This window comes from Ochotona curzoniae, unplaced genomic scaffold, assembly GCF_017591425.1.
Source record: "Ochotona curzoniae isolate NIBS_2020 unplaced genomic scaffold, NIBS_Ocur_1.0 scaffold_4683, whole genome shotgun sequence".
In the NCBI taxonomy this organism is placed as follows: Eukaryota; Metazoa; Chordata; class Mammalia; order Lagomorpha; family Ochotonidae; genus Ochotona; species Ochotona curzoniae.
Window position 1 is genome coordinate 13,276,988 of NW_024467121.1, and position 72,089 is coordinate 13,349,076.

General features: G+C 42.9%; 1 protein-coding gene across 1 annotated transcript; it reads right to left on the bottom strand.

Annotated features, from left to right (window-relative positions):
- Nucleotides 1-4,038: 4,038 nt before the first annotated feature.
- Nucleotides 4,039-37,452, bottom strand: IL15RA (interleukin 15 receptor subunit alpha). Its single transcript, XM_040968297.1, has 6 exons — nucleotides 37,359-37,452; nucleotides 17,628-17,822; nucleotides 15,922-16,020; nucleotides 13,654-13,686; nucleotides 7,051-7,126; nucleotides 4,039-5,100 (listed from the first exon to the last, which is right to left on the bottom strand). The coding sequence occupies exons 1-6, from the start codon at nucleotides 37,450-37,452 to the stop codon at nucleotides 4,989-4,991; spliced, it is 609 nt and encodes a 202-aa protein (XP_040824231.1). The 3' UTR covers nucleotides 4,039-4,988.
- Between the last annotated feature and the right edge of the window lie 34,637 nt (nucleotides 37,453-72,089).

The window sequence follows — 72,089 nt, forward strand, 5'->3', positions numbered from 1 at the left end:
CCCTTTGGGTAACATTTACTTCAAAGCAGTTTTTTAAGATTACATACTTGTCTTATTAAATGGACACTTTTGGCACTCTTCCTGGATAATTGAAGAAACAGCTCAAGAACCCCCCTACTTTCACAGTGAGGGCATCTATCAAAGGGGGCAGTTGGATGGAACAAGGGCGCTTAGGGTTGAGTTCCCAAGGTTATGTTCATTGTGTTCTATTGTTCAGTCCTTGTGAAACCTTTGCTCTTTAAAGCTGGTTTTCTTTTATCTTTGTTTAACATAGAATTACAGAGCAATCCTCCCAGAACTCTGCTGATATTGGGGCCTATACAAAAAATAGGATGCTTCCCACCAACTTCTGTCCTGTCTTTCATATTTACCTGCCTAACTGTTTTGCTTTGCTCTTTCTCTCCTAAACTTAGTGCTTGCTTTCCTCTTTGCAAGCTCACTACTCGTTTGTTTATTTTATTTTGCATTATTTTATTTGGAAGGCAGAAAAAAAGACAAATAGAGATCTCCCACCTACTGGTTCACTCCCCATATGCTGTGAACAGCTGGGTTGGGGCCAAGCAAAAACTGGGAACTCAGCCTGAATTTTCCTTGTGGGTGGCTCAAGTGCTTGGGTCCCAGCCACAGCACCTGCTCCCAATAAATCATAAGCAAGTGCTCCATTTCAGCTCATGCTTTTGTAAGGTAATACATGCTGTGCTGTGGTCTTCACTTTAGAGACAAGGCAATGTCAAGCTACTTAGCCAAGAAGCTTCTGCATGTCATGAAGAGAATATGTCAGCCAGTGGATTCTGAATAGATTTCATCGGGGTTGGAACTGCAAGATTGGCAGCAATTCAGAACTGTTGAACTATTGAAATTTCATGAGCAGGACCCTCAGAGCATGCCCCACATCGGGGACTTGGGATGGGTGGGAGGCTAGGTGGGGCTTCTCCCTTTGTCTCTTCCCTTACCCCAGATACAGGGGGGAAAAAAAACTATTTTAGTGTAGAAACAATGGTCTTACTCACTTTCCTGTAGTCCTTGACCCTTTATGCCCTAATCAACTATGTAAAGATTATCAGAATAAATATATATGTATATAAAGAGAAGCTTCTACACATGATAGAACCAGGAAATGTTGCAATCAGTGTTTGACATACCCTAATTCATGTTCTAGCCACTGTATAAAAGTTGAGTTTAATAGATGCTAAACTGATAGAACAGACAATAAATGTTAAGAACTCAGAAGCAGGTGGTTGTATATACTTCAATAGTTAATAAAAGTTCCTTGGAGAAAGTAATTGAGGTGGCTCTCAAAAGATAGGTTGGATGGAGAAGATGTTGAACGAATGGATTGAGCTCAGAAATAGGTTTGGCCTGGAGAGAGCAGTGAGGCAGGGAGGCATTGGGAGATGAGGTGCAGGTGTGTGGAGCCAGATTCTGGACAACCTTTGGAGTTGTAGTTCCCATTTGGGAAACTCACTAGCAGCCTGACATATGGGAAATCACAAGAACAGGCTTAGTATTGTAAGCTCAACCAAAGAAGAAATGGTGTCAGACAAAACAAGCCATTTCTGAGAACAACAGCATGATAGGGGAGTGTGCTTGGGATACATTTAAGTCTTCCAAATTTCCCCCATGACACCTTCTTTCCACTACAAGGACTGTCCTTATCCAGTCAGTGCTTTATCTTCCAGCAAGGAAATAATGTTGTTCAACAACTCAAAGACTCAGACCCTTAAGCTGGGTTTTTGGTCATCATGGTGTTGCATAGATAAGGTATGAAATTTAGCATGGCTACAAGAAGGATCTAGCTGTGGCTTGAATTTGGACTTGAGAGGTTTGAGCTCATTCTTTTTAAGTTTTTCAGTGTCACTAAAAATAGTTACCAACTGGTGGCCTTGGATTTTTAATGCCTTCTTAAGAGCCAGGCCTTCAGCAGGTATGCCACCTGGGGAACTAATTTCCTATCTGCTGAGGGCTACCAAAGTCCCATCTTAGAATTCAGAATTTTCACAGTCCCCTTTCGGAGGCAGATACCCAGTTGCTTCCATAGTGGTTTGGAACTTAACATGGGTAAATAATGGAAATTGTTTAGAGGAAGACAGAGACACACACTGGAAGAATATCAAGAGCTCGTAGAATCCAGAGAAGTTAGAGGATGAACTTTGAAAAGTGGCTAAGAACCAGAACAGTCTGGAGAAATAGTACGGTAACTAAGGCCTTTGCAGGTCACTGCTCTATAAATTCTGTTGTGCTTTATTCTTTCAGACTTCCAGGTGGGAGGGGCTGGCAGACTCAGCCAAATGAGATGCTCATGCCATGGTGAGAGCATGTGACAAAGGGGTTTCATCACTCTGGGTTATTGAGCAACAAGGCACTCTAACATGATAGACTCCCATAAATGTAGATGAAGAAGTTCTGCATCTTGGATAGCTACAAATAACATAATAAAAGCAGAATGTGTAGACTTCAGCACTTGAGAAAGAGAAGGGTAGATTTTCCCAGGAAGAGAATACCTTGTCTGTATACAAGGAATAATGTTCACACATTCAGCTCTGATATGTACTATCAGATGTTGGGGAGTTGATGATTTGAATGGGGCTAGTTCTACTCAAAGGAACACAGACTTGTGGGAAAATAGGTAAGTACACTCAGGGTTCTGAGCTACTTTTTAAAAAATTTCTAAGGTCAGAAGTGTGGCAGCCTCAGCCAATCATGAAAGGTCCTCAAGGAAAAAGTGGAGCGGCCATTAGAAGCGTGGAAAGAGCCTTAAATACACCTCCAGTTTCCTATTTCACTTATTAATGTCTAGATGAGAGTTTAAAAGGAAGAAAGTGAAAGTCTTATTTCTTGATCAAGAAAAAATGAAGCAATATCAGATGAAGAGTTTTCACCATGGCAAGTTATTGAGCAGAGAAAATGAGGCAAGACAGAAAATCTGAATTACTTAGATCCATAGCCAGTTAAAGACATCTGGACTCAAGGCCTAATTGCTGTAGCACTTTCAAATCCTTTGGAGTTCTGTGTACCTTTTCAATTTTAATAATAAGAATTAGAACAGTGAGTTCTTCTTAGTACCTGGAAGATACTGATTCCTCCCAGATTATTCTGTTCACTCATTATTGCAATATTCATTGCATTTACTGAGTGCCAAGTATTGAAAATCAAATTAAAACTTCCAAGATAGCTCCAAAAAATATGGGAGTCAGTCACAATGTTTGGCTTCCACATTTGACCCACTCATCTCCCTGGAATCTGGGCTGGACACACTTGGATCTGTGTAAGTGACAGAAGTGATACTAAGGGAGCATGACAGTCCTCTGTTGACCTGGGACCACTGTCCTGTAAAGGAAACCCAAATAACTGCATGGAGAGGCTTCCTTTCATAAAGAAACCATCTGAAACAATGAGATGCAGTGATCAGTGAGAATGGCAACATGTGAATCAGGTGATGTACACAGACGCTCCTCCTTCACCCCACCCTTAACACCACCAAGCTGTACAGGAGCAGAGAGCCATTCGTTCAGTCAAGCCTTGCTCCTCTCCCCATCACTCCCCAGTTCTGTTCGGGCTCTGGTATTAATTGAGCCATGTGAACTTTTTCTGGATTCAATGTTTACATGCATATAATGGAATGGAAGATGAAATTACCCTGAAGATTTCAAACATAAATGTCATAAATAACAACAACAACAAAAAAGGAAGATAGGGGCCCGGCGCGGTGGCGCAAGTGGTTAAAGGTCCTCGCCTAGCACGCCCGGGATCCCATATGGGCGCCGGTTCTAATCCCGGCAGCCCCGCTTCCCTTCCAGCTCCCTGCCTGTGGCCTGGGAAGGCAGTCGAGGACGGCCCAAAGCTTTGGGACCCTGCACCCGCGTGGGAGACCCGGAAGAGGCTCCTGGCTTCGGATCGGCATAGTATCGGCCCGTTGCGCTCACTTGGGGAGTGAATCATCGGACGGAAGATCTTCCTCTCTGTCTCTCCTCTCTCTGTATATCCGCCTTTCCAATGAAAAAATAATAAAAATAAATCTTTAAAAAAAAAAAAAAAAGGAAGATAGGAAGGAAAGTGACAATGTGTGTCCCACTTGTAGCTAAGCTAGAACTTACATCATGTTGCTTCTCATTAGATCATGTTGCTTCTCATAGGGAAATTTTGTTAGAAAGTCCCAATCTGTGATTGAACCAATTTAGGGCAAAGGTGTTTTGTTTTGTTTTGTTTTGTTTTGTTTTGTTTTGTTTTGTTTTTGGAAGAAAGTGTGCTACAATCATTTCAAATTTGCATTCTTGCTTTTTGTGTGTGTGTCTCACTGATTTCTTTTTTCCTATTGAAAATAGATATTTTATTTGTACAGACATAATTTCAAAATTCAAATTATACATAACATGTACATATAATAGAAGTATAAATATAAGTGCACGTATACATGAAACGTCACTGAGTTCAGGTTTTTTTTTTCTTCCAAACCCTCAAATCAAGAGGATTCGGTAGGCTCAATATGTCTTCTGCTTTTCTTGGCCCAGTTTCAATGTGTGCACAGCACCTGCAGACAGAATTTCAGGAGCTCAAATGTCCAGGTCTTCCATGTGGATATGTCCTAAGTCAGAAAGAACATTATGGAACAGGCAGCCTCAAAGAACTCCAAGTTAGGTTAAGGCATGGATAAACAGGCTGATAAAAGTGGCCTGAATAAATGTCATAATGAAATAAAAACACTGGCTTGAAGTTATCCTTTTTGAGGAGCTTCAACTGCCTGGGCTTTAGGACGCCGGTGCTTGTACCTGAGTTGAGGCAGGTGGGTGGATGGGTGGCATCAATCAGGAAACTACTGGCTCAGGCAGGGATGTACTCAGGTCAGATACAGTCAGATCACATCAGGGATGGGCAGTTATCCTGGTTGACTTTTTCCTGGCACCCCAAGTCTGTGTGTCTCCTCCTTGGCTAAACAGAGGGGGCTCCTTTCCTCCAGACTTAGTTGGGCTGGTCCCCTACCACCTTGAATTTCAGAGGTTGGGTGGGTAGTTTTCTGTGTCTTCGTGTCTGCCACTGGTGCCCCCAGTCATTGGTATAGCTTCTGTGGTTTCCATTTCAACAGCAGGTGGCTGAGAAGTTCTCCTGAAAAGCAGATGATGCACAAGTTTTGAGAAGAGGAGAGGATCGCCCTGCCATCAGCAGCTATTTCTGATTAGACATGGTCCAGTGCTGCCTGTGTACTAGCAGATGCAGACACTGCCTGCAGGGCTCCTACAACAGTCAGCCTTTACCGAGTTGCTCAGAGATCTAGAAAACCTCAAAGGCCGACATTTCCAGGTGTGTTTCAAGCTCCCCATCTACTAGGTTTATCAACATTTCAGAAGAGGCTCACACCCCTTTCTGCAGTTTCCCTTTCCCCCCACCTTGATACAAAGCAGTTCAAATGGCAGAGACAAGGAATTCCAGGAAAGCATAACCAGGAGGCTGAGCACCCGGATAAAAACAAGTTCATGTTCAGGAAGCTTTTGAAGCAGTTCTTAATGGTTACTGTTAGATGAATAGATTAATCATCTCCTGAATGAGGAGAGTGGGGAAGGCAAGACATTTAGATTGCACATTTGCAAGCCCGTAATGAGGCTGCCTCCTTTGAGTATCTGGGTCAGCAACCCCTTCTTCCCTCCCAAGGAAAAGAAACTCTTCAGTTCTTTTTAAAGGAAGTGGTTTCAGCAAGTCCCTTTGAGTGAGACCTAAACTATAAATCAGAATCTTGGGCCAATTTTCTAAAAGCCAAAAAAAAAAAAATCTGATAATCAGTTTGCAGGAAAAAGAAAAAGTATACAGACAAATTTGATTCACCAAATAATCACATTTATTATATTCACCAAATCTTTTAAGATATATATTTATATGAGTATGTTTAATATATATGCATACATATATATATTCAGTAAATACTGATATTTCTTCTCATGTGCATATTTATTGGCTGTATATACCAAATTTGTAAATTCTTTTTAAGAATTCATTTAATGTATGTATTAAAATGTCATTTCTGAATGCAGTTAGTTATAATCTCCTAGAACTGCACATGCACATTCAGAGTTTTATATGGAAATAATTCAGTAATGGTATTTTGAAAATGCTCTTGAAATTTATTGAATGAATTCTCAATATTTAGTATTTGAGGTTTTCTCTAAGTAAATCTTATTTACTTTCTTATTGGTGATCTGGGATTATCAGTTTTTGAAGGTTTTTGAACTTTTGAATATTGATTTTGGCAGAGCATCTAATATTTTGTAAAATTTTACTTTCAAGATCAAGAGCAACCACATCAGTTTGGAAAACCAAGATCCTGGTTATCACCTGAAAGTACCATTAAGACTGGCTTTTGCACAAAACTCGAGCCTTTAGTGAAAAAGAACATAAAAGGCCTAAAAGTTGGAAAGATAATTGAAAAGTTATTTATTATTTAATGCAGTCAGAAAATTTATATTATTCCCTTGTAAGCATATTTATTGACAGTATGTACCCAGTTTATATGCTTTTTAAGAATATGTTTTAATGTATTCTTAATAAAAAACGATTCTTATATATACCATCAAGTGGCACAAGTTTTTCACAAATGTTGAAATGCAAAATTTTGATTGTTAGACTTACAAAAATAAGATTTACATGAATGAACATAAGAAATGTATCTGCAGTTAGCAATATATTCAAAGCAAATATACTATATTTATGAACGTATCATCTGAAGAGTTGATGCACAGTGCCTACTGTGGGGAAGTGGCCATTTGGAGCATTCTTTCTTTTCTGAATTGCTTGTGGGTAGACTGGCCTCCAGCATCATTAGTCCACTTCCCCAATTCTGACTACTCTTCTGAGAATTGTGTGGTGGTAGAGGGCTCTGTAGGGCTGGCTCAATGCCAGCCCTAAGGCTTGCTTTAGCTAATATAGAGGAGGTTGAGGGTGAGAGGCTGAAGTCACAAAAGGGGCTCTACCTAAAGAGATCATCCTGAAATAATAATAATGTAGCTCTTTTCTCATAGGAAGGAAAAAAAAATCTAGTCCTGTGGTTTCTCCTTTGCTACTCACCTTAATCTGCAGCAATGCAGCAGCAGGAGCACTGCACATACTACACACACCAATGAGACAGACGTGGAGATGGCCACTGTAAAAGAACAGAAGCAAGCTGAAACTATGCCGGGCGTCCTAGGAGTTTATTTACTGATGAGAATTGGAAAATTTTGTACATTTTAGATGCTGGCAGAGAACCAAATGTTTTCCCAATTGGCTCACCATTATTCACATTTTTTTGAGGACCATGTTATTTGCTCTAATCCAAATTTGGGCAAAAAGATGCTCACTCACATTATCTATTCAAACTGTCCCGGAGCCCAGCACAATGGCTCAGTGGCTAAATCCTCGCCTTGAACACGCCAAGATACTGTATGGATGCCAATTTGTGTCATGGTTCCTCCATTTCCCATCCATCTACCTGCTTGTGACTTGGGAAAGCAGTAGAGGATGACCCAAAACCTTGGGACCCTGCACCCACATGAAAGACCCAGAAGAAGCTTCTGGCTCCTGGCTTCAGATTGATTTAGCTCCTGCTATTGCAGCCACTTGGGGAGTGAACCAGCAGATGGAAGATCTTTCTGTATCTCCTTCCCTCTATGAATCTGCCTTTCCAACAAAAATAAATAAATCTTTAAAAAAAAAACTGTTCCCATTCCTATTTTTCCTACACTCCTGCTGCTCATACTTCTTAAGTAAAGTGAATGTGAGCAGGCATAAATGGGAGTGTGTTAGGACAAAAAGGAGGAGACTGCAAGCAAAGCTGGGTAACAGAAGGTAAGAGGAAGAGGAGGAGGCCGGCCCTTCCAGAGGAGCCTCTACTGCTAAATCCAAAGTGAAGAAAAAGACTCCTCTGTCCTTCAACCTGACAGATTTTAAAAGAGTGTTAAGTGGCATAGCCCTTTCAATTCATTTGAATTTTTAAGGTTAGTTTTAAAACTAATTTAAAAATCAAAGAGACAGAGAGATCTCCCATCCACTACTTTACTCTCCAGATGCCCACAACAGCCAAGGTTAGGCAAAGCCAATGTGAGAAATCAAACACTCAGCCCAGATCTCCCAGGAACTCAAGTACTTGGCCACCATTTGCTGCCTTCCATGATGTGCATTTGTAGGGAGCTAGGAACAGAAATGGAGCCAGGGTTGAACCCAAGCACCCCAAAATGTGATGCAGGTGTGCATATATTTTTTAAATAATCATTTATCCATTTAAAAGTCAGAGTGACAGAGAGAGGGAGAGGGGAAAACGGAGCTCTTCCATTCACAGACTCATTCCTCAAATGGCCACAATAGCCAGGGCTGAACCAAACTAAAGCTAGGAGTCAAGAACTCCAGCCTCATCTTCCACTTGGATGGCAAGGACCCAAGTACTTGAGCTATCGTCTGCTTTTCCACGTGTGTTAACAGGAACTGAATCAGAAGCAGAGTAGCTAGAACTGGAAAAAGGACTCGGATATGGGATGCCAGCATCACAAACAACAGCTTAACCTACTACACTCCAACACTGGAGCTCCCCCACCTGCCCAGGGGCACTTGAATCACTGATACCCAACACTTGTCACTCATCTTGTAAACATTTGCTTTTCATGGAAGAGGGAGAGTGGTAAAGAGAAAGAACAAATTTTAAGAAAAATGTTGCAGAAAGGTGGAATATAAGGTAAGGTATGGCTTAGAATCAGAGGAAAACATGTTTTCTGAGTTGAAAGAAACAGCAAGAAGTATGGGGGAGCTTATAAAAAAAAGTATGGGTCACAAGATCACCTGAGGCAGATCAGAAGGAGGGTTGATGAGATAGCAAAGAGAACAGGAATGAGAGAGAGGAGTGTCTTTTTCTTGCAAAGGGCCTTAGCCCAAGAGCAAGGAAACAGAGGCATTGTTCAATACACTTAGAAATGTGGCCATTTGACTGTTTTGAACTCTCTTTGCAAACTTCCACCCCCAGCTGCCCAGTGTTAGATGCCAAGGCTGAACATCTGATGAGGCAGCAATCTCACCAAGGACCATGATTCTTTTTTTTTTTTTAAGATTTATTTATTATTGGAAAATCAGACTGATACAGAAGGAGAAGCAGAAAGATCTTCCATCCACTGGTTCACTCCCCTAGTAGCTGCAATGGCCAGTATTGAACTGATCCAAAGCCAGGAGCCTGGAGCTTCTCCTAGGCCTCCCACATGGGTGCAGGGTCCCAAGGCTTTGGACAGTACTGGAATTCTTTCCCAAGCTATAAGCAGGGAGCTGGAAGGGAAGTGGTCAGCCAGGACATGAACTGCTGCCCTTATGGGATGCCAGCACATGCAAGGTGAGAACTTAGCCTCTAGGTTACCATGCCAGACCAAGGACCATGACTGCTGTGTCTCATGGCCTCAGAGCTTTAAGGACCTAAACCAGCCGAATATAAGCATGTCGGGGAACATTACGGGGAACCCAATACTCCTAGGAGTGTACACTGATGTGGTTCTTCCCAAGAGCAATTTGCAACATATAACAAAAATCTCAAGAGAAGCCCATACCCTTTTGCCTTATTCTACTAGTAATCTATTCTACAGGAATATAGAAAGATACTGGCACTCAAGTATTGCTTAAAATAATGTTCAATACTCACCTAAATCTGATTTCAATAGAAAACGAATTAAACAAAATGTGGTATACACTAGAATATGATTCAATTGCTATAAATTGTGAAATGGAACTATATCATATGGGATGATGTCTATAACCTCTTTAGTGAAAACAGTTAGTTGATGGACAGGTGTTTAGTGTCATGATTAAGATGCTAGTTAGTATGCCCACTGGGAGGTCCAATACCAAGTTCTGACTTCTTGACTCCAGTTTCCTGCAAATGCAGATTCTGGGAAGCAGCAGTAACGACTTGAATGGTTGAGTTCCTAACAGCCATTTAGGTGGCCTGGATTCAGTTTCTGCCTCCCAGTATGATTGTACCTCACTCCCCTGCTAGTCCGTTGCGGTCATTTGGGTAGTTGGCTAGTGGATAGGATTCTCTTTCTCTCATAAATCTGTTTTGAAAAGATGTTTTTCAAGTTAAAAAAAATCTAGTAAGGACAAAAATGAACCCCAAATGATCTTTAAGAAGCCATGTGAGTGTTCATATGCACAGAATATTCTTGAGAAATATACAATATGCCACAGTGTTAAGTAATGGTTGGACTACATGTAATTTTACTTTTACATTGCTTCTCTCATATTTTAGTAATGACACTATTAATAGAAGAGTAAAGCTATAGAGACAAAACTTTTAAGTACACAAAATTTGCATAGAAAAGTTGCTACTGTAACAGAAAACATGGAAAGTAGTCAAAGATGTTTTGAGTTGTCAGATTTAAGATTAAAAATTTTTTTCAGAACTTTTATGCCCTATGGGAAACTATACCTTCACAGCAGTTAATAAGCTTGGCATGCATTTATGTTTCATGGAGTGATTTATTGGAAAAGCCAAGTTGATGTCACCTGTAGTCCTACTTTCACAATTCTTTTTCCTGTTTCCTGTTGAAGAAGAGTAAAACCTGCAGACTCAAACTTGAGAAAGAAGGACTCTTGGACCAAAGATAAAATAATTGGAATTCAGTGACAACCTCAGACCCTTGCCTTCTTCCTCACTCAGAGCCAAAGCAAATTTAATAACGAGATTCAAACCAAAATGACAAGACGAACAAATGAGCACCTGACAGGTTCTCTACCTTTTGTACTGGCAAAGCAGTTGGAGAAAATGCAAGAGAAGGAGGGCTGATGAGATAGTGAAAAGAACAGGAATGAGAGAGCGGAGAAAAAGCTGATGACTGTACAACAGACCCCCAAAGCCTCTCAATATCCTGCTTGACTTCAGTCCACACTGCAGACTGAGACTTGGACAGAGAAGAAATGTCAGAGTGCCAGGGGCCAGTTTTGGTAGGGGTAACATAAATGTCCTCTGAATACACAGGACATAGTCACTTCTCATCAATACTCTGACAAATGAGGCTGGTCATGGGGTAAAAGTACCTGCATTGCTGCGACACAGCAAATGTCCCCACTACAGATGAAGACAGTTTGGGTGGAACAATATCACACGAACTATTTACTCAATTGATCAAGGTCAAGCTTTCAAATTCCATGAATAAGACAGGAGAGAGTACCAGTTAATAGTTGAGCAGATTTACTGTGGCAAGTTTGCTTCAGATGTGAAGGATTAGAGAGCATAATACCTTCACTCCTAATGCACCTAGTAAAGGCACTATTACAAGTTACACACAAACCTTTTATAACTGAGAGCCTTGAACATTAGCCTCGTCATAGATCAGGGAGCAGACAATAGACTAAGCCAATGAAGTTATTGACAAAATGTGTTATAAAATGGGCCAAAAGATATGTAAGACAATGAAACTTTGACTGGAATTCATTAAATGTTTACTAAAGTGTTAGAGCCCTCAAATCCACTAATTCATCTGTTTAGTCATTGAATATTTATTGAACATTTTGTATTTACCATTTCTGTTCAGTTAAATAGAGCAATTTTAAAGGTATCATTATTAAGAAGCAAATTATGATATTAGTGTACTAAAGCAAAAGTTAACTTACTGAGTAACCATTATGGTAAAACAACATTGATGTTTTCCAGCTCAGCTGATGGCTAATTCGTGCAGAAACAGAACCGCTCAGGAGCCAGTGAGTATCTCTACCCATGTGAAGTGATAGCTGCCTACCAAGGATCTTGGTGTGGCTAAGACAAAGTTTTGGGAAATTTTATTTATTTCATAGGCAGAATGATGGAGAGAAGAAGAGATAGAGAGAGATCTTACATCTGCTGGTTCATTTCGCACCTCCCCACCCCCCAATGCCTACAACACCCATTTGCTAGACCAGAGGGAAGTAAGGAACCAGAAACTCCATCTGGTGTAGACTGAAGTCCCACCTAGGTGGCAGGGACCCAAGTACTCCAGCATCATCCACCGCCTTCACAGGCACATTAGCAGGAAACTGGATCAGAAACTGGGACATGAACTTGCACCCTATATGAGAAGTAGTATTTCAACCCATTGGTGTCTTCACACCAACCTCTAACTTTTTGTTTAAGCAGTCTGGAGAAAGAAAATCTCATATTAAATATTTTGGGTTTTTTTTTCTTCTTCTTTAAGACTGCTCTTTCACAGTTCCTTGCATGCAATTATCTTGGTCCATGGTAGTTGTGTGGTTAATATTCCTTTAATGTAGCAAACATTTAAGAATCTAGAGACGCATACTTTTGTTATTTTGGGTTTCAATTTTTCAAAATATGTGAGCAAGCTAGAATTGGACATAGAGCTGGGACTAGAACACAGGGCCTCTGACGTGAGATGTGGGCATTCTGACCAACATCTTTACTAGGTCAGGTGTCCAATCCTTAACCACCTTCTAAACCATTGCAACCAACTGATGACTAAAACGCCCAAAACCATTTGATTTTCTTCCAGTTGACACTTAGTATAGGGAAAACAAATTATTTCTGGGGCAGGAGGAGGGGAAGAGTGGATTTTTCTCTAGCATAAAAACTTATGAATAGAAAATAGAACTTGCTTTTGCTCATCTCAGAGTATATGGGATTTTCTAGTCCTTTTAAAGTCTGCACACTGAAGTATTAGATTCTTCCTCACTGCTTGTATTTCTGCCCTCCCTGCCTCTCCATTCTTCTGCTTTCTTCTGCTGAGCTTCCTCTCCTTCCTTCCTCTTTTCCTAATCTTCTTACAAAAACTTTCATTTTCCTTCTTACAATACTTTGGCTGTCTTTTTTCTCCTCGCCCTTAGTGACACATGTGACTTCTGTAAAGGAGGCTTTGCCTTCTGAGAAATGTGGAGATCTGGAGCTGGCACGGTGGCTCAACTGGTTACTCCTCTCCCTTATAAGTGTTGGCATCCCTTATGGGCACTAGTTCACATCCCAGCAGCTCCACTCACACCCAGCTCCCTGATTATGTGACCTGGGGAAGCAGTGAGAGATGGCCTAAGTGCTTGAAACCCTGTACCCAAGTGGGATCCTGCATCCAGAAAAAGCTCCTGGTTTTGGATTGGCTCAGTCCCAGCTGTTGTGACTATTTCAGGAGTGAATCAGTGGAAAGATGATCTTTGTATCTCCTTCTCTCTGTAAATCTGTCTTTTCAATAATAAATTAGTAAATCTTTTTAAAAATAAGAAGGGGAAGGAGGGAAAAGAAGAAGGAAGAGAAGAAAAGAGAAATGTGGGGGTCTCTCTGTAAAGCTTGTGGTGCCCCACCTTGTAGACCTCCTGGCAGAAACAGAGTAAATGTGGCATGAGCAGGCACTGGCAGTTTCCTGACACTCCCTGGACAGGAGTCCAGCACTGCTCTGTACCTCTGGACCTTGGGACCCTTTCTATGATACAGCAACTCACTGGTTTAAACACTAGCAGCCTGATAGAAGTAACCATTATGGATGTAAAGTGTCATGTCCATTGAATGTCTACTACTAGCATATCATAGAACTTGTTATGTTTGCTATTTTTGATGGAGGAACTTCTGCAAGGAACCATTGGTAGTTGTCATGCCGGGGTGGCAGGCCTGGGGCAGGACTATTCTGCACACTGGCTCTGAAGCCATTGCAATCATAAGCATGCTGGGCAAAGAAAAGTACTTACCAGTGGCCTCTTTGGAACTGTGTGGATAAGCACCTGCAGAAGAGAGGGAACAGCTGACTCAAGGATGCAGTTGTTAATGCACTAGTTTCTCATGAAGCCCAAGAAATTCTGCATTACTTGCTTCCCACCTTAGAACCTTGAGAGATCCATGGTAGCGCCATTGAACTCATTTTAGTGAAGAACAGAAAACTCATTGAGGTGCTAGCACTTACTTGCAATCTGAGCATGCCTTAAAGCAGGTCCAGATTCCCACAGGCTTCTCCACCCCACAGACAATGGCTCCAGAAGGCAGCTTGCATCTACCACCTTCCCACTGGGGATGGTTCAAATGGTGTTCAGAGCTTTAGCATGGGCTGGCCATGTCACATTGCTGAGGGGATGGAATGTGGATTTTCTTTTCCAGTTTTTCTAGTTAGACTAAACCAGGCAGAATATATGCCACAGAGATCCAGGCAAGGAGACTGTGGCAGGTGCAGAAGGTAGCAAGGCTACCTTGTAGGTCGGGGCCAACTGAATTCAGTAGTATAAGATCTGTTTACCCAATCTCACAAGTAATGCATAAGGAAGCAGTTTCTCTGTGTGCAAAGCTAGGGCTAACCTGTTGTCTCGTGGGAGATGGAGGGCGTGGGTTCCAAGAACTTTGATGTTGTCTGAGATGGGGCTGGGGAGGGTCCATGACTGCCTATCCCTGTGGTTTCTGCAGAAGGTGATGTGGACAGCATCAGCCAGGAGCCTGGTACAATAGCTGTCCCTGTGGCCACTGTGGTGTCTGACTTGGGAGAGAACACGGCTGGCCCTGCAGGAGATTCCAAGGAGGTGAGAACACAAATATTTAGACTAGACTCTTCTCAGCTCCAGCAGATGTTGGACCTAGAGAATCTACCCTGGCCAGCCCTCCCCCAGCAAACTGTCAACCTCCTCTGCTGACACATCCATCCATCTGGAACAGCTATGGGACTTGTCAGAGCTCTAAATACAGTTACTTATTATGGTGCATACAAGGAAACATCCTAAACAGCTGGGTATCCAGGCTTATCTTACTAGAGAGGGTATTTATGCATTGAAAGATGTAGTGCAAAAACACAGAGGAGCTATGATTTCCAGGGAACTGGGATGCTAGCTTTCTAAACAGCAACTTTTAAAAGTTGGGGAAGCCCGAGATTTGGCTTGTCTGAACCCAGCGGTGTATATTTGAGGGAAGCATCTTGATTTAGCTTCAACCTCGGGAAGAGAGGTTGCCTTGCCCCCTCCTTGGTGGATGACTGCTCCTAACTTGAAAGTAAAGTGTGGCATGACTATTTCCTGTCCAGTCTCCATGGAAACTGGATTTGTGAAAAATGCAGAATGGAGAAAATATGGCCTTGGAGCAAAGCACCTGATGAGGCCAAGCTCCACAGTGCTCTTCATACACAACTGTGGCCCATGTTCCCACGTTCTTCCAACCCCTGATGTAGTGAGAAGTCTCCATAGGATTCATCCTTAGTTACTACCTCCCATTTACCTCACTTTCTCAGTCTGTGCACTCCAAGGTACCTGGCAGCTAGAACACCCCAACCTCCAGAGCATTCACATCCAAGCATGTGGCCACATCAGTTTCTGTCAAATGTTATTCCCTCACACCTGGAGTTCTGGATGCAGAGTTTTGTGCATGGACATCTGGATATCTGACCAAATGATTTGGACATGGATGCAAGGCTTGCAGAGTGACTTGATTATTTTTATCTCTCAGGGGAATTATAAAATATTCTGGTTCCTTGAGCCCAGGTTTCCCCTCCAAGAATGCAACCCACTGAACATGCAGGCCCATCCAAATTGCCTCTATAAGAAACAAAGAAAATAATGCAAACATGCTAATGATCTTGAGGCTTACTGTGCCATGTATAAAAGTCCTTTGTTGATTATCCAGGAGTACTGTGTCAGCACCTATAAAAGTGTACTAACATGGTACAAATGAAGTCACATCCCAGGCTGTCTCCAGTTATTGACAAGGCTAAGTGTCTACAACTAAACATGATCTGACATATTAACAGTGAGTTCTTAAGCCACTACTAATTATGTGCACATAAAAGTTAGACATTAAGCAACCTTAAGAAAGATAACTAAAGCACCATAAATTCTTACTTGTGTCCTGAAAAAATGCTCTGTTCTGTTACCTAGATTGGCAGCAGAAGCAGCAGTTGGCTCATGAGCCTTCATGACTTGGAGATGAAGCAGGGAGCTAGGCGTAGTAGGGAATGGGAATCTTTAAGAAGTTTCCAACATTCCTACCTTTTCCAGGAGGGGAAGGGCTCTCTGGCTGTGGGGTCACCCTTGCCGTCACTACTGTGGAGGGTGGCACTGGCCTTTGGTGAGCCAGGGAAGGGTCTCCTAGAGAGAGGATAATCACATGGCATTCATGATCCTGAGGGTGAAACTTGGTGTGGCTTCACAGCTGGATATAAATTTTAAAAGCACATAATTAAACTATGGAGATATCCAACTTCTTAGGTCAGATTCAAAGTGCAGGAAGCAACTAAGCAATGTTTTCCAATCCAAATGTAAAGACAGTTTAGCAAATTTTGAATTAACTTAGTTTTATAATGTTGGATGTTCATGGAACAATAAGTAATTACCCAACAGGTTCTATTTGTTATTCCTCAACAGATACTGCATGAAGGGAATTGTTAGTGGTGAAAAGAGGAAGGAATTTCTGAACTAGAAGAAACCACATGGGAAGACTGGTCTCCTCTTTCCTTCACCCAAGACACACAGAATTTTGAGGAAATGTAACTTTCCATATAATGAAAAGGCTCTTGCTTTTTATCCCTGAAAATTACAGGTTCCAGTGAGTCCCAGGACAGAACAAAATGAGAGACTCACTTGGTGTTGCCACAGTTACTGCCCACTCCCAGCCTCACCTGGCTTTTCTACCCAAGGCCACAGGATGCTATATTCCCCAGCTATATGATTCCTCAGTGTAAGTGGAAAGGCTTCCTCCCCTTCCCTATGATGTCTGATGGAAAGATGGAGAAGAGTTACCTATCACTGTAAAGCCCTTGAGAAAGGGACTCCTTTTCAAAGAATCCTCCAGTGGAGTGAGCTCCACCAGGAGGCCCCTTCCCATCCCCTGCCCCAAAGGAGTTCAGAATCCTTCTTGGTATAGGTGTGTATGAGTTTTTAAAAGCACCTAGCTTGCTGCTGGACATGTACTGCATCGAGCCAATGCATGTTTAGTCAGTGTTCTCTTGGGAGGTCATGGGTCAATGCTTATTTTTCTAGAGGAAGGAAAAGTGGAGCAATGAGGCTTAATGTTCATGGAAATAGCACCTTGTGGTTCTCTACACTGTTTGGTGTCTTTCAGAATGTCTGCCTGGTTGTAGATGGTTTTTGGAGCAGAGGGACCAATGCTTGTGACTTTTCTCTCATTCTTGCTCTTGAGTACTGGCTCGATACCATCCATGGGTGACTACACTAAGGGAAATGTTGTTCCATTGGTCTACCCTAGTCCTTGGGATTTAAGCAGCAAAGAAAAGCAGTAAAGTCTGCCTCCTTGGGGAAAATCCAAAAAGACTCGGGGGAGGGGGAAGGGGCAACTGTGCTTGTGAGCATACATCCTTTCTTTCATCCAAATCCTTGCTACCCTAAATCTCAAAGCAAGTATCGATGGTAGTATTAGTTCACGTTTACCCTCAATACGCAGTGTGAACACCAGGTTCATTTCTTAGAGTATTCGGAGACTTGCTGACAACATCACAGATAGAGGCTGGCAGAGATAATATGTAAAAACAAAATCATGGCATCCAAATGCTCATAGTTTTTACAACTAAATGGTTGCTTAACATTCCCCTTGGTGTAGCTTTCTTCCAACTTTTAACACGGATCTCTTGGCCCTGCGATCATGCATATGGCTCCCTCAGGGCATCTCTGTTGCTTATGTAGCCTTAACAGGTTGGGGGTGGGGAGAAGAAAGACCAGTTCAGGGACTGGCTACTTACTGATGCACTTGAGATTGGGAGTTGTCCAGTAGGCAATCTTCGTGGTCTTGTTAAACACACACTCAGTCAGGCTGGATGTACCAGCCTTACGTTTGAAACCAGAGTTACAAACATACCGCTCTCTGGAACTCAAGTTGTAACTCTTGACTCGGATGACTGCATGTTCAACAGATGTGGGGGTAGGACATGTGACGCCTGTAAAAGTGCAGATGAGAAAGGAGAAATGGAAATAGTTTAACATGAGCTGGAGCAATCTCCAGCGTACACATGGCTAGTGGTCAATAATTTCATAGCCAAGGTCCAGATTTACACTGGGGACCCCTTATGATAAACCCCAGAATCCAAGCATGTGGAAGTTGTTTTGGAAACATGCTTCATCATCTAGAAACCGCCTAGGAGTCTTGCCTTAAATACTAGTCATCCTGCATAGATAGACTAGACAGTCCTCCAATGAATCTCCCAGGCTCCCTCCCCTGCTCATTCCTCTCCAAATCCTTGGCATCACCAGAGGAGTGTAGCTCTCTCTACTTGAAACTAAGCCCTCTTGCTGAACAACAATGGATTCAGATCAGTCTCCATACAGGACTTTGAGCCATACACATGGGGCAGCCAGCACGATCTCCAGTGTATATTTAACATTACTCTTCCCTGACTTCCACTTGTCGGATAAATACTGAGCTCCTTAAAAAGTCTATAGGACTCTGCAAGACCCTGTCCTGTTTGCCTCTCCAGCTCTCTTCCTCCCAGTCACTCTGCCTACTGTTGCCCTAAGCTACTCACTATCCTTTCCCCCTGCACAACCCACAACCACTGTGTTCATTGCCAAGCTCACTTGCCTATCATGCTTTAAGTTTATGGCAAAATGCTTCTTTTATATCTTAACAGGAGAGGAAGCAACCAATGTACCAAACCAAGGTTGTTGAATAATTCTTGTTTAAGAAGAAGTTCTATCCAAAGCCATCACATTCCATTGTAGCTGATGTTAAAAAGCAAAAATTGGGCCCGGTGCGGCATGGCCTAGTGGCTAAAGTCCTCACCTTGAACGTATCGGAATCCCATATGGATGCCGGTTCTAATCCCAGCAGCCCCACTTCCCATCCAGCTCCCTGCTTGTGGCCTGGGAAAGCAGTTGAGGACAGCCCAAAGCCTTGGGACCCTGCACCCACGTGGGAAACCTGGAGGAAGTTCCTGGCTCCTGGCTTCGGATCAGCATAGCACCGGCCATTACACTCACTTGAGGAGTAAATTATCATATGGAAAACTTTCCTATCTGTTTCTTCTCTCTATATATCAGATTTTGTAATAAAAATAAATAAATCTTTTAAAAAAATAAGCAATGCCATAGCGGTTAAGGTCCTTGCCTTGAATGTGCTGGGATCCCCTATGGGTGCTGGTTCTAATCCCGGCAGCCCTGCTTCCCATCCAGCTCTCTGCTTGTGGCCTGGGAATGTAATCGGGGACGGCTCAACACTTTGGGACCCTACACCCGCATGGGAGACTCTGGGGAGCCTCCTGGCTTCGGCTTGGCTCAGGTCCAGATGTTGCAGCCAATTCGGGAGTGAACCATTTGACGGAAGATCTTCCTCTCTCTCTCTCCTCTCTGTATATTTGCCTTTCCAAAGAATGAATGAATGAATGAATGAATGAATAAATAAATAAATGAATAAATAAATCTTTTAAAAAATAAGCAAAGGTTTTCTGTAGGCACTAGAAATAACTGCTGTGAGTTTTACTATTTTTTTTTCCCAATTAAGTAATACATACTAGATTTCCCTTTGTGCAGATGAGATAAGCAGCAATTGGTATCTGAGGGCCAAGCCCAGATTGGGGCGTGGAAGGAGCTAACTTTGTGTGGGCTGTGTTGTAGGGAGGTTCATTTGCAGCAGTTTTTTGTTTGAGCAATGCCCCATTTCTTTCACAAGTTTTCTCAATTTACTTATTTTGTTTACCAGAAATGTAGAGAGAGCCATATACATTGAGGATTTTCATTGCTTGTTCATACCCCAAATGTCCACAATTGGCAGTGCTGAACTAAGCCAAAGTCAGAATCCTGGAAGTCAATCTGAGTTACCCACCTGGATGGCAGGAACCCAACTTGAGCCATCCCTGCTGCCTGCTAGGGTTCACGTTAGCAGGAGCAGATTTCAGGACCCAAACCCAGGCACTCGACTGTGGCAAACAGGCATCCCAAGCACTGTCCTAACTGCTCAACCAGACACCCTCTTTGCCCTCTCTCTTTCTTAGTCTACTATATACCTGTATATTTATTATTCTTTTTATATGTTACACACATGATGGGATGGAAATCAAAATGCTTAACAATGTCCCATTCAGACTGACCAGACAAAATAGATGTTGATGTTAATTTGGACCTAGCTGGGTGACAATCTAGCCACAGTTTAGAGGAGGGACCACACTGATGAGGAGTCGCTGTGATTCAGCCATCCATTTGTTATATTCTAAGTATTCTAAACACTTTATAATAAAAAAGAATCTGCTCTGGCAGGCCCATGCAGCTATATCTTCTGCAGCAAGGATTCATGGGGGTGCAGGCTTGCAGGGGACCTGGGGGATGGCACTGGCAGGATCATGCAGGTACCTGGGGGCTCACATCCAGGCAGGTGGAGCAAACCTGGGTATTTCCCCACATGATTCCTCCAGGGCAGAGTGGAGAGAGTGGAGGAGACAGCTCTAGATTAGCATGCTGGCCTGGTGTGCTAGTGGATCAGGCTTGAGGAACTTTTAAAGTAGTTGGATCTTGGGTGTGCAGAGGGGTAAGAGTGGACACAGGCCAAGCTGGTCCAGGTTGCAGCACCCACAGGCATACTCAAGAATACGATGTTGGGCAAGCTGGACCACAATATCCACCAGTTCATACAAAGGCCAGGACAGAGGGTTCAGACTATGTTGGATATGGGCCTTGCATGCAAAGCACATGTGAGAGCTGAGCCTGCTGGGGGAACTTGGGAAACTCCCCCTGGTGGGACATAACTCTCACTGGTGAGAATGAGATTCAGGCCTGCTTGTTGGTCAGGCTGGGCAAGACAGCAAGTGTGTGGGTTGGTTTTGGAGGGGGTGGACTGGGCCTGGTCAAAACTTAGACCACTGGCATGTGTAGGAACCAGGTTTAAGTGTTTTCATTCCAGGCTAGGATATTACACTACCAGTTTGCATGAGCCAGGGATGGAAGCAGACTTGGCAGGGATAGGCTGCAGGGACCACCAGCAAAAGTTGGGACTGGGGGAGGGCCAGGCAAGGTCAGATTGCAACATCCAATGGCAAAGATCAAGATGGGCAATGAGCTATGCCAAGCTTGGTCAGCACAACCACTGGCACACGCAAGATCTGTGTCTGGGAACAGGCCTGGTAGTGGAGCTAAGAGGATGCCCTGGCTGGGTTATGGTTCCCACTGGTGACCATGACAGCTGGAATTGGGGCAGCAATCTGGGCTGGGCATGACTGCAGTGTCCCTCAGCATAGGAGTGGACTGGGCCTGGGGTGTGAAAGACTGGCTAGACTCCAACACCTACTGGTGCTCATGAGAGCCATGGAGGTTATAGGATGGGCTGGGCTAGGTTTTGGCACCTGCTAAATCACACAAGAGCTATATCTGGGTGTGGACTAGGTGTGGCTGGGCTGTAGCAGCAAACAGTAAGAACCAGACTGGGTGTGAACCAGTTGGGCAAGGCCACAATTCCTGCCGGAACAGGAGGTAGGCTATATCAGTCTGAGCGAAGGACCCACCAGTGTGCACGAGATCTGCCACTGTGAAGAGACCTGACAGAGAAACTTGGGGAACTCCTTTGACATGATGCAGTTATTTTGTAGGTGACCATAAGAACCAAGACTGGGAGTAGCCCAGACCAGGTCAGGTCACAGCATACATATAGGTCAGGTCTGGGGGTGGGCCAGGCTGGGGCCAGTTCATAACTCTCACTGGCAGATGTGAGAACCAGGACGGGGTGCAGGACAGATCAGGTCAGACCACAAACCAATCAGTTCACATTAGGGCTGGGGCAGGGGGCTGACTGGGCTGCGTTAGGCTGCTATACCTACCAGCATGAGCTGGAACTGGGGGAACACCAGGCCACACCAGGCTACAGCATCCATTGGCAAATGCCAAGGTGAGGTGGGCCATGCCAAACTGGGATGCAGCACCAAGCAGCAAACATGAGACCCAGGGGCTGGAGGAGCCCAGTATGGGGTTTGTAGAGGGCTCTCTTGCTGGGCCACTGCTCCCATTGGCAATCATAAGAAGAGGGACCAGGACCTTGGTCCTGCCCATGAGTGAAAAAGGCATAGTAGCAGACACAGACCTCGATGCACATGGAAAACATGACAACTCATTTGGTACTGTCACAGAGGAAGAACAAAGAAAATTGAACAACTATCCCAGCAAATGATGACAGCAAAAATCTGGGAGAATGGAGATTTGAGGTCAATTTTGGCAATCAATGAACATTGGGAGGGTTGTCTCACCCTTGGATCGGTGAAATTGACAATATCTCAGAACTATCCAAACCACCTGATCAGACCACTCGGAACACGCACAATAGTGGAACCCTGGGTTGATATTTGGTGGTGGTTCCCCATCCCTGGGTATTGGGACATTTCGGAGGCTGGGTGTGGCTTCCCCACTTATCTCTCTCCCTCCCCCAGAGGCAAGAAGAAATAGAAAATTAGGAAACAATGATTCCACCCACTTTTCCCTGATCTTTGATCTTTGCCACCATGGACAACCCTGTAATCATCATCAAATAAATAAAATTTTGAAAACTTAAGTTTGAAAAACAGAAAGAAAAAGAAGAACTGGGACATGGGGCACACCAGACTGGGCAGGGCTACAATACCTGTTGGCCTGCATGTGAACTGGGTTAGGGGAGAGCTAGTTGGGCCAACCGACTATATCCACTGGTGCATGCATGAGCCAAAGTGCAGGCTGGTCAGACTTTGCCACAGCATCAGCTGGCAAGTACTGGGACTGGGGGCAAGTCTTGTCAATCTAAACTACAGAACCACCTGAAAAGTGCAAGATCTTGGAATGGGCCGAGTAAGGAAACTGTGAGCACCTCTCTGATGGTGAGCATGAGAACCAGGGCTGGGGGCATGAGTGTAGTCTGGATAATGGGGTCTGTTTGATTGAATTAGGTTTCAATGCCCATTGGTGTGTACAAGAGCTAAATGAGATGTGGGACATACTAAACCAGTCTGCTATGCATATTGGCAATCACAGGAATCAGGGCTGGGAGTGGAGGGGCAAACCTAGTGGCAGTTATCAGATATTTCACCAACTAGGCTACATTTTCTGATAGTGTACATGAGGGCCAAGTGTGTGGTGGACAGTGTTGGGATGGGCTGCAGCATCCATTAGTTTATGTAAGAGACAGGACTGGAAATAGAACTGACAATTGCAACTACCAGTGTGTGCATAGGCTGATGTAGGTGATGAACTGAGCCAGACTACATACTGGTAAGCACACACAAGAGTCAGGTGTGGGATTACTTCAGACAAGGTTTCTTTGGGGATACCCCCACCTGAACCACTGGACTCACAACTCCAAGCATGGGGAGAACCGCAGGATCTGTGGTCTGACAGTGGGGTGTATGTGTTAGAACTAGGCCTCCTCAGTGGCTAAGACGGATCAGTAGGCAGCATGCCCAGATGTACATGAAGGATATGGCAGCCTACTGTGTCCTGTGGAGGACATCTAGTACTATAGCAGAGGCAGGAGGGCAGAAAAAGTTGGTCAACTATCCCAGCCAAGTGTTGACAGCATATATCTGGGCAAATGGAGACTCGGATTTTCTATGTCACCCAGTGGATCTTGGAAGGATTTCTTCATCCTTGTATTGGTGAGATCGACAGCATTTCAGAACTATTGAAACCAACCCCTAGATCATGCTTCACATAGGGGACCCTGGGATGACATCGGGTGGCTGTTCCCCATCCATGGGTAATAGGGCGGTTGGGAGGCAGGGTGCAGCTTATCTCCTTATCACACCTCTTCCTCAGATACAGGAAAAACAAAAAGGAAATTTGGAAACCATGGTCTCACCCACTTTTCCCTAATTCTCGACCCTTCCCACCCTCATCAACTATGTAAATATCACCAAAAATAAATGTTTCTAATGTAAAAAAATAACATGGGATGGATTTCAGAGTGTCTTCCATACAGGAAGGTCAGAAGCCTTGGTGAGGCCCAGAGCAAGAGAGATATAAATCACACTGAGAGTGTGTGTTTCCTGTAATTTGTCTCCTGCCAAACAAGTGTGAGAAATACAGGCGATGCTTCAGTTAGGAATTTTTGCCTCTCTCTGAGAAAGTTAAGGCTACCTAGATGACAAAACAAAGTTGAAAGTAGGCAAGGCCATTGGGTAAACATCTCGACATCTTCCTGGGACACAACTCACATATCACTCTCAGATATCTAAGAATGTTGTAGAAAGCACATAGTATGAAAAATAACCACAGCTGGAGCAGCTGACACTTGCTTTGATTTATAAAACTGGGTTAAAAGCAACTCCTAGCTTCCCATGAGAAACTGAGACATTTCGACAGGATTTTGACTCTAAGATTTTCTCTATATGACCCTGACTGGTTAAGCCAGTGTCCTAAATTTCCACCTCAGCACCATACTTGGTTTCACTTGTAGAGCACCTGTGTCTGAACAGTGTATCTGCAAGTAAAGTGTTGAGTTAATAGCTGGATTAAATACAGATAACCTGCTGGTTGGGCGGACAGTGAGCATGCTCCCAGCTCTTACAGCCAAGTCTGGAGTATGCTAGGATCTGGTGATCCTCATCTTAAAAAGTCTGAGAACGTGACAACATGATGGTCCTAGGACACACAGATCCAGAATGTAGAAAGGGAGCAGGGCACATTTCCAGTGTGCAAAACCTGGAAAGGGGAAGCACCACAGGGAAAAGATCCAAGGCCAGCAATGGGCATCGCCATCTGTCTTGGAAAATGTCCTCCATCTTTCTCTGGGGTGTTTTGGGGGTTGCTGATTTTCTCTGTGTCCTTCTGAGAAATCAGTCTTGTTGGATTTACCCAGCCATCTGAACCTTCTCTTGATTGTGCAATAACCCAGAGTCAGCACTGACAGGCCAAAGAGCCTCCACAACAGCTTCATGCCTTTTTCCTTCTCATTTGTTTGCTGTGCTTGCCCTCTCTCTGGGCAGAAACCCTGGACTTCTGCGTAAATATAGCTCATCTTTCCCTCCCTCAAACAATCTGTGGATTTCCACGTTCTCCAGCTGCCAGCTTCAGTCTGGATGTCAAAGGACAACTTGCAGAGTCAATAGATTCTTATTTGCCTCACTACTGGGATCCCTCATGCTACGACCTCCTCAGGTAGCTTGTCAAAATCAGCACGAGCTACATCTGACTTCAGGACTTTGTGGGAACAATCTACTGAAAGGCTCCTGCCAGTCTTCCAACAGGGTCAGCTGGCCAACCTCCTGTCCAATTTCAGAATATGCCCACCTGTTTCCCTTCTGCTGTCTGCTCAGTGAATTGGCTTGTCTCACAACTGAATCCACCTGAACTGTGACAGTTCGGAGGACTGCTCATTGTAGGCTTTTATTTTGTTTCCCAAGCCTCTGGAGAGAAAATACATTGATTTTTGTTTTATCTTTAACATTTAGTTGTTTATTTCAGAATTACAGAGTGGAAGAGAGATCTTCCAATCATGGGTTCATTCTCCAAACAGCTAAGCCAAGCTAAAGCCAGAAGCCGGGAGACTCATCCAGGTCTCCCACTCAGGCAGCAGGGGCCTTCACACTTAAAACATTTTGCCACTAATTTTTCCAGGTTGTTAGCAGGGAGCCAGATTGAAAGTAGAAGAGCAGGGCCACGAATCAGCACCCATATGGGATGCTGGCATGGAAGGTGGTAATTTCACCTACTACGTCACAAAGCCAGCCTTTTGATTTCTGTTTTTAATCTATATACTGACTCTTCTTTTAAAATGTCATTCACATTTGACATATTTCCTACTGCAAAACATATATACAAATCAATGCAACATGCATTCCTGCTTCCAAACAAAATGATGGACTCCCAATGAAACTGTTGGAAATGTGTAGACAATGGGATGTTGGACTGTCTGACATTGTACCAGCAGTGTTGGGACACACTTACATAAGAAACTGATGGAATTATGACTCCTTATGAAGGACTATACTATTGTTGTAACATGGGGAAAATCTGTCAGGGGTGGGAGTTTTGGGGGGAATCCTAGCCTTTACAAAATTGTACCACAAAATTCAAAAATTCAAAATAAAATATAACAAAAAACATATATACAAATAACTGTATATATACAGCATATATATATACATATATATATATACACACACACACACATACGCTAGTCAGCATTCCATATTATAGTGTCAGTGTTTTAGTCTGGGGCGTCTACAACAAACAGAAACATTTTAACTTACTTTAAAATTTTTGTTTTTTAAAGAATTGCTACTTTTTTTAAATTGGAAGAAACTGAATATGTTTGGTGCATACCTCTCAAGTTCAATTTTGCTACTGGATTTCAATGTTGACTTAGATCCTGAATCTGCTCATCTTTCCTGGATCAGTTTTGCTTAGTCTTCACAGTTGTGTGTTGTTTTCAGATTTGAGATTTTTTTTTTCAGCAACTTGTTTCACTACTTCTAAGTCGTTTCAGATTGCTTTTCATTCTGTAGTGTTTGTGGCACATGTTGAAATAAACATGACTCATCACTTGAGGGGACTTCAAAAGCCCAAGCGACCGTGAACGTCACATCAGCAACACAAGGAATTCAATTCTGACATTAGTACATGGGTAACACCGCTAGCATGTGACTGCTCTGGTCACTGCTCGGGGCCTGCTGCAATGTGAGAGGAACAAAGTATTGGATATATAAGTTCACTTGAGATTCTTACACATTTTTCTAACTAGCAAGTAATAACAAGCTCAGTTCATCAGCCCTGCTGTGAAGTAGTATTGTGATTGCATGCACACTTAACTGCAGAAAAGATGCATATTACAAGCAGGATAGGTAAAACACACACACACACACACACACATGCACACACACAGTAAATGTGCTTGCTGCACACATTGTGGAGATATACTGTTTGCAAGTGGAATGAACCTGGCCAGAAGTTATCTATCAAACAATGACTGTCCTTAGCCTGTAGATTTCATTACCAAGTCCATCCATGTTGTCTGAAGGTAAAAGTCTAAAGTCATCATTATCTCTCTGTTTTTACTTGATAATCTACAGAAAGCAGTAAGTGCAGGTTTCCTACTATTGGAGGAAAATGTTTGAACCATAGACAGAAGGAAGGGATAAGAATGTATGCACTGTCCCTGGGGTAGAGTTGGGATTGGAGGTATCGATATGTAATCACTGTGTGTGTGTCCCTGTGAGTTTGTGGTGTGTGGGTGCTTGCACGTGTACATGTTTGTGTGTGTATGTGCCGTTCTGTGCTCTCTCAGCCCCTAGAAGCTATGACATATTGGCAGCAGTCACTTTCTGCTCAGATTGAGATTGCCGTCTGCAGGGTCCAGGATTCCTGGGTGAAAAAGGCAGAAGCACAAGATGAGCCTGGAACGTCTTGCTGTCCCAGAAGGCAAGGAAAGGCCCAAAGAATGACTGGGATGTGGCAAAGGGATATGTGAGGGACCTTCAAAAAGTCTGTGGAAATGTGAATTATGGAAACAAAAACTATGCGTATATTTTAAAAATGTATCTCTCAGACTAACATTATAACACAGCATGGTAAAGCCACAGTGCCAAATGGGCTCTGGTTCCTGTCCCAGCTGCTCCATGTCAATCCAGCTCCCTGCTACTGGCACAGGAAAGCCAGTAGAATGGTCCAAGTTCTTGGGCCCCTGCTATGCATGTTGGAGACCTGGAAGAAGCCCCTGGCTCCTGGCTTCAGATTAGCTCAGCTCCAGCCATTGTGGCCATTTAGATAGTGTGCCAGGGAATGGAAGATTTCTCTCTCCGTTTCTCCTTCTCTCTGTAAATCTACTTTTCAAGTACAATTAATCTTTCTTTTTAAGTGCTAGGCTTTGCTCTGTGATAAGATGTGCTTTCCCTCTGATAGAGCCTGAATGGATCTTGAACCTTGAGATCTCCCTGACAATATTGTGTCATCTGAACTCAGATCAGTGATATATGGATTATGGGTATACAGGGACTCAAGCACTTGGGTCACCCTCCCTGCTTTCCCGGGCCATTCACACAAGCAAGATCGGAAGTGGAGCAGCCAGGACTAGAACCAGCACCCATATGGGATGCTGGCACTACAGGCAGAGGATTAGCCTAATGAGCTTAATGAGTTGCTGGCCCAACTGCTCTGTTTCCAGATGTTTCTAGAGTTGATTTTTCTTTTTTTTAGTAATACATTCCTCCCCAGCCTAGCCAACCTCTCAGTCCCTAAGTAGTTTCCTAGTTATATTAGCATACATCAGAGCACTGCAGATACAGATTTTAGACTTAAACAGCATGGTATTAAACCTGTGGTACTGCCAAGTTGAACACACACAAACACACACACACACGGCTGGAGAGAATTTTTAAGGTGAAGGTGGAGGTAGATTTGGTTAAAAATACTAGAAATGTGGTGGGCATTTTATCATGCAGACAATAAAAGCAGTGGTTGGGTTTGCTGCTTGGCTCTGACTCCTGGCTTCAGCTTCCTGCTAATACAGACCCTGGGAGGCAGCGGTAACAACTCAAGTAATTAAGTTCCTGCCAACCCTGTAGGAGAGCCAGACTGAGACCCTGACTCCTTACTTCAGCACCCTCTGCTCCTGTAAACAGGGTCTTCAGTGAATCCGAATACAAGGCACATGGTGGTGGTTTGTCCCAGTTTGAGATGATGTTATAACTTGGATCACCTGGTTAAGGTAGTGAATGCCATGTGTCACCATTTGCCCATCATAGCTAATCCCTTGTTGGTGCTGTGTATAACCACCAGGATTCTTATTCTAAATATTTAAGAGCAGCAGAACCCCTCAAACAGTGTGGGAGCTGGTTGCACAGCCTTAAATTATTTAACTTTTTCTGTGCCTGGGAAATTAGATATGACCTGAGGGAGTTGAGAACACCCTGGAAGCTATGGAGCTGAGTTGGAGTCCATGTTGGTTCTTGACCTTCACAACTCCCCGGTCCACTTGGTGTGTCTTGCTGGAGAAACTGGTGACCTTCCTTTGGAGCTAAATATGCACCTGGCACAAGAGTGAGAAGTTGCAGCTTGGACCCCAGCATAGGCTACCAAGAAAACTGTACCTTCCTGTTCCTTGGATGTATGCACACGATATGAATCAGGCTCATAATCCTTTCGGGCTGGAAATGATCACTATCACTATTTACTTATAATTATTTACACATGTCCCTGATAAAGTACAAATATGCACAAGAATTAGCCATACACAGAAGGGAGAGGCAGGACTGAATCATCCCAGGCAAAGAGATGAACTTGAACCCAACATTCCAACACAGGAAGAATTTTGATGAAGACAGAACATGCTCTGGACTATAAAGTTAACACAGGGACCCAGTCCGGTAATTCCCAACTTGTTACTCCTGTTTTTTGTGCACAAAGCAGCATCCATCCTGATCTCTTATTATTACTGGCAAAAAGTGGGCTCAACAATGGTACTGTCAGAATAAAGTCACGAATAAAGCCAACCTCAGCCCTCCCTCATTATTGCTTATGAGACTAAATCATTGAGTGAGACCTTGGACAGATACAACAGCTTTACTTTTGCTGCACAAATACTCAGAATCAATCATGGTTTATGCCGTCTACCAGCAAAGCAATCAGTGACTTCTACTGTTAAATTAAAGAGTAAAGGAATGAGTGAATGGAACAGAGAAGGTTCGTTTAAGTACAGTGAGTACTGAGCATGGAGTCCAAACCTGAGTGATGGGGCAAGCCAGTCCTTGCCACTGGGTTCCAGTTTTCTCATGAATGAATCAAGCACATTAATTTCCAAGACTGCTTGGGGCATCATAGCTTCACCAACTGAGGGATGGACTTTGTAAACTGTGACACAACTGTAAGGAATTATCCTCTTCACCATTACCACTACTGATACCAAAATGGGACTCTAGAATCAAGTTGACTCAGGGTTTGTGCAAGTGATGGCCACACAGAACAAGAAGCAGGGAATTCCAGAGGTCACAAGGCATGGTTCACCTGCCAGCTGCCTGAGTATCAAAGATCGAGGACCATAAACCCAACCTACCCAGTGTGCACAGGCCAGACTGCTGGAAGACAGGAAACGGCCAGAGCTAATGACGTCAACTACAAAACAAACCTCCTCCCTTTCTTCCTGCTTTCCCTCTGCTGATCAGTACACTGCCAGCCTGAATGAAACCCTGCCACTGTGGCTCTTACATAGTTTTGTGATTCTACCAGGCTCAGTCAGTTCTAACTCTGGGCACTGTGCCTCTGTCCCTGTAAGCCTATGCCAGTCCTAGGCCAGACGCTCTCTGAGATTTCCATCCCCTCCCTCCCCATTAGTTCATCTGTCTCTTCCCTCACCTCTTGTATTTTGTTTTGCCAAAAAGTTTGAAGCCTAATCACACAATTCTCTTGAAGATTTTGAGGTATTTATTGGCTGTTCATCTCTCTGTGTATGCCTTGATGTAGTCTGAATAGACTTTCTCCGCCAAAAACTTCATAGCTTAGTCCCCAATATTATGGCATAGAGAGGTGGTGGGACATAGTGAATGGTGATCAGATCATGAAAGTAGCTTCAACCTTGGAAGGTATTTATGCTTATCTCAGAGAAGTGAGTTAGATCTTACAGAACTGGAACAGGTATATGGAAATAGATGCTTACAAATTGAGTTCAGCACTCTTTCTCTCCCTCTCTCTCAGATTCTCTCACCATGTGGTGCTGTCTGCCATGACTCCCTCACCAGGAACTGGTGCTAAGACCTTATTCTTTTTTTTTTAAAAGATTTATTTTTATTATTTTTTCATTGGAAAGGCGGATATACAGAGAGGAGAGACAGAGAGGAAGATCTTCCGTCCGATGATTCACTCCCCAAGTGAGCCGCAACGGGCCGATACTATGCCGATCCGAAGCCAGGAGCCTCTTCCAGGTCTCCCACGTGGGTGCAGGGTCCCAAAGCTTTGGGCCGTCCTCAACTGCTTTCCCGGGCCACAGGCAGGGAGCTGGAAGGGAAGCGGGGCTGCCGGGATTAGAACCGGCAGCCATATGGGATCCCGGGCGTGCAAGGCAAGGACTTAACCACTTGCGCCACCGCGCCGGGCCCAAGACCTTATTCTTGGACCTCCAACACTGTGAACCAAAAAAAAATCTTTTTCCTTTACAAATTACCCAGTCTCAGATGTTTTGTTTTAGCAACAGAAAAGAGGCTGAGAGATACCCCTCCTTAATTCTCAACTGGTGATCTCTGTCTCTTGACAAGCTCCTCCTCCATCACCAAAGAGCGGGAAACCCCCTTCTCTATATAGGAATCCCCATGGTAAGTCCTGGAGAAGAAAATATATGAAGAAATGTTTCTAGTCCTCAGTGTTGAAAGAGAAGAACATATAGGAATGTATTATCTCAACTGCTATTAATTTGAGGTGGGTAAGGTACAATAAGTCAGAAATCACTCAAGTGAGCAGAGATGTGGGCACAGGAATTTGAGCTGCTACATGGGATGTTATTGTGCTGGTTCAAGTCTGGTCTGCTGTGCTTCCTCTCCTGCAAATGTGCCTGGGAAGACAGTGGATGATGGCCCAATTACTTGGGTCCCTGTCACCCATGTGGAAGACCTGGATAGAGTTCTGGGCTCTTGGCTTCTGCCTAACCTAGTTCTAGCAGTTATGGGCATTTGCGGGGGAGTAAACCAGTGGACAGAAGCTCTGTCTTTGTCTCTCCCTCTGTCACTCTGATTATCAAATACATAATAAATACATCTTCTTTTCAAAAGAAAAAAAAAAAAGGAACTTGGGGCCAGCACCACGGCACAGCAAGCTAAGCCTCAGCCTGTGACACCAGCATTTCACATGGATGTCAGTTTGAGCTCCAGTAGCTCAACTTCCAATGCAGTTACCTGCTAATGGCCTGCGAAGGCAATGTAGGATGGCCTAAGTCCTTGAGCCTCTGTACCATCTGGGAGACACAGAAGAACCTTCTGGCTCCTGGTTCTGAGCTTTGGACTGGCCCAGCTGTTAAGGCCATTTGGGAAGTGAATCAAGAAATGGAAGATACCTTTCTGTGTGTCTCTATCCTTCTCTCTGCGTAACTTTGCCTTTCAAATCAAATCAAATAAATCTTTTTAGAAAAGAAGCATTAAAATAAAAACTAATCATGAAAACATGAAAGAATTAGAAGATAATCATGTCAAAGAAAGTATTTGCAACAATGTCAAAAAGTTAAGATTTTGGGCCTGGTGGCATGGTCTAGTGGTTAAAGTCCTCGCCTTGAACTCACCCGGGATCTCATATGAGCCCTGGTTCTAATCCTGGCAGCTCCACTTCCCATCCAGCTCCCTGCTTGTGGCCTGGGAAAGCAGTCGAGGACAGTCCAAAGCCTTGGGACCCTGTACCCACATGGGAGACCTGGAGGAAGAAGTTCCTGGCTCCTGGCTTCAGATTGGTGCAGCACCAGCCATTGGCATCACTTGGGGAGTGAATTATCGGATGGAAGATTTTCCTCTCTGTAAATCTAACTTTCCAATAAAAATAAATAAATCTTTAAAAAAATCTTTTTAAAAAGTTAAGATTTTATTTTTAATGTGTAGAGAATTTTTGTAAAATCAACTCTTGGGCCTAGTACAATGGCTCATTTTGCTAATACTCCCCTTGCTGGGATCCCATATGGGTGCCAGTGTGTGTCCTAGAATGCAGTGGAGGATGGCCCAAATTCTTAGAACTCTACACCTGTGTGGGAAGCCTGAAACAAGTTTCTGGCTCCAGGCTTCAAATCAGCCTAGTTCCAGTCATTGTGGCCGTTTGGGGAGAGTACCAAAGGATGGAAGATCTTCCTCTGTTTCTCCTTCTCTCTGTCAATCTGCCTTTCCAATAAAAAGAAATAAAACTTTTTAAAAAATCAACCCAAATACCTTGGATCAGCAGGCAGAGAGCATGACGGGAGATTCACAGAAAAAATAATACCGACACCCTAGGGGAAAAAATCTCCCAGACTCATTAGTGTGTCTCTGTTAGAATTCCTTGGCCTCTGTTCTTACTTCTGGAATCTAAGAATCCTACACATGCTCCTTCCATTTAGATGAGGTGTGTGCATAACCCTTTAATGGGGGTAGGGATCTCAAACCTCAGATTGTGATTCAGTTCAACACCTGTTACACAACCTTCTTCTCTGTCAGAGAGCTAGTCCTCTGGTCATTTGCTGTTTCAAGTACTTGTTCAACAGCTGTTACCACCGCTTACCATCCTGGCAAGGGACTCTTCTGCTACAACAATGGTGTGAGACACTGAGTCAGTCCAATTGCCTGCTGTGTTGTGTTTGGGTTTATATTTTGCTGCTGCTATGGTTACCTGTAGCCCACAACTGACTCCACATTTCTCCCTCCAATGTTATCCAGCACTTGCAGTGTCACAGGGTTTTTCTCAGTGTTTCAGTTCCACCCAGCTTTTGTCCACTATATGTACCCAAGCCACTGGGACAGTATCTCTCCACATTCTTGCCCACTTCTGCCTTTCCTTCTCTAACAGAAGATGGTATTTGTTTTCTGTGCTCACTTGTCTAGTACTGTGGTGTGGAACAGGGGACTGGCTTTCATTGTGCTAGTCTTGCCTCAATCTTGGACAAATGTGTCCAGGTCTCAGTTTGGTACTTTTAGTTACTCCCCCGCCCCTTCCATGACAACAACCTCTCCATCACATATTTAATGTGGGAAAGTGGGAAGTTTAGCGTACGAACTGTCTTACCCTCTTCTAGCAGTTAGTAGGCCTCCAAGGGCTAATTCATAGGAGCCTGAGCACCACTAGGCAGTGTGGGTTTATGCCTGGTCTCACTATTACAATTATCTAACTTATCTGTTAGTCTTGACACCAGTGCCCTGCTTTCTTGCTTATTGTAGCATCATAAGAAGTCTTGAAGTCAGTTAGTATAAATTTTTCTACTTTGTTCATCACTTTCAAAATTAACTTTAATCTTCCCAGTCTGTATTTTCTCTCAGAAATGTATTGTAGTTTTAACATATTGGCACTGTACATCTTTTGTCCAATGTATCTCTATGTAGCATATTTTTTGGAATTTTAAAATTTATTATTATCATTTTATGATACAGTCCCATAAGCTACTGGGAATACCCTTATCCCCTCTCCAATTATCCCCCCACCTAGTTCCTCTATATCATTACTAAAGTATAGTTCTTTATACACAGTCATATGTCCATCAATGCGGGCATGGACAATGGCACAGAGTCAGCATCCTATTGTCAAGATACAGTTTCATTGTAAGTCCATCTTTGTCTGGAAGTGGAGATGCATACAACATTGTATCCTCACATCTGGATATGATAGTCTCCATTACACAGTTACTGTACATGCCCTTAAATGAAAAGCCATGATACAAAATCAACAATAGGAAGGAAAATAAAAATTTACAATGCCACAAAGTTAAATAACATGTTACTAGATACGACAGTCTCCATTACTCAGCTACTATACATCCCCTTAAATGAAAAGCCACAAAACAAAATGAACAACAGGAAGAAAAAAAATGAACAACATCATAAAGTTAAATAACATGCTACTGAATGACTAATGTGTCACTGAATAAATGAAAAACAAAATCTAGAACCTTCTTGAAGAAAATGATGCTTCTATAATGATCTATGAGTCATTGAATAATTTAATCACACGAAACTGTTTTGAAGAGATGAAACTAACAAAAACAAAAGCATCAAAATCCATGAGATACAGCTTCTGCTGATTTTTGTTGGTGAAATGTGACTCTTCCAGACAACAAATAAATGAGTTTTGTTTTTCAATCCAGTCTACTAATCTATGACATTTGATTGAGCTTAAGCCAATTACTTTCAGGCTTAATATATACAGCTGGTAATTTGGTCCTGTCGTTTTAGGAATGGGTTGTTCATTGATTTAGTCTTCTATTGTCATTTTACTGGGATGTTCTTCACATTTGGCTTTGGTTTTGGTGGGTGCTATTCCTCTTCTCTGTCAAGAGAATGGGGTGTCGGGCAGTCTAGAGCAGTATAAAGTTTAGCATTTTTAGGTCATAAACTATGGTGAGCACATTTCACTATATTTTCATTTTACATTGGTAAAATAGCAACAGGGAGGAGGCAATTAGAGAAGATCATTAGATAATAATGGACCCAAGCATATGGATTTCTCAAGACTCCCCCTTCTAGCAACAATACAACTGACCAATCCAGAATGCCAAGTGCCAGTTATATTCTGCACAAATGTTGGGGTTTCCTCAGAGTTTGTTATGGCTACTGGACCCGCAGGTACTAAACAGAGATGCATCACCATGGGTATTGCACGGGGGCTTTGATGCTCTGCAGAGCTGGGATTCATTCAGGCTCATCTTTGAGAACCTGAATGTGGTGGTTGTGTGACTACTGAACAATAATAACCCAAGCCCACAATTAATTTTTCACAGCTTCCATGTAGAGGCCCTGAAGTGCTTGGCTTCGGCTTACTCATGGGTGTCTGACTTTCGTTTGGGTTGTTAAGTCTGTTAGAAGTTGTCTTTACTTAAAATAAAAGAAGCAGCTGACAGAAACCTCGACTTCACTAACCAAGAAGGAATAATGCTTTTTTGACAAGATTAGTGCTACTAAAATGGGTCATACAGCTGCCGAGTCAATGCTAGAGAATGCCAGGGTAGAAGAAGAACTTCACAAATGCTTACAGAACAATGAGGTGGCTGGCTCAAAGCTGTTAGAGGCACAAACTTCTCTGATGCAAGAGTGGAAGGAAAAGCCATTCTCACACTCCAGACAGGAGGAGAGACCAGGGAGATGCTAAAAATTGCCAGGTCCCTGCCTCAGACCCATGAATTATGGTTGCAAGTATGAGCTGCAGTCCAGCTTAGGGGCAGTTATTTCAGAAATGGTCTTTTGGTGGGCAAAAAAAAAAAAGGAAAATATGTGACCTATTTTTTCTTGAATCTGTGTTACATGTTTATTTGAAGGACTTACGATATTAAAAATAATGATCTTAACTTGGTATGCCAGCCTACAGATTGTTTAATATAAATCTTTTTTTCTTTTCATTTTTACCAGTAATAGAAAGTGGGAAACACGTTTGATATTTTTGTAAGATAATTTTTGGGGGGAATCAAGTTCTCTCTTGGACAATCATGATCTTTTCTCCTTGCCTTTTTATATGTAAGTAACCTTTCACATTTGTTTACTGATTGTTAAGAAAGTGTTCTAGAATGTAGATGCCTTGTCCAGTTGTCTAAAACAAAGAAGCTGAAAGCTAAAAAAAAAAAAAAAAAATTCCCAGGCCTCTAGAAAAGGGCATGGGGATCAAATCACAAGGAGCTTTTGGAACACTGAAGGAAGCCAAGAGCCAAGCCCAGATACTTCCCCCTCAGTAATGGGTCTCAGTCAGAGACCAGTACTGCCCCCTTCCTCCAATCAGGCATTCTGAGCTATCAGGTTCTCTATTCACCACTCAGACTTCATTTGAGGGACAGTGAGGCCAGGGGATACTGGTGTTCCTTACTCATAGGCTGGTATTCCCAGAATTCATATCCTTAAGCATGAAGGTCAGGGCAGAGGAAAGAAGCAAGGCAAACATGTGCATGGGGAGTAGTTCCACCCTTCACAGGACTAGCAATGGTAGAGGAGTGTCTTGCTGGAAACGCTGTATGGATGTTTTTTGGAGAAATCTATAAACGATCCCTTATGCCAAGATGGAGTATCAAGTGCTTAAGAGAAAAGAAAGGTCTGGAGCTCAGAAGACCAATCACAGCTCAACCTATACATGCAACGTGTCATCCGAGAGTGATATACTATTTCAGAGAAGGTGTCCATTGTACTGGCAGATTCCACAGGGCACATTCAATGAGTCTGTTAGTGGCCAGGGTCCTCCTTAGGTTTCCCAATGTCAGCACTATCTTAACAAGCTCCAATGGTGATCCACTTAAGTTTCTCCCTACAACAGGACTCTTAAGTTGTGCACACTCCCCCATTCTGGTTCCTTTTCCAAGTGTTCACACTGCAAATAGCCAGAGAGCCCTGGGGAAACAGAGGAATTTTTCTTCTGAATAATCTTACAAATTTATGTTAAGACAGGGAGTGTTTTCTCACTTGTGGTAAGATGGTGCCAACTGATATCTGACCTGGAGACTCAGTCTGATTTGGGGATGTTAAATGTGAGATGGAGTTCTATTGGGATTCTGAGACATCCCCACAAAGCCCTTAGGCTTGTGAGCTCATTCTCAGCTCTATCCTACAACCATTGAATACACTCTTCCCTCCCCTCCCCCCATCCAATGCTGAGGTCAGGATTCATTCCCTAGAATACCAGAATCCATGAAAAGAGGAAGGACCCTCCGAAGCCTGCCTGGAAATTAGCCAGAAATGGCTTATCCCAATTGCAAAGAAATATTTAGAACAGGAGACAATCTTTGTACTCTATTCATCAATCCTCATAAAGGACACATATTGTAGTGTCTACTGTGATTCTGTGGAAACTGATACTCAGGGAAGTTAAGTTATATTCCAGGTTCGCCACTCTTGAGTGTAAAGGCCAATACTCACAGGGCTCTGAGGAAGATGTGGGGTGTGGACTGAGGTCTGAGGAATACTCTAGGACCAAGGGCAGGTGGAGCTCTTGCAGCTGTCTGGCAGGCATAGTGGACCTGGAAACTATTAGCTGTGGGGTAGCGGGGTTCATGGGGGTGGGAGGGTTGGCCCACAGAGTAGTTGAGATACTAACACACTCATTGAATCATAAGAAATGTGTATCTTCTGGGTTTATACGTTGTAACACATATCTAAATGCTTGAATTTTCTCTGGATAGGCAACATCTGTTCATTATGTTGGTGGCATTCTTTTCTAAAATTGGTGGTGCCTGTTTATTTATCTGAGAGACAGGGAGAAGGAGACACACAGATACAGCTTCCATCTACTGATTCACTCTCAAACGCTCACCATGCACGGGTTGGAGCCATGCTGAAGCTACAGCCTGGGAGATAATTTCTCCTATGTCGTATTGGAAGCTTCACTGGACTTTGTGTTTCTTCAGAGGTGCCCAGGGTTAGACAAGAGGGAAACAATAAACACATGCACTCTGAATTCACCTAAACACTGCAATTCTACACACAGTGTTCACAGGTGTCTGTGAATATTCTGACCATGAAAATGTAACATACTAATGCTCTAACTATACGCACATGCACACACAAACGAGTGCATGCACACACTCACACCCCATAATCTGTCATAACCTGCAGTGACTGACTTACTAAGCACAAAGAAATGCCAACAAAATACACAAACGCAGACCCCCCGATTGTCATGCACACTGTGACCACACAGAACTGCTAAACACAAAGCATACAAGCACAAAACAAAGGGCATGACTGTGCAGGTGTGGGCTCCGATCATGGGACGTTTAACACCTCCCCATCAGCACCCAGAAGTAGTAGCAAGAGGCATAAGTTGTCAAATGTGGGATGCTATTAGGCGCACTTACATCAAATAACCGGTAGCTAAAAGCTGACTACAACAGTGCCATTCACTGCAAGGAACAAGAGGAACCCAGAGGATGCAACATGGCGGGGGGGGGGGGGGGGGAGATCCACCATTGAAAATCACATGTAAAACAAAAGGGATTATCAATATCATCAAAATGTCCATATTACCAAAAGCAATTTATACATTCAATGAGATCGCAAACTAACAAAAGCATTCTGCATAGAGCTGGAAAAAAAATGATACAAGGGTTCATGTGGAAACACAAAAAACCATGAATAACCAGAACCATCCTGAAGAATAGGAATCTAGCTGGGGTAGGGGGAAGGGGGGTTCACAATTCCAGACCTCTGGACATAATATAGGGCAGTGGTTACTAAAACAGCCTGGTATTGGCACAGAGAGGAAGATCAATAGAGTAGAATAGAAGCATCAGAAGGGAACCCACATAGGTACAGCCAAATAATCTTTGACAAGAAAACAGACGACAATCTGGGAAAAAAGGAAGGTCTCTTCAATAAATGCTGTTGGAACAATTGGTTGATAGCCTGCAGAAACAAGTTAGACCCACAACTTTCACCATATACAAAGATCAAATCTAAATGGATAAAAGACTTAAATCTACATCCAGAAACCTTCAAACTTTAAATGTTAGAAATGCCCTGCAAGATTTAGGTGTAGGCCCTGGCTTCCTAAAAACAACACCAAAAGCAACAGCAATACAGACTAAAATAAACAAATGGGACTACATCAAACTAAGAAGATTTTGTACAGTGAAAGAAACAATCAACAAAGTCAAAAAGCAACCCACAGAATCGGAGAAGATCTTTGCACACTACACAGAAGACAAGGGGTAATCTCCAGAATATACAAAGATCTCCAAAAGAACCAAAACAACAAAACAAACCACTCAAAAAATGGGCACTGAAATGGGCAGACACTTTACAAAGGAACAAATCCAAATGGCAAACAAACATATGAAAAAATGCTCAAGTTATAAAGGAAATAAAGGAAAATAAAGGAAATAAAGGAAATCCAATTAAAACATCTCTGAGGTACCACCTAACGCTAGTAAGAATGGCTCACATGCAAAAAGTACCAACAACACTTGCTGGCGAGGATGTGGGGAAAAGGAAACCCGACTCCACTGCTGGTGGGACTGCAGGCTGGTACAGACTCTGTGGAGAACACTCAAACAACTGAAAATCTGCGTACCATATGACCCAGCAATAGCACTTCTAGGAATATATCCCCAAATACCCATTACACAAGAAACCAACATGCACTCCTGTATTCATAGCAGCACAATCAATAATTGCGAAATTGTGGAAGCAACCAAAATGCCCATCAATAGATGACTGGATAAGGAAAGTATGGTTCATCTACTGTATGGAATATTACTAACCTATTAAAAAATGCATTTCTTTGTGGTCAAATGGGCCCAATTGGAAACTATTATGTTAAGGGAAATGAGCCAATCACAAAAGGGCAGATATCACATGCTTGCCTCAATATAAGATAAAACAATGCCAAACCTAAAAATAGTACCTGTAAATTGTAATACTATCACACCCTCAATCTGTCTATACCACACGTAATAAGATATTGTGATGTAACCTACAAATCAATAATCAATGAGAGACAGACTGCATATGATAACTCTGATAAAAATAAGCCTTTTAACACCTATTTTTTATAATTGGCCCCAAGGACACTTTAATAGTCCTGTTGATAAACACTTTTCTACATTCTCAGATACGACTCCCATGTAGATAAAATAACTGACTGGTATCCTGGAACACCAATAACCCATGGCAAAGGTTGTGCTGTTATCTCTGCAAATTTTTCTAAGGGATTCCCCTGAAAAAACTATGGGTTTCCTTATGACTCCTCTGACCCTAGAGGTGTAACAACCACTTTGAATGCAACACTGCCCCTGGAGAAGATGGAATCCCCAAAAGAACTACATCAAAGAACTGAAAAACCTGATATGCTGTTAATATACATTTTATTCCATGAGAGGTCGGGAGGGCAGAGAAATTTTCCACCTTCTTAGAGTGTGAGAGGAAGACGTTAAGTATAATCTATCAAGATTGTAACCGGTGATGTATAGATAACAGATTTTAAACCACATTAGACATTAGCAAAAATATAGAGACATACAGTAGGGCCCAAGAGTGATCCTGACAGCCTCTTAGGAGTTCATATACACAGAGCAGAAGGGGGGTCCCAGGGCTGAACAAAAGGATAAGAGGAGGTCTGTATCCTAGTCCCAGAGACACCTGGAAACTTCACAAGTGCTTTTGCCACAGAAGTAATGGATTCATCATCATCAAGGACTGTCAGTATGGGCACCAAGGATCATATCTCAACTGCCAAGGGGATCACAGGAAACTTGAATGCCCTCGTAGGCCAAGAACTCTGAAGTCAGTCAGTTCCTATCGAATTCCCTGCATGGGATTGAAGCAGCCCAGAACCCTCCACATAGAGTCTGATGACATTGGAACAACAGACAAGAGCCCTAGAAGGTTTCAGAGATAGAAGAACTGTAAATTTCCTTCTGGACTCAGGAGAGGAGCTTTCTCTGGTCCTTACTTAGTTCCAACTTTGGCTCCCCATCCTCTCTGGCAATGGTCATCAGGGTTGCTCAGGAGCCCCATAATTATCAGATAGACAGAGAGAGAATCATATAGAAAGATTTGAACAGACAGGAAAACGTCAGCTGGCCTATAATTGCTCAGCCTGTAACTTACTTTGTCAGGCTACCGATTTGGTCTTTCCTAGAACTCACTAGGTAGGATGCAGAGTTCAGTTATTCCTTGCTAAGATACTGGAGATTTCTCTGTGCACCTGCCTAAGACTGTTCTACTCCTCAAGTGTTAACATATGGCTTATTAGAATTATAAACCAGTTTTGATTAGCCTAAAATGCACAAAGTTCTATAAAATCTTGAATACTATAAACTGCTAAATATAAATATAATCATACAAAAGCAAAAGGAATTATTTGAGCAGCCTTAGAGGAGAATGCATGAAAATCATAATGGAATCCCCAAATAATGTTGCTAATATTTTGAATACTGATTTTTTTGAGGTATTGTGCATCCTGCAACCTATATAGGCTTATTTCTTTTAATGGCATTTTTGTAGATTCTGTAGAATTTTCTGTGCAAATGGATTTTGTGAGTATATTTTATGACTTCATTTTATCTTCTTTGTTAGTCTAATAATTACAACTTATTGTTGTAGCATTTTGGTAGCTGCCTGAGAGTTTATAATTCTCATCTCTGCCTCATTGCAATTTACCTTCAAATGATATGCTACTTCACACTGGCATTATAAGAACATTAACCAATATGCTTCCATTTCTCTCCACAGAATCATTTGCTATTGTCATGATATATTTTCCTTTGGAATATGTTACATCTACAACACATTCTTGTGATTTTTGCTTTAAATAATTATTATCTATAAGATGTTTCAACTATATCATCCATCATTGCAGGAGGGGTTTTAGTACCTTTTTTCTAATTTTGGTGAAAAATGATACCTGCCAGTGGTCTTTCCATTGTGAACTTTCTCAAACAATTGATATTCAAATAAACAAGAATATCAACACACTGTAGCCAACTCTAGTAAAAAATACTGACCAGTTACTGAAGTAGCTAGACTATCTCATAGCTATCTTACAGACAATACATTTCATTGTAGCAATAACCCTGGCTTTGTTAAGGCTTTGTTAAGGCTGAAGCCTTAATCACATGTTAATAATTTACATGTTCTCATAACATTGCTCCTCAGTTGGGCGCGGTGAGGTGGCCTAGCGGCTAAAGTCCTCGCCTTGATCCCGCCAGGATCCCATATGGGTGCCGGTTCTAATCCCAGCACTCCACTTCCCATCCAGCTCCCTGCCTGTGGCCTGGGAAGGCAGTCGAGGACAGCCCATAGCCTTGGGACCCTGCACCTGCGTGGGAGACCTGGAAGAAGTTCCTGGCTCCTGGCACCGGATTGGCTCAGCAAGGGCCGTTGCAGTCACTTGGGAAGTGAATTATCAGATGGAAGATTTTCCTCTCTGTCTCTCCTCCCCTCTGTAAATCTGACTTTGCAATTAAAAAAAAATTAAACATTGCTCATCAGTCATTCAGCGTAAGCCAGTCTCACTTTGTTCACAACATCCTAAGCCTCTTGAGGCAGTTGAACCAAGTTTTTCAGTATTGTCACAGTTATAAGACCCACATACAGCAAGTATTTTTCTCACATGAACAGCCTATTAATACATTGATTAGAATGAAGTAACAGAAATTGAAGTCAAGGTTGTCAAACATGCAAACAAATATATACAATAAACCCTAACAATAATTCTCTTTCTAAGGACCTGTCTATTTTTTTCTATCAAGTCAGTCTGTAAGAATTTAATATGAGCATGAATCCTGGCCTGGTCTCACAATCCAAAATTGACAAATTGCATTATTAGCATGCCTTGCCTATCCCTTAAGCAGTAGGAATCCTCTCCAACACTTTCTTTGATGTGTTCTCCCATTAAAATGCCTGCATCATGCTAAGTAGCAGGGATCCAAAGGAGTATAAGATGTAACCCGTGCCTCTAGGGAATTCGATGTGAAGCAGACATACTAACCAGCCAAGGCCACTGGGAACCCACTAATCTATTTTTTTCTTATTTTCCAGCTGAAATTCCAGCCAGCTCAGCATTCTTTAGGCATCCACTCGAAGTACAGACTGTACCTAGTTTATTGCCTGAAATGAATCAACTTGCTTCCCAACCTACCTCATGTGTGGAAAGTGAAATTTCATCAAAGTTCATCTAACAACAATGATTTCAAAGGACTGGAAGAGTTGAGAAAAGTTGCTAAACAAATAAGAGGAAAAATATTTCCTCTCCCCGACTAGAAAGAAATCTGTCTTTCCAGAAATTACCAAGCCTTCAAGCCACATAAACCATTTGTAGTGAGTAACTAAGAGCTTTATATGTTTACTCATTTAGTTCCAGGCTATTTGATAAAATCAACTTGGCAACAGTGATTTGTCCCGAAACAAGTTAGCTGAAATGACGATCTGATTGACAAAGAATATGCTTAGAAAACCCCCTTTTTTTTTGCTCATTGTAGCTCATTCTCATCCAGTTATTCCTGCTCTGTGATTCTCAGAACTTCAAATATAGGGAGACAACTTAAATATCTAATACTTAAGAGGTCATCAAAACCCACTCACAGTTCCAACCATAAATAATTATAACTATTACAAAATGTGCATATGGCATGCTCAAATGTTATCTATAGCAACTTACAAAACACTATCTTGTTCAATTTGCAGAATTTATAAACTTACGAAAAACAGTATCAAACTCGTAAAAATCAATCAGAAAATTCTCTAAAATTCCGATTCTTGGTTATTATTATTCATTTTAGTCTTGTCAATTTACTTTACTTCTTTAAAGTTTTATTTATTTTTATTGGAAACTCAGATATACAGAGAGGAGGAGATAGCATGGAGAAAGATCTTCCATCGGCTGTTTCACTCTCCAAGTGACCGCAAAGGCAAATGCTGAGCCAACCCGAAGTCAGGAGCCAAGAGCCACCTCTGGGTCTCCCACATATGTGCAGGGTCCCAAGTCCTTGGGCCATTCTACACTGCTTTCCCAGGGCAAAGCAGGAAGCTGGAAGTGAAGTGGAGCAGATGACATAATAACTAGCCCCATATAAGATCCCAAGCTTGCAAGGTGAGGACTTTAACTACTAGGCTACTGTGCCAGACTTAATTTACTTTTCTTTGAAAAAATAATTGAAATTTTTTCTGGAAAATAAGAAAGGTACAGCTACTTCATATATACACATACAGAGCTGATATATAATAGATTCCTATTTTATCAAGAATGTTTCTAGATCAAATCGGGGTGAGTGGTGAAGTGGCTGAGATACCGCTGGGATGTCCACATCACATATAACAGTGTCTGAGTTTGAGTCCTGGCTCTGTTCCCAATTCTAGCTTGCTACAAATGTATATTTTAGAAGAAACAGGCTGTACTTGGGCCCTCACAACCATGTAAAAAATCTGAATTGAGCTCATAAAAACCATTTCCAACGTGGCCCAATGATGATTTTCAAATAAATACACATTTTAGAACATTGAATCATGCAATGCATACTGTTTGAAAGCAAATCGATTTTATTTACTTCATCTTTCCAAGTTAAATGTTTATATTGGTATGAACAAATTCCTTTGTTGTATATTTAAGGGTTACCTTTTTTTGCTATCAGTACTAGCACAATAGCAGCAATAACTATATATAATCAATGTAAACAAAAAAAAATCAGGATTATCAAGAGGGTGAAATGTAAGGACATGTTTTAACAGAGGGAGAAACATTAGCCAGAGTGAAGCAGAGAGGACACATTCCAGGAAATAGGATGGGACAGACCAATGGCAGAGGGCCACCTGGAAACTGACAGCAGGGGAAGACAATGGTGTGCTGTTACAATGACCAGATGTCACAGTGACAGTAGGCAAACAGCGACTGAACTGCAATAGTGGCCATACTCCACTAGCAACCAATTGGGGAGGAGAGTTCACCAGGAGTTCAGTGGTTGAACCAAGGCAAAGAAATGCCTGTCCTGCTGGTTTGTTTGAGAGACAGAGCAGCAGATCCCATACAGGCAGTGCAGGAACAGGGTGGATTTCACGGCCCAGGCCCCTACCAGAGCTGCACTGGGTCACTTAATGCAAGGAGGAAAAAGCTATGGGATAGAACTACACACAGAATAAACTCCAAGTGGACTTATTTCTAACTCAGTGCATTGCACCGACATAATATTGCCCAGGTTCCACCCAAAATAGGTCCAAGTAGCACCCAGACATTATGGCTAGCAGATCCAGCACTCTACCAATGGCACATCAGGTATCATTTGGCACAGCCATTGACAAAGGCTTTGAAAAAGCAGGGACAATAGTAAGCTGTGCATGCACTGAGCTGGGAGCAAATGCACTTCTACCTCAGTGCATTGCATCATCCCACATCAAAAATAATACCAACTTTGGCAACTTTACGACTCAAAATAGGTCCATGTGGCCCTCAGACCTAATGGCCAGCAGGTTCTGGCAACATCAGCACCACCAACTACCTAACTATTTAGGACACTTGGTGTCTCCCTCATCCTGGGAACGGCTCAAACAGCAAGTGGGAGGAAGGTTGTACAGGCAACAGTGCAGCCTCAGCACAAGATCACAGGAGGTAGAGAGTGGTAAGGGTAAGGCAGGAGCTGGGGCTATGGAGACCATGGTGGAAGTCTAACCTAAGAACCCAGACCTGAAACTCACTGGAGGGAGTGGCACAAGTGACTGCAAACAAACAGCGGGGTACCAACCACAAGAAGTAAATTGAACTGCAGACTTGTGGGTGACACAGCTTGAAAACCTGCCCTAATGAGGAGAATCTGCTAACCAGAAGGAAAATGACCAAGCGCAAAAGAAGAGACAGAGGCACATGAATATTACTGAAGACTCCCCTGCAAAGGAGCACAAGCCTTTGCCAAACTCAGAGTTAACTGAGGAATACATCGAGAAAATGGGGGATACAGAATTCAGAAAACTCGTCGTAAAGCTTTTTACCAACAACGAGAAGCACATACAGGAGTTCAAGGAATTTCAGGAGTATATCACACAGGAAATAGCAACACTGAAAATCTAGATGAATTATTGGAAATGAAGGATGTAATAGAGCAAATTAAAAATCCCATGGAACGTCTCATCAATAGAATGAGTGAGGCAGGAGAAAGAGCCTCAGGATTGGAAGATATTTTTCGTGACCAAGGGGAAACAGTCAAAAAGCTGGAAGCAGAACTGGATCAGGCCCCAAAAAGTACTCAAGAATTAAGAGACATTATTGAAAGACCAAAAATAGGAGTTATGGGAATTCCAGTAGGAGCAGAAAGAGAAACTGGGATTGAAAATGTTTTAATGGGGCCTGGTGCGGTGGCACAGTGGTTAAGGTCCTTGCCTTGCACGCCCGGGATCCCATATGGGTGCTGGTTCTAATCCTGGCAGCACTGCTTCTCATCCAGCTCCCTGCCTGTGGCCTGGGAAAACAGTCTCGGACAGCCCAAATCTTTGGGACCCTGCGCCAGTGTGGGAGACCTGGAAGAAGTTCCTGGATCCTGGCACCGGATCAGCATAACATCGGCCATGTGCTCACTTAGGGAGTGAATCATCGGATGGAAGATCTTCCTCTCTGTCTCTCCTCCTCTCTGTATATCTGCTTTTCCAATAAAAATAAAATAAATCTTTTTTTAAAAAAGAGAATGTTTTAATGAAATAATAAAATGAAATGTTCCTGATCTGGAAAAAGAATTGGGAAACAACATCAGGAGGGGCACAGAACTCCCAACACAGTTGACCAAAAGCGAGCTTCACCACAACACATGACAATCAAGCTCTCTTCAGTTGAACATAAGGCAAAGATCCTTAAACGTGCATGTGGAAAAAATCAATTGACATTATGGGAATGACAATTAAATTCACAGCTGGTCTCTCACAGAAAACTCTACAGACCAAAAGAGAATGGAGCAACATATTCCAGATTCTAAAAGAAAAAAAAAATTTGGCCCAAAATAACGTACCCAGCAAAGCTTTCCTTTGTCTTTGAAAATGAAATAAAATTCTTCCATAGTAAAAAAAAAAAAGGTTAAAAGAATATGCCTCATCCAAACCTGCCTTACTTAAACACTTGGAGATGTTCTCTTGACAGAGAGGAGGAATAGTACCCAGCAAAACCAAAGGCAAATGTGAAGCGCATCCCAGTAAAATAATTAACAGAAGACTAAATCAATGAACAACCCATTTCTAAAATGAGAGGACCAAATTATCGCCTGTTCATATTAACCCTGAATATAAATGGCTTAAACTCATCAAATGTCATAGAGTAGTAGACTGGATTTTTTGTTTTTAAACCCAAATCCCATCTATTTGTTGCCTACAGAGATACATCTCACCAACAAATATCAGTGGGAACTATATCTCATAGATTTTGATATTTTTGTTTTTATTTTTATTTCTTCAGAACATTTGTTTGCATTAAATTTTTCAGTGACTAATAGATCATACAATAGCATTATTTTCTGGAAGAAGTTTCTTAATTTTCTTTTCATTTATTCAGCAACACATTAGTCATTCAGTAGCATGTTATTTAACTTCATGGCATTATAAATTTCTGTTTTTAGTTTTCTTCCTGTTGTTGATTTTGTTTTGTGGATTTTCATTTAAGGAGCTGTGTAGTAACTGTGTAATGGAGACTATAATATCCAGTAGCATGTTGTTTAACTTTGTGGCATTGTAAATTTCTATTTTTCTCCTTATTTTGCTTTGTGGCTTTTCACTTGATGGGATTTATAGTGACTGTGTAGCGGAGACTTACATGTCCAGATGTGAGGTTATGGTGCAGTGTGCATCTCTACTTCTGGATTGAGGATGGATTCCCAGTGAAACTGTTGGATGTGTCTTGACAATGGGATGCTGGACTCTGCCATTGTCCATGCCTGCAATGATGGACTTATGACTTTTTATAAGGAACGAGACTGTTGTGATGTTGTGGGAGAACCCAGTGTTGGAGGGTGAGGGAGATTAGAGGAGGGAGTGGGGGAAATCCCAGGACCTGTGGAAGTGTATCATAAAATGATAATAATAATAATATTAAAATGAAAAACATCAAAGCCCCTCAGAGTTCTGAAAAATGACCTCAGACAAATCATTATGTTTTTTAGTGATCTTTGGCCAAATCACTAATAGTCTGTTGGATATGATCATCTCTTTCTCTCTTTAATGATTCATTTCTTTGAAAAGTAGTTACAGAGAGAGAAAGAGAGAGAGAGGCAGAGACAGAAAGATCTTCCCTGCACTGACTCGGTCCCCAGATGGCCACAAAAGCCAGGACTGGGCCAAGCTGAATCCAAGTACCTGGAATTCCATTTTGGATCTCCTACATGAGTAGTCATGTCCCATGTATTTAAGCCTCTTTCACTACTTTCCCAGATTCGTTAATGGGGAGCTAGGGAGCTGGATTGGAAGTGGAACAGTCAGGACATAACCAGGTGCTTACACAGGACATGGTCTTAGCCCACCACACCACAACACAGACCCCCATGATGATTTTTAAGAAGTAAATGACTTTCTAATTAAGATGATGGAGTCCCTCCAAATCAGGTCTTTTTGACTAAAAACAGACTAACAACTTCCCATGTTTTGTAATGCCGTGAATGAGCATGATGATATTGAAGACATTATACCTCAACTGAAGATAAGGAATGTGCTGTTCTCCATCACTTCTGACCAAATCCATTATACTAAGCACCCAATATAATATCCAGAATCTACCTCCCTTACAAGTGCATACAAATACCAGAAGGCTGCTCTTGGCACCATGATTTCTTTGTCTGTTTTCACCCCAACACCACACTGCTGTGATTACTGTAATTTTACCACATGTCTTACAATCAGGGAACGTTATTTCACCAACTCGGATCTTTTTCAAATTTGAGTCTGTCAGTTCTTTTGTATTTACCTATGAGTTTTAAAATGAAACAGTTGCTTGCTGGAATTTTGATTTCAGAAAATCTGACATAATAATTATTTTCCCAAACTATGGACATGTTATGTATCTCCATTGATTTAGCTCTTTAATTTAACTAAATGAACTAATTTTCATTATAGAAGTTTTTCGTGTCTTTAATCATATTTATTCTTAAGTACTTAATATTTTTCAATGCTTTAACAGATTACCTTTATTTATATATTTAAGTTTCTAATTTTGCATTGCAAATATACAGAACTACATTTAAATTTTGTATAGTGATTTTTTTAAAGATTTATTTTTATTTTTTTTTATTGGAAAGGTGCATATACAGAGAGGAGAGACAGAGAGGAAGATCTTCCATTAAATGATTCACTCCCCAAGTGAGCACAACGGCCGATGCTGTGCCGATCCGAAGCCAGGAGCCTCTTCCCGGTCTCCCACGCGGGTGCAGGGTCCCAAAGCCTTGGGCCGTCCTCTGCTGCTTTCCTGGGCCACAGGCCGGGAGCTGAAAGGGAAGCAGGGCCGCCAGGATAGAACCGGCGGCCATATGGGATCCCAGGTGTGCAAGGTGAGGACCTTAACCACTGCGCCACCGTGCAGGGCCCTAGTGATGTTTTTAATACCACAACCAACTCATATGTGTATGAACAACTGATGCTAAAATGGCATAAGAAAAAGGTATAAATACAATATCTTAAAAAAAAACACACACACACAGGGGCCAGAATTGTGTGGGTAAAGCTGCTTTCTGCAATACTGGCATCCCATATGTGCACTGGTTCAAATTCCAGCTGCTCCACTTCTAACTCAGCTCACTGTTAACGTGCCTGAGAAAGCATTGAAGGATGGCTCAAGTCCTTGGGCCCCTATTATGAACAAAGGAAACCTGGAAGAAACTCCTGGCTCCTGGCTCCTGGCTCTTGACTCCTGGTTTTGGCCTGGTTTAGTCCTGGTAGTTGCAGCCATTGGGGAGTTACTGGTGGATAGAAGGGCACCCTCCCTCCTGCCTCTCTCTCAGTAACTCAGCCTTCAAATAAATCAAATGAAATAAATCTTTAAAAACACACACACATACATAAAACAGAAAAGCTTCTGAAATAATTGGCTGCTCAAATAAGTGGATGTTCAAAAATTAGGTATTCAAATAAAAATAAGCAAATAAAAATAACCTTCAGTAGGGTCCTCATTGTGGCACAGCACATTAAGCCACCTCCTGCAATGCCAGCAGCCCAAGCAGGCTCCAATTCAAGTACTGTCTGCTCCACTTTCGATTCTACTCTCTGCTCTTCTGCCTGGGAAAGAAGCAGAAGATGGCCCAGGTGGGAGATCTGGGTCAATCTCCAGGCTCCTAGACATTGTGGACATTTGGGAAACGAACAGACACAGGTGGAAGATCTCTCTTTCTCTCTCTCGCTCTTTTTCTGATGCTGCACCTTTTAAGTAAATAAACAAATCACTGCTTAAAAAAATAAACTTCAGGGCCGGCACTGTGTCATTAGCCACTGCCCTCAGTGCTAGAATCACATATGTGCACTAGTAGTTCAAATAAATAAAAATTTTTTTAAGATTTATTTATTTTTATTACAAGTCAGATACACAGAGAGGAAGAGAGACAGAGAAGAAGATCTTCCATCCGATGATTCACTCCCTAAGTGACCGCAACAGCCGGTACTGCGCCGATCCGAACCCAGGATCCAGGACCTTCTTCCAGGTCTCCCACACGGGTGCAGGGTCCCAAAGCTTTGGGCCGTCCTCCACTGCTTTCCCAGGCCACAAGCAGGGAGCTGGATGGGAAGTGGAGTGCTGGGATTAGAACCAGCGCCCATATGGGATCCCAGTGTGTTCAAGGCGAGGACTTTAGCTGCTAGGCCACGTTGCTGGGCCCATAAAAATCTTTTAAAAAGGAAAAAGAGGTGACCTTCAAGCAATGGAAGCAATTTCAAAATAATTAGATGTTCAAATAAAAAGACCAACATCACCTTTAATCCATACCTTATCTTTTTTGAAAAACTTAACTGAAAATGGATGATAGCTTTAAACATAAACCCTAAAATTCTGGAGGTGCATAGAAGAATGCCTTTATGACCTGGAGTTGGGCAATAATCTCAAATATGGCAAGTAAAGCATAATACACAGAAGACAAATTCATAAATTGGACTTCATAAAGTTTAAAAATCCTGCTCTCAGATACATTATTGAGTGAAATGAGAAACCGGTGATTCTGAGAAAATATTTGAAAATCACAAGTCTGCTGAAGTTTTTAAATAGAATGTGTGTAGAACTCTCAAAACACAATCCTGATTCAACTCAGTTTTCAAAAGGATACAAGATTTGAATAGATGATGCACCAAAGAAACTACATACATAGCCAATAAACAAATTAAAAGATGTTCAATATCAACAACTTCTAAAACGTGTAAATTACAATTGTAAGAAACCATTATATACCTATCAGAATGACTAAAATTAAAAAGACTTGGCAAATATTGATGAGCCTGCAGAGGAACTAGAACTCTCCTAGGCTGCTGGTTGGAGTGTGAAATATCACAACAACTTTGGAAAATGGTTTAACAATTTGTTAAAAGGTTAAGCACCTATCTGCCGTATGATCCAGCAACTTCTCTCCTAGCCATATTCTACTCAAGAGAGAGGAAAGCGTATGTCTAGGTAAAAACCTTGTCTATATGTGACTGCTCATGATAACCACAAACTGGGAACAACCCAAGTGTCCATTAGCAAGTGAACAAGTAAATGGTGGGAGAGCCAAGCAATAGAATACTACTCAGTCATAGAAAGGAATGAAGAGCGGATGCAAGTTAGAACTTGAATGAACTGGATGAATAATGATTACAAAAGATAGAAGCCACATAAGAATACATATGGTGTGATTCCAGCTGTATACAATTCTAGACAGTACAACCCACCTACATTGGCAAACAACAGTTGAGTCGTTGCTTGGGGACAGGGTGAAGCAGGGAGCAAGTATTACGCAAGGCGTGAGGAAAATTTTGGTCATGATGATCACATTTACTGTCTTGATTGCAACCTTGATTTCAGAGTGAAGAATTTTTACCTTGAAACATACCAAGTCATGCAGTTTATTGCCTGTCAATTATACCTCAACAAAGCTACTTGAAAATAGGATATATCCTACCAGCAGTCATGCGTTTATAAGGTCAACAGGAAAGGCTGAGTATAGTTTGTGAACTTGAGAGATCTCGCTGTGATAGGCAGACACCTCAATGTTGCTGGGCTGTGCCCAAAGCTGTATTTCACTTTCGCATTGTGTAAGAGTTTGCTCCCTGGGCTGGGCTGTTGTTTGCATGTCCTCAGGGATAATGCAGGACACTGACTAGCCAGCTGGGAGGAATCAACCAGATCTCCAAGGAAATTCAGTTTCGAATTTGGGGGGAAACCAGCATAAGCATCACAGTCCTAAAGAAACTCAGAATTTCCTAAGCCCTTGAGAGCTATAGCGTCAGATCAAAGTCACGCAGCAGCAGCAACTTGGGACTGCATTGGCCAGACTAGCTGACTGCAGTTGGATGTCACTTGAAACAAACACAAGCAAATTATGGAGTTACTAGCTCTCATAGATGGTCTTCAGTGGGACCCTGCCCCCACGTCAGTGCAGTCCGGTATTCAGGGGAAAGGGTTCAGACCTTCCATCACACCCTAAAGGATCTCCCTTACTGTAAAAGGATGAAGAAAGATGGGCAAGGATCCAGCTATATCTGAGGTTTATTTCTCCTCCCACATGTATCTCCTTTGGTGGGGGAGGAAGGTGGGACTTCTGAGTTCTTCACACAATTCCTGCTGAGATTAAATCTACCTGCCCCAAGGTCTTGAATTCTCCTAGCCACCACCAGTTGTATTTCATCTCTGGGAGGGCTTTCTGCAGGCTGCCCCCACTATCCCAGCACTGCCTCCCACTTTCCTGCCAGGCTTGCTCCAATAACTGGCAGTTATTTCCAAGTCTCCAGGTATGCAGCTTGGTCGACACAAAGGATGCAGTCCTACCTGTCCTCCCAGCTGCCCATCCACATCATTTATCTTAGTCTGTGTGATTACAGAGGCGTCGTTTCCCCTGGACCCTTCGGGGACCACGTGATGAGCAACGCGTCCCCTCCCCCGAACCCTCACTGCAGCCCTCCGGCTGGGCTCGCACCACTGGCCACTCCAGCACCTTTCCAGACGCAAACCCCTGGGCAATCCCTTCGCCAGGCCCGGCTTCTCAGAACCGCTTTCTTGCTTGACCTTGAAACCGGAGCCTGTAGATACAGCTCATTTCCGTGAATGACTTGGTAGCCGCCGGGAGCCAGGCTCAGTCCAGAAGGAGCTTAAGTGGCTCTTGGCGCGGCTCGCCTCACCTGTGCCTTCTGCTGGACGCCGCGCCCCCTCCCCGTAGGTGCAGGCGCGCGTCAACTTTTTCCCGGGACTGGCTCTGCTCGTCTGTCCCAGGGGAGGTGGGGTGCCCCTTGCAGTAGACCTCGGTGCCCCGACCCCTCCCGCGGTTCCGCCGGGGCGCGCGGTTCCTTACCCAGCGTCACCGCCAGCGGTAGCAGCAGCGCCAGGAGGGCGTGAGCCGGGAATGAACGGAGCGATCGCGGGACCATGGCAGCACGCTCGGCAGTGCCCCGCCGGCACGTCCCGGGCCAGAGGCGCGGGCGATGCCCAGGCGCAGGCGAGGTGGAGAGCGCAGCTCCGGGACCAGTCGCCCAGCCAGATGCATTCGCTTTCGCTTTTGCTTTGGCCCCCGGAGGGCCGCGGAGAGGTGCGAACCAGTGACAGACCCGTGACTCAGCATCCCCACCCCTGCTCTGGGAGAAGCCTCAGCAGCTGTCTGTGATCCTCGCGCCACCAAACTTTGCGTCCCGGGCACCGCTGGCGGTGTGCAGCTGGAACCCGCAGGCCTCTCACCTGTCTCAGTCCGGGATCCTCCTCTCCGGGAAGCGCTTCGTAGGTCGGTTCAGTCTGAATACCCGCCGCAGCCAGTGCTGGCAACGCCGTCAGAAAACAAACTCTTTAGGACGTCTGTACCTGATTTTGTCTTGTCCCGCTCGCTGGTCACTTCCACCTGGCTGGTCTCTCTGCCCAGCAGCCCTAACTGCAGTTCTCTCAGTTCCCCCTCTAGTGGCTTTGCACGCAGCTGTCTGCGCTCACGGTCAGTGAGTGAAAGCAAAGGTGTAGCCCCACCGCGCCTGGCACAGGCAGCAGACTGTGTCTCTGGGCCACCTGCCCAGGGACCAGAGCACAGTCCCAGCCACTTGCTGGTACCTGCTGTGGCGGGGACTGGTTGCCTGCTCCGGTCCGATCCCGCCACTTTGCTTTATTTCCAGCCGCTTCCTTCCTCCACAGGAAAAATGTCAAATATTTGAAGGGGTGGGAGGCGGAGAGAGTGGAGGAGAGGAACCGAGTTTTTTTTCACCGATGCTTTTTTTGTTTGTTTGTTTTTCTGGGACAAACTCTCCAAGCCTGCCAGCCCTCCTCTGTAGCCAGCTGGCTTTTTGCTTTCTTGAGCTCTCTTCTAAGTCACTTCTAAGCTTAAGGAGAACCAGATTGTGACGGAAAAGCTCCGGATGCAATCAGAAATTTACAGGGAGAAAGACAAGTGGAATCAGGCAACACACAAAGCCCAGGGCATCATCACTTGTTATGGGCCATTTCATGGCTCGCTAGGCGGTTTTCTTGAGGTGATTCTGGACTCAGTGTTCAGAAGAGAGGTTCCAGTTCTGGCTGCTGCACTTCCCACCAGCTCCCTGCTGAGTAGGGAGTGTTGGAGTTGGAGTAGGGAGGTGTTGGAGTTTTCAGGAAACTACATTCTGGACATAAACGACCTTTAAAAGCTTGAATTTCACATTTGAATTTGGTACAACAATCAGCTCTATTTTTAAAATAAATATTTTGATTTCTACGTATTTGGCAGCTATTCTGTCCACTGGTTCACTCTCCAAATGACCACAACGACCTCAGAGGAACCGATCTGAAGCCAGGAACCAGGACCTTCTTCCTCCAGGTCCCCCACATGGGTGCAGGGTCCCAAGGCTTTGGGCTGTCCTCGACTGCTTTCCCAGGTTACAAGCAGAGAACTGGATTGGAAATAGAGCATCCAGGATATGAATCAGGGCAAATATGAGACTCATATTAAGCATGTAAGGTGAGGATTTAGCCACTAAGCTATCCAGGTCTCCTCTTCCTTTCCTTTTTTTTTTTTTTTTAAGTTTTACAAAATGACATTCAGTGGCAGCAGCAGCATGTTCGGAAATTTCTTCACAAAATTAAACACTGGAGTTTCAATAAAGAAAGAAACTGGGTCTGGCGTGGCAGCCTAATGGCTAAAGTCCTCGCCTTGCTTGTGCCAGGATCCCATATGGGTGCCCGGTCTAACCCTGGTGGCCCCGCTTCCCATCCAGCTCCCTACTTGTGGCCTGGGAAAGTAGTCAAGGAAGACCCAAAGCCTTGGGACACTGCTCCCATGTGGGAGACTTGGAAAGAAGCTACTGGCTCCTGGCTTTGGGTCAGTTCAGCTCTGGCAGTTGCGGCCACTTGGGAAGTGAATCATTGGACAAAAGATTTTCCTCTCTGTCTTTCATCCTTTCTGTGTATTTGACTTTGCAATAAAAATAAATAAAAATTTTAAAGAGAGAGGGAAAAAAATATCCAAGAAATAAACACGGCACAAACTAGTCACCTGTCGTAACAATAGAATGACATTTTCTGTTTTTTTAAGATCTTATCACTTTATTGACTATCAAGAAGAGTTGCAAGATTATGGTTTACACATACAGTGGGAAGGCTATAGCAGTGTGGGGGAAGTGCTTCTCAGGAAAACAAAGGGACACGGTTGGTGGGCAGAGTCCAGGTAAGTCTGAGCAGCAGCACATGTGTCTGGCTCCATGTGCCTGTGACTGGGGTTACCCCTGCCAGCCCAGGCTTGCAGCTGGGGATCCTTGCTCCCCATCCACTGCTGCTAGACAGGGGGAGGGCCCTGGGCTTGTCCAAGGCCAAGGTCCCAGAATTTCCTCCTTCCACAACGACCATCTTGGAGAGCTCTGGGTATGCCCAGGACCACCACCACCATGTTGGTTGGCAGAGTTCTGCTAAGTCTGAGGGAGGAACCTAAGTGTTTTGTGCTTTTGTGATTTCTGCCTTACTTGCTTGGCTGGGGGCTGTGTGAACTCCAGGCCTGACAGTCTACGTGACTCCCGGCAGGACACCTGGCAGGTGGTAGGCAGAGCACTCCTCAGGAAGGAGGCCCCTGGTGTTAGATAAGATTCACCGCCCTAGAGTCCAACAGTTTGTATTTTTTGAAAGGTGCTTGCTTCAATCCCTCTAACAGAAACCTGCCAACCTGCTATTTTTAAAAGTTAACAGATAAAATTGACCAATGATAACTGTGTAATTGTGTAGAACTGGCCTGAAATGCATAAGAACTCTGTGCTGTTGAACTCTGTGCTGTTTTGTTTTGGGTTTTTTTTTTTTTTTTTTTTTTCCTTTTTTCCTCTGGACCTTCTTCTGCCTCTTCTACTGCAGTTTTCCTGCTTTGGCCACCTTAGAGGTGGCAGTGGCAGTGGCTGCCAGCGGGGTGGCTGCTACTGCTCCCCTGTCCTGCTGGGCTGGGAGTCTAGGTTAGTTTTGAATAAATCACCTTTATGCGTTTGCATTGACTTCAGACTCCTGATGATTTTCTGGGGATCGCAAAATCCCAGCACAACATGAACAATGGCTGGGTGTCTGGATCCATGGCTGGAGGTACCCGTGCCCACACAAGCTTCCTACTGGGGATTCTAGCTCCTCATCCACTGCCGCTAGGTGGGGCAAGGGTCCTGGGCTTGTGGGCAGCCAGAACACCAATTGGCACTGAGCTTCCATGGGACATTCATGGATAAGGCCATAGTACATGTAGATGAGGAATGAATCCTGAGGGATACCCAGGACTGGGACAGGCATGGCTAGACAGGGAGTAGCACCTGCCAGCACATGTGTGGGCTAGATAGTGGGGCTGGTTGGGTTGAACTAGGCTTCAATGCCCATTGATGGTATTAGAGCTGAGTGGGATGTGGGACAGAGGGACCGGTCTGCTGTACACTCTGGCAAGCATGAAAACCAAGGCAGGGGGCAGGTCTGGTGGGGGTTATTTTGGGTCGCTCCTACTAGGCTACAGCTCCCACTGGTTTGCATGGGGGGGACAAGTATGTTGTGAGCAGGATCAGGCTAGATTGCAACACCCGTTAGTTTGTGTAGAAGACAGGGCTGGAAACAACTGACCCAACAATTGCAACTAACATTGTGCGTGTAAGTGGATTTGGGCGAAGGACTGTGCCTGACCTGTGGGCAATGGTCCCAGGTGATCTTCATTATCACTTAATTAAAATGTGTCGTGTCTGCCAGAAGGCCTCCTCCTGCCTTCCCTTCCTTACCCTTTAAAACCTGTATCTTGTGTGAAATAATGTGAAAATTCCTCACCAGCTTGTCTCTGGTGGTTCTTTTTTCTTTTTTTCTTTTTTTTAAGATTTTATTTTCATTACGAAGTCAGATATACAGAGAGGAGGAGAGACAGAAAGGAAGATCTTCCGTCCAATGATTCACTCCCCAAGTGAGCGCAATGGCCAGTGCTGTGCCAATCTGAAGCCAGGATCCAAAGCCAGGAGCTCTTCTAGGTCTCACATATGGGTGCAGGGTCTCAAGGCTGTGGGCTGTCCTCCACTGCTTTCCCAGGCCACAAGCAGGGAGTTGGATGGGAAATAGAGCTGCTGGGGTTAGAACCGGCACCCATATGGGATCCCAGCGCATTCAAGGTGAGGACTTTAACCACTAGGCCGTGGCACTAGGCCATTTCTGGTGGTTCTTGTGGCAGAATACCATTGTCTGCTTCACCCTCAGTGACCTTGGGGCCTGCTAGCGGGGCCCAAACTCTGAGACTGACCCTGTATTGGCAAGCACACACAATAAACAGATATGGGATCATCTCAGATGAAGTTTCTTTGGGAATCCCCCCCGCCCATGGAACCACTGGACTCTGAACTCCAACAGAGGAAATTGTAGGTTCCATGGTCTGACCATTGAACGAATGTGTCGGAGCTGGACCTCGTCAGTGGCTCAGATGGAACCATGGACAGCACATCCAGATGCACATGGAGGATATAGTAGTACACTACTGCCTGCAGAGGACACCTAGTACCATAACAGAGGATGGAGGACAGAACAGATGGATCAACTGCCCCAGCCAAGAGTTGGCAGAGAACGCCTGGGCAAATGGAGACTCTAATGTGGATTATGTCAGCCTGTGGATTCTGGAGAGATTTTATTGTGCTTGTAATGGTGAGATTGGCAGCAATTCAGAACTGTTGAACTATCAAAACCTCTTGAGCAGGACCCTTGGACCATCCCTACGTTGGGAATCCTGGGATGATTAGGAGTCTGAGTGTGGCTTTTCCCCTTTCTCTCCCCTCCCCCCAGATGAAGAAGGAAAAAAGAGAATGTCAAAACAATGGTGTCACCCACTTTCCTAAAGCCCTTGACCCTTCGCACCCTAATCAAATATGTAAAAAGTATCAAAAATAAAATTTATACAATAAAAATTGTTTAAAGAGACAAGTCTGGCCTTGTTGAAACTAGGTTCCTGAAAGGGCTTTGGAAGGATCTCTTCTTTCTAAAGAGTGATGGAATTCACTGATCTTTGCTATGTGTATATACATACACATATATATAGATCACTCTAAAGAGGATTATGATGGAAGACTGATCATATCAGTAAATAACTTAAGGAGTTATTTATTTGATAGAGTTACAAGGAGAGAACAAGAGAGAGTGAGAGAAAGACAGACAGACAGACAGACAGAGATCTTACGTGTGCTGGTTCACTTACCAAACAGATGCAAAGGCCAGGGCTGGGCCAGGGCTGGGCCAGGGCTTGGCCAGGAACTAAGAGCTTTCTCCAAGTCTCCCATGTGGGTGTAGGGGCCCAAGCACTTGAGCCACCCTCTACTGCTCTCTCAGGCCACTGGTGCCCATATGGGATGATTGTGCCAAGGCAGCGGCTTTATACACTACACCAAAGCTGGGTCAACAAGCTGCCTGCTCTCTGCAGTCCGGGGACAGCTTGGAATGAACATTTTTATACAATATGTACATACATGTGTTATAAACTATTTCTGACACACTAAAGGCATAGAAATAAATACACAGAGAGGCTGTTCATGTGTCCCCCACCTAGTCTTGTCAAATCCCACTACATGTACTTAATACTTGCTTCAGATATTTTTTTGAAAGAATGACTATTTCACATTTAGTGAAAAAACTGTATTCCTCCATCTTCATTTCTCTAATCCTTTCACCCTTTCCTAGGTAATCTTTCTTGAAATTGATGCATAGCGTTCCCAAGAATATTCTTTCCATTATCCTATGTATTTATATGTAAACAATAGATAGTACGGCTTTATATTTTAAAAAGTGCATAGGATTGGTGGCTTAACAGGTAAAGCTGCCATCTGTGACATCAACATCCCACACGGTGTCCAATTCGTATCCCAGCTGCTCTACTTTCAATCAGCTTCCTGCTGGTGGTCTGGGAAAAGCTTCAGAAGGTGGCCCAAGTACTTGGGCTTCTGCCACTCATATTGCAAGATCTGGAACAAGCTCCTAATTCTTGGCTTTGGCCTGTCCCAGCACTAGCTTTACAGCTATCTGCGGAGTGAACCAGCCAATTAAATCTTCCTCTCTACCTTTCTCTATCTCTCCCTCTTTGTGAACCTATCAAATCTTTTTTTTAAGTTCATATGAATAGCATTATACTATAAAATCATTACAAAGTTTAGTTTTCTTTAGTGTTACTTTTTAACATTTTTGTTTGCAAGGCAGAGAGACAGAGAGATGGAGACATGGAGAGAGAAAGAAAGTCTGTTAGCTGGTTCAATTCCAAAATGTCTATAAAAGCTCCATGGACCAAAATCAGGTCTCCCATATGGGGATTAGGATCCCAATTACCTGGTCCATCACCTATGCCTTCTAGCACCTGCATTAGCAGAGTACAATAGCACCTAACAGTTAAAAGTAAAGATCTACTCCTATGTGTATCATGAAAGATCAACCCTAATAATTGAATGGTGGGGAGGGGATCCAGTGGCACTTGATCTAGTGGTTGAAGATGTGTATGTCCCACATTCAGGATTCGGGGATCAATACTCACCTCCCAACTCTAGAGTTCTTTGTCGGTGCTATTGCTTTGATTTCCATTTCATCATCATCATTATTATTCTTTCATAATACAGCTTCATAGTCTCTGGAATTTCCATTACACCCTCCCCAATCCACTTCTCCCCAATTTCTACTGTGTTATTATCATAATATAGTTCTTCATAAACAGTCAGAAGTCCATCATTGTGGCCATAGACAATGGCAGAGAGTCCAGCATCCTATTGTCATGGTATATTTGACATTTTCATTGGAAGCCCATTTTTGATCTAAAGGAGAAGTTCATACTGCATTGTATCCTCACATCTAGATGTGATAGTCTCTATTATACAGTTACCATGCATCCCCATAAATGAAAATACACAAAACAAACTCAACAACAGGGGAAAAAACAAATTTACAATGCCATTAAGTTAAATAATATGCTACTAAATGCCTCTTCTAAACTTGCCCTATTTGAACACTTAGAGATACTAAATGACTAACATAGTGCTGAATAAATGAAAAACAAAATCAAGAGAAAAAATTAAGCTACTGTATGATCTATTAGTCATTGAGGAATTTAATACGAGGAAAAAAGTGTTTTGAAGAAATAAAAATAAAAACAAAAATATCAAATCTATGAGATACCCGACAGATATTTACGCTGATATTTGTTGGTGAGATGTGTCTCCTGTAGATTACAGATAGATTTTTTTTTATATCCAGTCTACTACTCTATGACATTTGATGAGTTTAAGCCATTTATATTCAGGGTTAATATGAACAGGCGATAATTTGGTCCTCTCATTTTAGAAATGGGTTGCTCATTGATTTAGTCTTCTGTTAATTATTTTACTGGGATGTGCTTCACATTTGCCTTTGGTTTTGCTGGGTACTATTCCTCCTCTCTGTCAACAGAACATCTCCAAGTGTTTAAGTAAGGCAGGTTTGGAAGAGAAATATTCTTTTAACCTTTTTTTTTTTCAACTGTGGAAGAATTTTATTTCATTTTCAAAGACAAAGGAAAGCTTTGCTGGGTACGTTACTTTGGGCCAAATTTTGTTTTTCTTTAAGAATCTGGAATATGTTGCTCCATTCTTGTTTGGCCTGTAGAGTTTTCTGTGAGAGATCAGCTGTGAATTTAATTGTCATTCCCCAATGCCAATTGATTTTTTTTTCACGTGCACGTTTAAGGATCTTTTCCTTATGTTCAACTGAAGAGAGCTTGATTGTCATGTGTTGTGGTGAAGCTTGCTTTTGGTCAACTATGCTGGGAGTTCTGTGCCCCTCCTGATGTTGTTTCCCAATTCTTTTTCCAGATTAGGAACATTTCATTTTATTATTTCATTAAAACATTCTCTTTTTTAAAAAAGATTTATTTTATTTTTATTGGAAAGGCAGATATACAGAGAGGAGGAGAGACAGAGAGGAAGATCTTCCATCCGATGACTCACTCCCTAAGTGAGCGCAATGACCAATGTTATGCTGATCTGGTGCCAGGATCCAGGAACTTCTTCCAGGTCTCCCACACTGGCGCAGGGTCCCAAAGCTTTGGGCCATCCACAACTGCTTTCCCAGGCCACAGGCAGGGAGCTGGGTGGGAAGCAAGCTGCCAGGATTAGAACCGGAGCCCATATGGGATTCTGGGTGTGCAAGGCGAGGACCTTAACCACTGCGCCACCGCACCAGGCCCCATTAAAACATTTTCAATCCCAGTTTCTCTTTCTGCACCTACTGGAACTCCCATAACTCCTATTTTTGGTCTTTCAATAATGTCTCTTAATTCTTGAGTACTTTTTGGGGCTTGATCCAGTTCTGCTTCCAGCTTTTTGACTGTTTCCCCTTGGTCACGAAAAGTATCTTCCAATCCTGAGGCTCTTTCTCCTGCCTCACTCATTCTATTGATGAGACGTTCCATGGGATTTTTAATTTGCTCTATTGCATCCTTCATTTCCAATAATTCATCTAGATTTTCAGTGTTGCTATTTCCTATGTGATATACTCCTGAAATTCCTTGAACTCCTGTATGTGCTTCTCGTTGTTGGTAAAAAGCTTTACGACGAGTTTTCTGAATTCTGTATCCCCCATTTTCTCGATGTATTCCTCAGTTAACTCTGAGTTTGGCAAAGGCTTGTGCTCCTTTGCAGGGGAGTCTTCAGTAATATTCATTGTGCCTCTGTCTCTTCTTTTGCGCTTGGTCATTTTCCTTCTGCTTAGCAGATTCTCCTCGTTAGGGCAGGTTTCAAGCTGTGTCACCCACAAGTCTGCAGTTCAATTTACTTCTTGTGGTTGGTACCCCGCTGTTTGTTTGCAGTCACTTGTGCCACTCCCTCCGGTGAGTTTCAGGTCTGGGTTCTTAGGTTAGACTTCCACCATGGTCTCCATAGCCCCAGCTCCTGCCTTACCCTTACCACTCTCTACCTCCTATGATCTTGTGCTGAGGCTGCACTGTTGCCTGTACAACCTTCCTCCCACTTGCTGTTTGAGCCGTTTCCAGGATGAGGGTGTCCTAAATGGCTAGGTTGTTGGTGGTGCTGATGTTGCCAGAACCTGCTGGCCGTTAGGTCTGAGGGCCACATGGACATATTTTGAGTCGTAAAGTTGCCAAAGTTGGTATTATTTTTGATGTGGGATGATGCAATGCACTGAGGTAGAAGTGCATTTGCTCCCAGCTCAGTGCATGCACAGCTCACTATTGTTGCTGCAGTTTCTTTTTTTTAAAGATTTATTTTATTTTTATTGGAAAGTCATATATCCAGAGAGGAGGAGAGACAGAGACAAAGATCTTCCGTCTAATGATTCACTCCCCAAGTGAGCACAATGGCCAGTGCATAGCCGATCCAAAACCAGGAGCTAGGAACCTCCTCCAGGACTCCCACACGGGTACAGGGTCCCAAGCGTTTGGGCCAACCTTGACTGCTTTCTCAGGCCACAAGCAGGGAGCTGGATGGGAAGTGGAGCTGCCAGGATTAGAGCCGGTGCCCATATGGGATTCTGGCATGTTCAAAGCGAGGATTTTAGCCTCTAGGCCACAGCACTGGACCTGTCCCTGCTTTTTCAGAGCCTTTGCCACAATGTCCCAAATGGCACCTGATATGCCACTGGTGGAGTGCTGGATCTGCTAGCCATAATGTCTGGGTGCTACTTGGACCTATTTTGGGTGGAACCTGCACAATATTATGTCGGTGCAATGCACTGAGTTAGAAATAAGTCCACTTGGAGTTTATTCTGTGTAGTCCTATCCCATAGCTTTTACCTCCTTGCATAAAATGACCCGATGCAGCTCTGATAGGGCCATGAAATCCACCCTGTTCCTGCACTGTCTATATGGAATCTGCTGCTCTGGTCTCTGCTCCTGGTCAAATCAAACAAACCAGCAGGACAGGCATTTCTTTGCCTTGGTTCATCCACTGAGCGGCTGGCTCACTCCCCTTCCCATCTGGTTATGGTGGAGCTCTGGCCGCTGGTGGAGGTCAGATGGTGATTCACTGACTGCCACTGTGACATCTGGTCATTGTAACAGCACACCATTGTCTTCCCCTGCTGTCAGTTTCCAGGTGGCCCTCTGCCATTGGTCTGTCCCATCCTATTTCCTGGAATGTGCCCTCTTTGCTTCACCCTGGCTAATAATTCTCCATTTGCGTGTATGTGTTTACCCTATTCCACCAACTTGAATCCCCTCTCTACCGTTCTTGCTAGTGGGATGTGCTCTCTTTAAGCCTATGTGTCACAATACTTGCCCCCAGGGCTGCCTTTCCTAATGAAACTTTCATTTTTGAAATCATTTATATGTTGTTGTAAGAAAGAACACAAAGATCCTTCATGCCCAATTTTTTCTCACATCTTGAATCACTACAGAATAACATCACAAGCAGAAAATTAACAGTGATAGAACTTGTAGACTTCAGTTAAGACGTAGGACAGTTCCCATGCTAGAACCCCACGTACTGCTCTCTCCCCCTTTCTCAGGGCCTCTTGTGAGTCACTATCTCTGTAGCTTTATAACATTTCAATACTTTCATAAAAATGAAGTCAGCCAGTGTTAAGTCTTTAATGGCAGTTCTTTGCTTAGTATGACTAATTCCCTCAGGATCCATTCAAGCTGTCATATTGTCTTTAGTTCTTATTTATGAGTGGTATCAATCAGTTCTTTCTAAAATACACTACTCCTTGTTTTCATACATAAATATATGTTTTATATGTGCACTTGTATTCATTTCCAGGGCTGCTATAACAAAATACCCAAAATTCCATACCTTAAAGCATTAGAAATTTACAGTGTTTAGTGTGGAAACCTGAAATCAAGCAGTTGTCTGCACGGTGTCCTCTCTGAGAGAAATCTTTAAGCCTCTCTAGTTTCTGTGGTTTTCCTGCCATTCTTGGCCTTCCTCATCTTGCAGCTGTGTCACTCCAGTTGCATGGCCATCTTTACTCCGTGTCTACTCACGTGGTCTTACCATGGCATGTGTCTGTGTACTAACTTCCTCTGCTAAGAACCACAGCAGTCATACTGGACTTGGGCACATCCTAAAGACCTCATTTTAACTTGATCTTCTCTGTAAAGAGCCTATCTCCAAACAAGATCATGCTCTGAGGGATTAGGACTTCAACATATCCTCAATCTATAACAATATGGTATCTTTATTACTACTATTTTTAAATCTTATTTTCATTTTAATTGCAGAGATCCTCCTTCTACTTGTTTACTCCCAAATGCTTACAATAAACAGAAATGGATCAGCCTTAAGCCAGAATCCTAGAACTCCACTTCTATCCCCCATGTGGATGGCAGGAATCCAAGAACTTGAGCTATCACCTGCTATCTCCTAGGGTTCCCATTAGCAGAAACTTCTGTGTGGGCAAAAAACCAGAACTGAAATCAACTACTCTGATAGGGGATGGAGATGTCCCAAACAATAACTTAATTGCAGCACAAAATTCCTGTCTTTATTTAAAAAAAAAAATTAAGATTGGATTTCCTAGGCCAGAGAAAATGGGTTGGTTTCACAACAGTTAGCTTCCTCGTGTCAAGTTTTCACAGTTCATTAGTGATTCTGGTGAGAGTTTGTAAAGCTTGTTGGTTTTTATTGTGTGTGCCCACAATATCCATGAAATAATCCCCACTACTATTTTTATCACCCTGGAAAGAAATCCAGTTCCTATTAATAGTCACTGCCCATCTCCCTTCCCTCTTGCCTCTGGTAATCTTTAATCTACTTTGAGTCTCTATGGAACTGTCTATTCTAGAGCATTTTATATAAATAAAATCACATAATATATCCTTTTATATTTGGCTTCTTTCCTTCAGCATTATGTGATCAAGTTTCTTCTATGCTATGTCATGTTTCAAGATTTCACTCCTCTTCAGTTTTGACTAAAATTCCACTAAATGAATATTCCACAAATTGTTTGTTCTCATACCAGTTGATGAATATTTGGATGGTTTCCATATTTGGCAATTATGGGTAAGACTGCTATGAACACCCATATATAAAATTTTGTGTGAACACACGTTTCAACTTTTTCGGCTATTTATCTAGGAGTGTCATTCATGGTTCATGAGGTTATTCTAGCGTTCTTGAAACATGACAGCTCGTGGCAGTGTGAGTTAAGCGACCATGTGCATCACTAGCATCCTGTTTCAAAGCACCAGTTTGATTCCCAGCTGCTTTACTTCTGATCTAGCTTCCTGCTGATGCATTTGGGAAGGCAGCCCTAGTGGCCCAAGTACCTGGATCCCTCCCACCAACGAATGGATTTCCTGACTTCTTGGCCAGACCTGGCTGCGACAGCTTATTTGTGGAATAAAGTAGTGATCGGGAAATTTCTGTCTGTCTCCTTCTCTGTTTCTCTGCCTTTCAGAAAAGGGAAGAAAGAAATCTTTTTCTAGAATGTTTTTCAAAAATCAGCAGAAAGACAGGAAACTACAAAACAGCTGGGTACAACTGGTTTTCAGCGTGCTTGCTGAGGCACGGAAGTGACTGGGGAGATGGAGGCAACGCATTACTCATGCTCACATTGTCATACCAAGCTTCAGTAGATACTGATTGAGGAACTGAAATAAGATTGAGATGGTGGAGTTATGCCAGGCTGCTCTGTTACTATAACTTGAGTGATGTTACTTATGAAGGAAGACCTATTGTGTGCCACGGTTTGGGAGGTTTGTAGTCCAAGACTGGGCAGCCCCATTGACATAGCATCTAATGTGGTTGGTAAATAATACCTGTAGAGGAAAGATCACATGGTGAGTTACAAAGCAGAAAGAGAATACAACCATCCTCCATGTCCATGTGGCTGATCCTTATACAGCCAGCAGGAATCCATCATGGAAGTTCTACCTGGTAACTTAGCCCTCTCGAATGACTTCCTAGGGTCTGCTGTCAGATACAATTGGGTGAAGTCCCAACCTTAATTCATTAACCAGGAAATAACACTTTGGAGACTAAGGCTTTAACACATAGGTCTTTGGGAGAACAGTTAAATTAATATTAAACTATAGCACTACTTGCAGTGAATCCAGGGCTCCCCAAGCATTGAAAATGAAGTGGAAGAAATGAAAGAAAAGGAGTCTATTAATGAGGGAGTTGGGGATGGGGTGTTTGCATAAGAGGAGAGAAAAACATTAAACATGAAGAAAGGAATTATCTCTCAGTACACAAAAATAGAAAGTATCACATTTCCTTGCTTTTATAAATTCTATGAGATTTGGATCTGGGATGCCACTAGCCAAGTTCACAAAAATTTAATTTCTTTTCTCCCATCCCTACATCCCAACCCATCACTGCTCCCAAAACATTCTGTTCCTATCCCTTGGGCTTTATCAGAAGCCAGGATCTAGGAAAAACAGAGTGGTCACTATGGCCGTTACAGAAATGACCTTGCCCAGACCCACCTGACTTCTCTCTAGATGCCCCCAATCAAAACATTTTTGCATATCCCTTTATTCTCATGGACAAGAGAGGCAGACTAACTCAATTAGTCTCAGGCTTCTTCCACAAAATTCTAACTAGGTCAGCCTCCTTGGCACCTTGCCATCAGATAACAAACACCTAAAAATAAAGCTAAAAATCACATCCCTGGAGTGGAAGAACTGCAGATTCCAGAATATAAAATTCACTCCTATTGTTTTCCCTGCCTAAACTGTTGGTAGCAAAATATCCTAACAGATTAATCCAATTATTGGTAATACATTCAATTTTGTAAATGAACAATTATGTAATCACAACCTAATAGCTTTCGGTAATTGGAAAAAATAACATTGGACTAGGCTTTTTAATATTTTTAAATGTCAAAAGAGAGTACTTTAAATATTTGAACATGTCAGAGTAAAATAACTTTAACAGATGTCAAAAGTGTCATTATTTTTGGACGCAGAACTGTTCCAGAATTTTGCCAATTGCCTTTGAAAACACGTTTTCTCCACTTCTGTGTTTTGTTGGCTAGAAATCACTTGTGTACTAAAAGAACAACAATCGAGAGAAGGCATGTGGATAAAACATCAGTGGTATACAATCCTCACACTCTCACTTACCATAAGCTCATTTTTGTCACTTGCTAGTAATAGTTTGTGCCTTTTGTGCTGGTGCACTGTAAATATCTGCCCGTGAGCGTGAACTATTGTGCATAAGAATCATGAGGGAGAAAGGCTTTCCAATAAGTATGTAAACATATAATATGTTTATATCCAGTCACCCTCCCCTATCACGGCTCTGTGTTGTGGATTCAGTTAACTGGAGAGCAAAGATATTGGGGGGTGGGAGGGAACATATTGTCGGGGGTGATACTGTGGTGCATGCAGTACCTAGTACTGCCAGGTATCTAGAATACTGGCATTCTTCCACGGGTGCCTGTTCCCATCCTGGCTACTCCACTTCTAATTCAGCTCGCTGTTGATGGCTTGGGAAAAGCAGAGTAAGATGCCCAGAGTGTTTGGACTCCTGACACTCACGTGGGAGACCTTGGCTACTGGATTTGATCTGGTCCAATCCTAGACACTGTGGTCATCTAAGGAATGAAACAACATGTGGAAGATCTCTCCCTCTCACTCTGTTTCTCTTTCCCTCCCTCTGTATACGTCTGACTGTAAAACAGGCCTTAAAAAATATTGAGTTTTTATTGGGCAGACATATCTTTTCACTTTTCTGTGAACAATACAGCAACAATTTACATAGCATTTACCTTGTGTAAGGTACTGTAAGTAACCTAGAGATGAATTAAAGTAAAAGAGAGAAATGAACAGGTTATATGCAAATGTTATGGATATTAGGAACTTCAGCATCCATGGATTCCAATATCCATGGGGGATTCTGGAATCAATTCTCCACAGATAAGGAAAGGTAGAGATCTGTATTTCCGTTTATATCATCTATATATCCATTTTTCACTATGTACCAGATAGTTTTCCTTGGGTGAGTTATTAACACTCTGTACTTAATTTCCTCATCTAAAAAATGGTTATGATAAGGTGGTTGTGTTGATTAAACAAGTTAATAAAAGAATTTTGAACAGTGCCTAATGTGACAAACTCTCAATAAGTGCCAGATCCAAAGTGCACAATAGATAATCGATAACGTATAGTCCTCTAAGAACTAAAATAACAAGAAGAGTTGTCAACTAGGAAGGTTAAGTTAGAACTTGAAAAAGCATTTGGAGAAATAATATCTATGATACAAAGTCTGAGCCATCTGCTGTGGCAGGATGCCTGCGTTTGAGGAAGATGGATAAGAAGGCAACATGAGCAGATGGTGAAGACAGAAACCACCCAGAATGGGAGTTACCATAGCTGGGCCAATGTTCCAGGCCTCTTGGCTTCCCTTCCTCTAACAAGACTACACCCAATCCAGATGGTAACAAAGCAAACTGCCCCATACTGAAGATCCTTCATGTATTTTCCTACTTTGCTGATCCACCATGACCCTGTCCTATCTCAATCCCCATAAGAGTGCACCTAGGCCTATTGTCCATCAGGCTCGTCTATGGACCTCACAAAAGACTTTCTCCTCTACCTCCAACCCCTTCCTCTATGTTTCTCATCTTTTTTCTTGGTAAGGAGAACTTGGGAGAGAAAGAAAATCTTGAAAGAATCTCCTGATTTTAAAATTAGGTGGGATTTTTGTCTCGGTTTGGTTTGTTTTGGTTTGGTTCATCCCAATATAATCTCAGGATAAAATTAAATGATAAAGTAAAAGAGCAGTAGGGTTTTAAAACATAAACTCAAGGAACTGATGCCATGGTGAGGTAGGTTAGGCCTCCACTTGCAGTGCTGGACTCCCATATGGTGCCTGTTGGAGACACTGCTCCTCCACTTTTGATCCAGCAACCTGCTTATGACCTTGGAAAGCTGTAGAGGATGGCCCAAAGCCTTTGGACCCTGTACCCACGTGAGAGACCCAGAAGAAGCTTCTGGCTCCTGATTTCAGATTAGTTCAGCTCCAGCCATTGCAGCCACTTGGGGAGTGAACAAATGGACAGGAGATTTTTCTCTCTGTATCTCCTTCTCTCTGTATACCTGCCTTTCTGATCAAATAAATAAGTCAAATAAATCTTTTTAAAAAAAAATCTGAACCACAAGTTGGTAGGCATAAAATAAGAGGAAATGAGCTATAAGATCCTACAGAATATGAGGGAGCAATTATATTCAGTACTGCCAAAGTTTTTATCCTTTTTATTATTATTGTTGTTGTTGTTATTTTGGAGGGAAATGGAGTAATCTCATCTGCCTGTGAGCTCCTTAAATGCCTGCAGCTGCTGGGGTTGGATCCAGCCAAAGTCAGGGGCTGGAAACCCAACCACAGTCTTCCATATAGGTGGTGGGGACCAAAGTATTTGTGCCCTCACCTGCTGTCGTTCAGGATTGGCGTTAACATGAAACTGGAATCCAGAGCCAGTGCTAGGTATTAGACCCAGGCCCCCTGATATGGGACATGGATGTTCTAGCTAATGTGTCAAGCACTATGTCAAACACCTGCCCAGAGATTTCCTTTTTTAAACAGACTTTGGAAATAAAGATCCTTGTTTGAACTATCCCAGTGTGTGGTAATTACCATTGGCCTTCTGTGTGGTGTGGGTTCTGAATCCATAGATTCAACCAATTACAGACTGGAAAATACAAGGGAAAAAATGTGTTTGTAACAAATATGTACAGAGTTATTGTCATTCCAATGAGTATAACTAAATAGCATTCCTGCTGTATAGGATGTCATAAATCATCTAAAGGTATTTAAGTTTATTGAAAGACACACACAGGTTATATGCATAACTACATCCTTTTATATAAGGAAATTGAACTTCTGTGGATTGATGGACTTTAGTGGATCCTGAAACCAATCCATCATGCATACCAAGGGACAACGGTGTTGTTTCAGAAAAAAATTAAAGCACCACACATGCAAAGTCTGTCAACAATAGACTTAGCAGCATTTAATATATAGGTACTCTACTTCTAGACAACTCTTAGAAATGTTTCTATTGCTTCACTACATCAGGAGTCAAAAATATATAATTGACTTGAGTACATTTTGTTCGTGAATTTTAAAATGCTGGTTCTATGACCAGTCACAGTAGATGGTAACAATCTATTGAAACACTTCACAGTTTTTGCACTTGTACACTTTTCTGCAGGGAGGACTCAGCATATTTCAAAATGCTCTTCCTTTCTCCATCGGTAACTTCTCTCATGAATTTCAGCTACAGTGATAAAAAGCTGATTAATGCAGCTGGATTTTCCATGTTGATTATAAATCTTCTTACCTACTTTCCTCACAGCCATAGGCGCATCATTGTTCCATATTTGGATAAGAAAGGGCTGAATAGTCAAAATGGAGATACAGAACTTGGTTCTATGGTAACCATTCATACTTATCCTGCAAGAGAGAGAGAGAATTAAGAACCCATGCTTAAATAAATTTAAAATCGAGCCCGGCGGCATGGCCTAGCAGCTAAAGTCCTCGCCTTGAACGCACCGGGATCCCATATGGGCGCTGGTTCTAATCCCAGCAGCTCCACTTCCCATCCAGCTCCCTGCTTGTGACCTGGGAAAGCAGTCAAGGTTGGCCCAAAGCCTTGGGACCCTGCACCCATGTGAGAGACCCAGAAAGAAGCTCCTGGCTCCTGGCTCCTGGCTCCTGGCTCCTGATCGCCACAGCACTGGCCATTGCGCTCACTTGGGGAGTGAATCATCGGATGAAAGATCTTCCTGTCTGTTTCTCCTCCTCTCTGTATATCTGACTTCGTAATAAAAATAAATAAATAAATAAATTTTAAATCATCTTGCTAAAAATAGGGAAAAATTAATTTTTTAGTTCTAAGACTCCCATAATTCATAAACCATTTTACTATGAATGTTTGAATGTGTCTCCTAAAATTCATAGGTTGGACACTTCCTTCCCAATGCAAGTACTAAGAGGTAGGGCCTCATAAAATGATTTACTCCTGGGGGTTCCGCCAAAATAAATACATTAATATTATTACAGACGTGGGCTAGCTATCCTAAAAATGAATTTGTTAAAATGTGGCTTTGATCCTCCATCACACAAGTGTCTTTTTGTCCATCTACCTCTGCCATAGGATGAAGCAGCATGCAGATCCAATACCAGACACTAACACTATGTTTGTACTACTTCTCTGTCCCTAGAAACATCAACCAAGTAAACACTGGCTCATAATAAATGGCTCAGTTCAATTACTCAATGACAGAAGCACAAAATGGACCAGTGGTGGCTGGAGTCTAGCCCAATCTGTCACTCCACAGTCCCAGTGTACACCATGCCAGTGCAGGCTACAGTCATGCCCAGCCAAGCCTGGTACCCCCAATCCTACTCTTGTCCTTACCAGTGGGAACCCCAACCCAGCTGAGGCACCCCCATAGCTCCCCAGCAAAGCCTGACTCCATCATCAGTTCTTGTACAAGCCAGTAGAGATTGCAGTTCCACAGGGGTGAGACCACATTTCCCCCACAGATTCTGCTATCAAACCTATTTCTCTCACTCTTGTTCTGCTCTCCAAACCAATTTGGTGTCAGTCCCCTACTTACATACATACGT

What these genes read in the sequence shown, in the direction of transcription:
- IL15RA (XM_040968297.1), bottom strand. Translation starts at nt 37,452, where the DNA reads ATGCCTGCCAGACAGCTGCAAGAGCTCCACCTGCCCTTGGTCCTAGAG. An exon ending in TCCCAATCTCAAGTGCATCA is followed by an intron (nt 16,021 to 17,627) that starts GTAAGTAGCCAG and finishes TCCTCTCTCTAG; the next exon opens with GAGACCCTTCCCTGGCTCAC. An exon ending in CAGTTCCAAAGAGGCCACTG is followed by an intron (nt 7,127 to 13,653) that starts GTAAGTACTTTT and finishes GTTCTTTTACAG; the next exon opens with TGGCCATCTCCACGTCTGTC.